The sequence below is a fragment of the Mytilus californianus genome, unplaced genomic scaffold (genome assembly GCF_021869535.1).
Source record: "Mytilus californianus isolate M0D057914Y unplaced genomic scaffold, xbMytCali1.0.p SCAF_5, whole genome shotgun sequence".
Classification (NCBI taxonomy): Eukaryota; Metazoa; Mollusca; class Bivalvia; order Mytilida; family Mytilidae; genus Mytilus; species Mytilus californianus.
In genome coordinates, this window is record NW_026262701.1 from 25757092 (window position 1) to 25829180 (window position 72089).

Consider the following 72089-nt stretch of genomic DNA (forward strand, 5'->3'; position numbering starts at 1 on the left):
TTGTTTATGAATTCCGCTTCATATGAGTAAAAAACAAGCCAACCAGTAGGTGTGCACAATTAGTATCCATTTGAATACCGATGTCTGTTGAAAAATCATCCACTAAACTCGTCGATTATAAAGATCAGCATTTTGATAATATCACACATGATGTTTTGTTTCTGGAATCAATGCAATTCTTTACAAGGTAGGATTTTTCATGACATGAAACCATTTATATTCAAAAACACCTTTGTTGTAGAAAAGCACAGCGTATTCGATCTTTCAATTGAGCACGAGGAATATTTATAACTTAAATGACTTACCATGGTTTAATTCCCATCGGAACTTCAGTTTTCAGATCAAACTGAACATATCGGACTATGAGTGCATGGTACAATATTTGTATTTGAATATGAATAACATATTCTGAGTGGCAACCTACTTTAAAATCAAGAGACAACTTTAAACACTACTGTTAAGTGCAAGGTGCTTTATATTGTCAGTAGAGCTTATTTAAGAGTAGTTAACATACATTTTTAGTGTAATTAAATTCTAATTAAAAGCTTTCAGACAAAATACAATAGTACTTGATATATATATATGACATATAATCCCAGGAACTTTTGAACATATTATTTTAAATATCTTATCGACCCTAGGCCTGCTATTATTTATTTTGTTATTAATTTTTTATCAAATGTAATGGCACATATAACAAGTTGCAATATGGAGTCGATGGGGACGATGGATTGGACATTTGGAATGCAACTGGAAAATCAGGGTATATATGACAGGGACAGAAAGTTAGCCTTGCAACAGACCACTTGCGAACCACCAAAGAGTTTTTGCAAGGGTTCTTAAGGTACATAGAGCTTGACACTATATCAACAGGAGGCATCGGATTAACAACCTCATTCTGACCAAACGTGGCACCGAATTTTCACAAAATGATATCGTACAACTACGACAAATTGCATTCAGTTTATATCTTGACGTGATCAATGAATATTTTATTTTTAGAAAATAAAAAAATAAAAAATGTAACCCGAATTTAAAAGGAAAAAAGATAAATAAGCCGAGGAAAGACAGATAACAACTTAGCAATGGCACAAATTGTGAACATACAATAGACCGTCTTATATATATTTAAGGTTACCGATGTTCAAATATCATAACATGATATTTAAGTGAAACTCAGGTCAATGAGAGTTTCACGTACAAGCTCGTTTGAGGTGAAATGCATGTGATTTCACGCGAGATTCATATGAATCTCAATTCACGTGAGTAAAATGTCCCAGTGTAAGTGTCTCCTGCTATGCATGCGTCATGTCAATCGAGATATCAGGTACACTTACCTCAACCTGTGGTATCTAACGACATTTCAATTTCAACAAGATACAATGTAACCCAATCATTATAAACACAAAACTTTGAATTATCCAGTGGAATGACATCAAATCAAAACTTATCAATAAAGGGATAATGCAAGTTTCTTTTCTGCATTCTGTAGAATATTCTGTGTGAAATTCACTCAGGTGAATAGAGTCGCCAAGAAAAAGGAGAATAGTTGGGTTTTCGCAAGAATTTCGACGGTTGAAAAGCTCGTCTATTACAGTAACAAATATATTGTCCAAAACATCAATCATCTTGATGAAGTACAATTGAGAAGATATGTTTGATCGAATCAAATATGAGAACGAGGGGTACTATCATAAAGATTAGAGAAGTCAAATGATTTTATACGTTTGAACATGAATTGTAATGTAATAAATAATTGCGTCACACCCTGCCTAATACGTACTTTCACAGCATCTCTAGATCTTAATTATGAGTCTGGTATCTTTGACTTTTGACTATTTGTTTTTACAACCACTAGCCTGATACCACTTTTGTTCTCGTGGGTATCACTAGTCAATACTACTACTGTGATGCCATGACATATCATTGGTGCGATTGTTTTTGTAAATTAACTGACCATAAATATGTTAAAATTACACGAAAATTTTTCGCACAACATTTCGGAATGTTTGGTCTTTAGTGTTTTTCGACATTGTTATTGCTTTTGCCTTCTGAGTGTTTTGAATGTAATGAAACTGAAGAGTTATTAAAAGATGAAACTTGGGTAAATTATGAGACTGGTGCCATTGGTGAGGTTAGAACAAAAATATAACAAAAATACCGAACGCAAAGGTGAATCTAAAAAGGGGAAGTCCATAAAATTGACAACATCAAAGGTTAGACTTTATCAACCAACGGAACGAATAAATAACAACTGTCATATTCTAGACTTGCTACAGGCATTTACATAAAATATGGTGGGTTATTAGTTTTATAGCTAGCTATACCTCCTACTTTGTATAATCTACCTATTTGTGTTTCTTTAGAATAAACGATATGCTAATTTTCAGATCTTTGTCCTTCCTACATTCAGTTATAATCGTTCATTTTGCTGCTAGGCAACATCGATGTTGCAATTAACAATTATTTAATTGCAAAAAGTATGCCAAATGCCATACAATTCACATACCTGTAATGATCTGACCATGCTAATGCATTTTCTCAAAAAAAAAGAGAAAGAATAGAAAAAGAAAGAGAAGAAGAAGAAGAAGAAGAAGAAAAATGTAGTAAATATAATTGTCTGATTATTTTAGTCACAATTTGGTTTTTTTTTATAATTTTGTTATAAGTGACCATATATGAAATGTCCAGTATTACTTATGTATTTCTGATTCAAAATTGATTTTGGACCTAATATTTCAGTCATTAAATGTTTATGATTAACACAAACAATATTTGTCATTTGATCATTTGAAAGATAAATATCAGAACATTGTGATCAAAGGGTGTTCAACTGATCATCTGAAGATTTGTTTACAGTGTTTATAAATGTTTCTGGACAAACTTTGTTTACATGGTGGTAAATAACTTTTAAAAATCGTAGTATTTATATAAAGATAATGTTAATCAGTTTTAAAATGCATAAGTGTAAATGAAAATAAAATGTTATGAATTTAGTGCGTCCAACGCGCTTTTGTGGATTTACCTTCATCTTAATCGCTCAGACCGAAATATTTGAAAACCATGGATGTATAAATACGTAAAAATGTTAGAAGCTAAATGGCCAAAAGTAAAGATAAGTTTTTGTTTCTAGCCCTCTCATGAGATCTTACATTTCAGTATCCATTAGTGGTAGATATAATACCATGTCATTGCTTTATACAAGTATATATTTATGTGAACGGTATAAGTTATCAAAACACGTTTGCTTTATAAGGCTATCAAACATTCACAGTGATAAAAACTAGACGATATTTATACTGTTATTACTGTCATTTCGAAGCTGAGAAGGTTAACAATTTAGTGTTTAGCAAACAGTGTTTTTATTAGGTTTTTTTAATTACTTCAAAAGCTATAAAACATTTACATGAGTAAGAAAAAACGTTATCTATATTTTATCGCTGACGTCTTGAAACTTAGTAGATAAAATTATTGAAAATAGTTCTTTGAGAACCTTTTAAATAATAATTAAGTGCTTTATATTGTCAGTAGAGCTTATTTAAGAGTAGTTAACATACATTTTTGGTGTAATTAAATTCTAATTCATGCTTTCAGACAAAATGCAATAGTACTTGATATATATATATGACATATAATCCAAGGAACTTTTGAACATATTATTTTAAATATCTTATCGACCCTAGGCCTGCTATTATTTATTTTGTAATTAATTTTTTATCTTAAGTTTAACCTGAGTCACGATTTAGATGCTCAATTGAAGGATCGAATACATCGTCTCTTTAACCAGGGATTGTTTTTACAAAACTGGTAATTGTCGATACAAATTTCTTTTTTGTTTTAGGTCATGACAAATCTGATGATATGTGAGGAATAGCACTGATTTCAAGAACATATACCCCGATGATGATATCATCGAAATGCTAGAGTTTTTTATCGACAATATATTTTTTGATGGATTGATATCAAAACAAACAGCTGGTGTAACAATTTGTACAAAGTGTGCAACCCTAATGGCCGACTTGTTTCTTGTGCTCATTATGAAGCAGAATAAATACAAAACCTTTTCAAAGACAAAAAGAAAAAAAAAAACAATCCTCCAAATTTCTCTAATTTCACTTTCAGATATATTGATGATGACCTGTCACTCAATAAGTCACATGGCAGTGAGTGCTGGCATACCTTAAACCCAAGTGAACTTGAGATAATGTATACTACCGAAACTAGATGGTCTGGCTCATAACTTGAACTTTTTCGCGATATTGATACAGAGGAACGACTTCAAACTAAATTATATGACCAATGCGGTGATTTTAATTTTTCATTTGTCTACTACTCACCATAAAATACCCTATGTCCAATCGGATGGCGTTTACCTATTATGTCTGTTCGTTTTGCTCACACAATGCTGTCAGTATAATGGAATGCTATGCACTGTCATACAAGTGAGAGGTTTAACTATAGTACTTGCAACCTTAGGCGTTACTATTTTAGCGATCAATCAGCGGTCATCGATCAGTCACCGATCAGTCAAGTTCCCGTCAAACTCGCATCACCAATCCGTCAGACTTATTGTAAAACATTTGACTGATCGGACGGATTGACCTTTCTGACGGATTGAACTCTACTACGTCACATGATGAACTCATACAAATTATGGAATCTTAGTTTCGTTTCATTTAATCAAAATGGCGCCGTTGAAAAAATACGAAACGTTCAATACACAAGCTCATCATTTTTTATTAATTATTCAGCGAATTTTTGAGAATTTAATAAGAAAAGAATACGCAGATAAAATTAAATTTAAATATTATTATAAAAGAATGGTGATTTTCAATTTTATTTAGGTTATTTTTTTTTTAAACCCGAAGAATGCTAAAACGGTGTTTATCGCGATTGTTAGTTCTATATTTTCCAAAAATGCTCTGAAAAATGAAATGAAATGCTCATTTATTGCAAATTTCGGTGTATTACTTTCAAAATATATTAAAGTATTTTTTCCTAATTATATTAAAATTCTTATAAAGAATAATATCTTGAGGCCTTTTAAATAACTAATTACAAATAACATTGCTGATTTTTTTTTATAAAAAGAAGAAAAATTGATAATTCTAAACAATGCGAACAACATTTTAGTATTTTTCCTCTGATATTCATTTGATTTTGTGAAAAAACAACCCATTTTGCTGTAAAAAAAAGTAAAAAATCCAATAGCGGGCAATAAGTTCCATTAAAATGAAGAAATGATTGCATTCTTTTTCAACAAAAACAAAAGTTTATGCATATCTATCCTTAAATTATTCACATTTTATACAAAATTATTTATCTAAAGGCATTTATAATGACTGATTGCAATTTACGTTGCATTATTTCTGATATAAAAGAAGAAATATTTGCATTTTTAAGCAACGCGAGCAAAAATTTAGTATCTTTTCCCTGAAATTCAGCATATTTTATGAAAAACAACCAATCCTGATGAACAAATGTACTTAAATCAAAAGGCGGTTCATAATATTTATTTAAATATAGCAATTATTGCATTCTTATTCAACGCAAACAAGAGTTTAAGCATTTTTATCCTTATCATATTAAAATTCTTATGAAAAAAACTTATCTTGAGGCCTTTAAGATATCTAATTACAAATAACATTGCTGATTTTTTTTATAAAAAGAAGAAATATTGGTAATTTTAAACAATGCGAACAATATTTAAGTATCTTTCCTCTGATACTCATTTAATTTTGTGAAAAACAACCCTTTATGATGTAAAAAATGTACAAAAATCCAATGGCGGTCAATAAATTCCATTAAAATGAAGAAATGATTGCATTCTTATTGAACAAACACAAAAGTTTATGCATATTTATCCTTAAATTGCTCACATTTTATACAAAATTACTTATCTAAAGGCTTTTAGAATGACCGATTGTAATTGACGTTGCATTATTTCTGATATAAAAGAAAAAAACATTTGCATTTTTAAGCAACACCAAGAATTTTTAGTATCTTTTCCCTGAAATTCAGCATATTTTATGAAAAACAACCAATCCTGATGTACAAAAAGTACTGAAATCAAATGGCGGTTCATAATTTCTACCAAAATAAAGTAATTATTGCATTATTATTCAACACAAACAAAACATTAATTATTTTTCTCCTTCTGTTATTAAAATTCTTATAAAAAATCTTATCTTGAGGCCTTTGAAATAACTAGACTAAGTTCAAATAACATTGCAATTTTTTTTTATCTAAAGATTAAAATTGGTAATTTTAAACAATGCGAACAACATTTAAGTATCTTTCTCTGATATTCAGCCTAATTTTATGAAAAACAACCAATCCTGAACTACAAAAAGTACAAAAATCTAATGGCAGCCAATAATTTCCATTAAAATAAAGAAATGATTGCATTCTTATTCATCAAATTCAAACGTGTATGCATATTTATCCTTAAATTATTTACATCTTATACAAAATTACTTATCTAAAGGTTTTTAGAATGAATGATTGCAATTGAAGTTGCATGATTTCTGATATAAAAGAAAAAACATTTGCAATTGTTAAGCAACACAAACAAAAATTTAGTATCTTATCCCTGAAATTCAGCATATTTTATGAAAAACAATCAATCCTGATGTACAAAAAGTACTTAAATCAAATGGGGGTTCATAATTTCTACCAAAATAAAGAAATTATTGCATTCTTATTCAACACAAACAAAAAATTAAGTATTTTTCTCCTTATATTATTAAAATTCTTATAAAAAAATCTTATCTTGAGGCCTTTGAAATAACTTGTTCAAATAACATTGCATTATTTTTTTATCTAAAGAAGAAAATTGGTAATTTTAAACAATGCGAACAACATTTTAGTATATTTCTTTGATATTCAATTAATAAACAAAAATTTAGTATCTTTTCCCTGAAATTCAGCCTAATTTTATGAAAAACAACCAATCCTGATGTACAAATGTACTAAAATCAAATGGCAGTTCATAATTTGTATTTAAATATAGAAATTATTTCATTTGTATTCAACACAACCAAATTTTATGCATATTTATCTTTAAATCATTCACATTTTATAAAAAGAAATTAAAACAACAGTGCATTATTTTTGATAAAAAGAAGAAATATTGGCATATTTAAACAATGTGAACACAATTTTAATATCTTTTCTCTGCTATATATCACTATTTGTGAAAATTAAACAACCCATCCTGATATACAAAAAGTACTAAATTCCAATTGCGGTTCATGATTTCCATAAAATAAAGAAATAAATGCATTTGTGTTTAAATGAAACAAAAGTTAAAGTATCTTTTTACTTATATTATTCACATCTTACACAAAATTACTTATGAATTTGCATTATTTCTTATACAAAAGAAGAAATATTTGCATTTTAAGCAATGCGAACAAATTTTAATATCTTTTCCCACAAATTTAGCATATATTATGAAAAACAACCAATCTTGATGTACAAAAAGTACTAAAATCAAACGGCGGTTTGCACTCTTAATCAGCCCAAACAAAGCTTTAGGTATCTTTACTGTTAAACTTTTTATTTTTTCATCATCTAGTGACATTAAGGTGGCTCGGGCCTATTCGAAGTTTCTGTCAGAAGTGCTGTATTTTTTGTTATTTTAATCTTTACAGAAAGTGAATCAAATTGTTCAAACAAAAATAGGGGGTCCCGGACCATTTAAGCTCAAAATATTACTTTTAAAAAGGTATGTAAAAGGAACCGTTTTTCAATGAAATGATAGGGAAAATAGAGGTGTTGACATATTTTTATCGGAATATCAAAAAAACGTTCTGTGACACTTGGTCCAAAACTGTAATATAAAAAGCTGAAATGTAGCTTTAAAGAATGAGCAAATAAAAAACATAGGTCACCGATAAGGAAAAAAAAATATTTTGCCTTAAAACCCAAAATTTGGCGGGAAAATGGTGAAATTAGGTGAAATGTCATTTTGAGTCTTTCACAGATACACATAATAACGATAATAATTTTTTAGTGACAAAAGTACAATGATTTAACATTTTTAATCAATCAAAATATTAAAAAAAAATAATAGTGAATTTACGACCCGAACTTTTCGTGTGCATGGTAATTCATGCGTGAAATTATGCGCAGTCGAATAGTCCCGATCAACCTTAAAATGCATAATTGCTAAATAGGGTCCTTACTTCAAATGATAATATTTTATCGCTGTTTCGTTGTACAGAAACATGCTGAGCATGACATTATTCTGCTCTTATATAATTTATTTGGCAGAAAAATAAGAGAATATGAAGTAATACATATAATGCGTGAAAAGTAATCTATATGTTTATTTTTATGTGTTATTGCGACCAAGTTGATGACAAATTAACGAATAAAGGTGTCTTCGTAGAGGTCCACGTTTATCGCATGTAAATACTGTGGAGTTCGTTTTACATAAGAATTTTAATTATATGCGTATCCGTCCGATCCGTGCATATAATTAATTTACTGATCGATCGCTGACCGTTGTCACGGTAACTCTCACATAGCTTATTTGACGTATTTGACGGATTCTATGGGTCATCGATCACCGATCAGTCATCGATCAGTCATACATTCGTCACCAATCATTCACCGATCATTCAAGTTCACGTCAAACAGTAACGCCTCAGGTTGCAAGTACTGTAGCTATAAAACCAGGTTTAATCCACCATTTCTACATAAGGAAATGCCTGAACCAAGTCAGGAATATGACAGTTGTTTTCCATTCGTTTGATTTGTTTGAGCTTTTGATTTTGTCGTTTGCTGAAGGACTTTCCGTTTTGAACTTTCCTTGGAGTTCAGTATTTTTGCTATTTTACTTTTTACATGTCTCAGTTGATACGTTACGCAGTGAATATTCACACCAGACGTACTTCATTTACAGTGGTGTGATCCTTACACGAAAACAATGCTCCAACAGAATTATGAGAAAGAATAACTGAAATCAACACCACATAAGTTTTACGGTCAGGATCATAAATTGGTTAACCGATACGATGTGTTGGTGTCTCAACTTACAAGCGACATTCCTAAATTCTTATAAAAGAATGCATATTTTAATGAAACGCACTGGGGGCAGAAATTATACACGATAACGCGCGAAACCTGAAGTTTTAAAGATCAAACTTTTCGTTTATTCTGATTACACCTAATTATCATTCATTACTAGATTCAACAGATTTAAGAACAGCATACCTTTTCTGATGATTTTTTTAAAAGGGCGATAAAGTTGTAAGTGCAGCATTTCTTAGATAAAGGGATATAAGTACACATATTCTAAGGGAAAACAACATAAACCACGTATATTATAGACTGATAAATTTGACGACATCCATTTTCTCTATACGAAACAAGCCTTGATGAAAAAAAAAAAAACATTTCAACAAAAATGTATCAAAAATTGATACAATGTGTTCTTATGCGCATCCTAAATGGATTATTTTTTTACATAATTTTATATTCTGTGGTACTTTTATGATACGGTATAATTTTTGTTAATAACAACTGATTTTGTGTAATATTAAAGAAATTAAGAATGTACTCTACAGTTGTTTAAATTATATTCCTATTGTGCATATTACCTGTATTTCTTTTCACACAAACATATTTATTCATTTCAATAAATTTCAAAGTTTTAAAGAAAACATAACAATGACATAAAGATGAAATATACAATATATTGTATATGCTTTAATTTGTTGACTTATTAGGACTCATATCTAAGTGATAATGTATCCTATTAGGTTCGTGTGACATTATTGAAGTAATTCGTAATACGGAAACAGCAATATCGGTAATCTGACTTAATGTCGATGTAGGAAATCTGCAAAGACAGAATCTCAGATATGTTATATCTATAGTAATAGATATAAATATATCATTGTTTCAGAAGGAAGTTAAAATTGCTTCAGAAATTATTGAGAGTCATAAATTATCGTCCAATTATTTATAAATCATTTGCGTATGACTAAGTATGAAAGGAGAATAATATTCACAGGTTATAGGATAGACGAAAGGAAATGAGAATTATTGTGGAACTCCTTTAATTCCACTTCTCATACATATAAACATGGATTGCTGTCGACGTATTGATGTTATCGGTAGTAAAATGTTTGTAAATAACAAAGTGGAAATTACTTGCTCATAACTTAAAACACGACGCAACTCTTTAATGCTAGCTATTTTTTTATATCAATCAATTTGGAAGAAAACTTGTAAACATGTGTAATAGTTTTTTAAGTTCTTTAATGTAAATTGTGTTATTTACGGCATAAATATATGACAATGTCACGACCTTTTCTGTTGAAGTTATGAATAAAATACAATATCTGACAATAAGATAGATAAAATATTTTCCATTAATAATAATCGACATCAGTTATGCTTAACATTTAGATTTTGAAAGAAGCATTATTGTTCAACAATTCGGGTAAATTCGCAACGAAACAGATTGGTGTCAGGGTTATGGGAGCAGCAGCGATATATTATTGATAAAATTTCAAAAACATCCAACCTACAAAAAAAAATATTGACAAAAGTACCGACCTCAAAAGTAAATTCAGAAAGGCGGACGTCTATAATACCTGACAAAATCAAAAGCTAGACTAAATCAACCAACGCAACGAATTGATAACAACTGTCATATTCCTGAATTGGTACATGAACAAGAAGTAACTTCTGAAAGTACTACATTGTAGTTAAACATTCATATTAATTAACACTTTCTAGATATAAGAAGATGTGTTATGAGTGCCAATGAGACAACTCTCCATCCAAGTCAAAATTTATAAAAGTAAACCATTATAGGTCAAAGTACGGTCTTCAACACGGAGCCTTGGCTCACACCGAACAGCAAGCTATAAAGGCCCCAAAAATTACTAGTGTAAAACCATTCAAACGGGAAAACCAACGGTCTAATCTATATAAAAAACTAGAAACACTTATGAACTACATCAACAAACGACACCTACTGAACATCAGATTCCTGACTTAGGACAGGTGCAAACAAGTGCAGCGGGTTTAAACGTTTTAATGCTACCAAACCTTCACCCTTATCTGAAATAATAGTGTAACATCACAACATAGAAAAACACACTATGAAATATCAATTGAAATGGCTTAACTCAATCAAAAGACATATTAACACCAGTGAACATACACTGAACAAATAAATTTGATCTATGATACAATGTAAATACAAAAAAAAACAAAGGGAAGAAAATTAAAGTAACATGTTATACCGCTGTGAAATGTTAAACAATTTAAGAAAAACAATATGCTTGAACAAAAATATCAGCCATTTGCAATTACTTTAAATACAGGTAAATGAAAAATAATTTTGTTGTTAGGTATACGTGTACAGTTCAAATGGAGAAAGGAAATATATTTACAAAATAAATAATTCTGCTCATCAGTCAAGAGGTTCGACATAGAAATGATTCATAGCAAATCTCTTTCAATTATTATTAATTTAAGCGCATTAAATATTCAACACCCGTGGCTTTCTAATGATGAAAGTTAATCCAGAAAAGCGTTTCGGAAGCACCAGTTTTATTAAAATTTATTTTCATTTCAAAAATATCAATAGGCAATTTTATTACTGCAAAGACAACAACGATCAATCTTATAAAAAAGAAGATGTGGTATGATTGTCATTGAGACAACTGCCTTGTATTTGATACCAAAATTACACATAACACCTATATAAACAACGATATATTCTTCTTACTCTTATTCTTTTAAAGGTATGTTAATTGATTTTACTTCAACATATTTTACAGTAAAATTGGGTCTTCAAAACACAGACCTGAAAGATAAATTTTGTTTTAATTTAGATCTTTGAAGACGTTGGAATTCTCAACACTTTTATCTATTTTACCTCATTAAATATTGAAAACTATTGAATTAAAACACAATGTCTTCCTTCTAAAAGAAGGTATCGGAGGCATACACACGTTGTTAGTTTCTTCAATACATTTTAGTTTATTCTGTAAAGAACAAAACTGATGCCAAAACGTTCTACATTAAAAAAACAAGATTTTCTAACTGACACCATCTATGTTGTATTTAATTTTCAAAAAGTACTTGAAACCCTCTAAAGAACTAACCCTATCTCTCTGTTTTCAAATCTGTTCATGTATTTTTATGAATATGCTAAGTTTTTTTTTCAGCCATTCCTTCAGGATATTTAATTAAAAAAGGAATTAATCTTACATTTATGTATGTTGACGATGCTCTCTGTGTCTATTGAAATAAAATCTACATTTGTCAGCTTTTATTTGTTTGTTCGTCCGAGTTAAAGATAAAAGAAATTTCACTAAGCCCGTTTTCTCTCTCATTTTCAAAAATATACCACAATATTCAACATCCTCGACATTTAGATTAATGTTGTTTTTTTTTTTTGTTTTTTCTTTGTTTTTTTTTTTTTACAATTTATTCAATAGAGCTCATTTGCTGCTATTGTTCAGTTGAGTATATTTCAGACCCTCTTAAATCAAACTGACCACTTTTTCTTCCGTTCATCGTACATCACCCATTTTCCGTGAATATTCCGTTCATCCATAGTCCACTAATCGTGCATGCGCTCGTCGTTCGTCGTATCTTGCGTTTTCCGTACAAAGCGCTTTCTTCCTTAATCATGTAACATTTTCTCATCGAGCGATAAGTATTCAGCATGTTACATTCTGACAGCTCATAATTCATTTTATTATTATTGACGATAGTTCTTTGAGAACCTTTTAAATAATAATAAAGAGCTTTATATTATCAGTAGAGCTTATTTAAGAGAATTAACATACATTTTTTGGTGTAATTAAATTTAATTTCAAACATTCAGACAAAATACAATAGTACTTGATAAATATATATGATATATAATCCCATGAACTTTTGAACATATTATTATTACCCAATCAACCCCATGCCTGCTCTAATTTATTTAATCCTAAATGTTTTATTTAAAGTTTAACCTGAGTTACGATTTAGGTGTTCAATTGAAGGATCGAATACATCGTCTCTTTTAACAGGGATTGTTTGTACAAAAATTGGAATTGTCGATATAAATTTCTATTTTGTTTTAGGTCATGAAAAATCTGATAATATGAGAGGAATTGCAGTGATTTCAAGAACATATACACCGACGATAATATCATCCAAATGCTAGTCTTTTTTATCGATAATAAATTATTTTATAACGTATGTGATTGCTAAAAATCTTGCAATTTCATCGGGCATATTCTTATTATTTCCGTATGACCTATATAAAAAGAAGAAGATGGGGTATAATTGGCAATGGAACAAATTTCCACAAGAGACCAATTAACGTAGAAGTTAAGAAATATAGGTCACCTTACGGCCTACAACAATGAACAAAACCAATACCGCATAGTAAGCTGAAAAAGGCTCCAAAATGACTAATGTAAAATAATTCAAATAAGCAAACTAACAGCCTGCTTTAGGTACAAATCAATAAAAGAAAAACAAATATGATATACAGCAACAGACGACACTGAATTACAAGCTCCTGAATTGGGACAGAGTGTGGCGGGGTTAAGTTGTTACTTATAAAACAGTTTTACTATTCTAGATATAAAATACTTCTAAAATGTCTTCCTCTTCAACCTATTCTGCAAAAAACATTAATAAAAAGGATTATCATAATACATGCACTTCGCTTATTCTAGACAATTTCAACGTATTCAACATGAGTTATATCATTTAGTTTTGATAAAAGTTATTACAAATGCTCCTCAACTGCTTGGCACATTTGGTTTCATTTCCCAATGGTACAATGTATATTTAAGCAGGTAACATGTGGAAAATACAATATAAAAAGATGTCAAAAGTACATGAAAAGGATGTGGATTGCGCATTATGAAATGAAATGTTAAACTTAAATTCACAGTGATGCTATATACACAATAAGGATCTTAACTTTTTTCTAATGGAATTTTTTGTTCAATTATTGTTGCCTATAACTAGTTGATATGCATAAAAAAACAATAAAATAAAATTGAGAATGGAAATGGGGAATGTGTCAAAGAGACAACAACCCGACCATAGAGCAGACAACAGTCGAAGGCCACCAATGTTTTGACAGCTGCAAATGAATAGATACAAAACAATAATTCCAACATAATTAGGATAACAAGTAGAAAGAAGTAATCTAAAACATTAAAATCAGATAATATTAATTACAATAATTTAACATAGCGATTGTAGTTTATTGATTTGTTTTTTGTTACAGTAGTCAATTGATCTTGTAATCAGGAATGATGATCAAAATTTAATAGCAAGTTATGCACCGACACTTTTAATTATATACCTAATGTAATTGCTTTTAAAAATTAAGTTAATTAATATATATGCCAATTTAATTGTTTAATTATAATAATTAACAATAATCATTTTTTCTTACGATAATCGAAAAAGTGCATATATCTTTTAGGTAAACGTTATATTTTAGTGTGTTTGAATTAAGCACTTTTATCGTAATAGCTAAATACACCAAAATAGGACTGAATCTTAAATATTTACTGTTTGCAAAATTATAAATTATTCTAAATAATAAGGATGTTCTTGTCCCAGGCAGAAAACCCTGACCGTGTTAGGCGCAACTTTTTGGAAGTTTTGGTCCTCGGTGCTCTTCAGCTTTGTACTTGTTTTGGTTTTCAAACTTTTTTCATCTGAGCGTCACTGGTTGGTCTTGTGTGGACGAGACGCACGTCTGACGTATTGAATTTTAAGCCTAGTACCTTTTGTTAGCTATTTTTCGTGTGTTTCTTTGTCCTATATGTTCTCCCATTTATTTGTATTGTAGTCCTGTCATGTGATGTTGTCGTTTTGGTGTTGTGTTTGACGTTGCCATAAAAGCGGGAGGTTTGGCATGCCACAAAACCAGGTTCAACCCACCACTTTTTCTTAAAATGTCCTGTACCAAGTCAAGAAAATGGCCATTGTTATATTATAGTTCGTTTCTGTGTGTGTTACATTTTAATGTTGTGTTTTTGTTGTGTCGTTGTTCTCCTCTTATATTTGATGCGTTTCCCTCAGTTTTAGTTTGTAACCCGGATTTGTTTTTATCTCTATCGATTTATGAGTTTCGAACAGCGGTATACTACTGTTGCCTTTATTTAAGGTATGTAGCTTCACTGATATTTCATTTGTAAATTCAAATTCATTTTTTTTCAACTTCTTTTTAGTTTGATATACTAGATTAATCTTTCGTGAAGCTGCTGAACAGTTTGTTTACATATAAAACAATATAAATTAAATAATTTTCCATTCTTTCATCTTCTCAATTACCTTATGACTTAAAAATCCACTTAATGATAGAGTAAACATTATACTTCCATTTCAGCCGTGTACTAGCGTGTTCACATTACACAGATTTTTGTAAAGTACATATTGAATCAATTCGACAATTTTCGAATGCATATTACATTTTTTTTTTCAATCTAGCTGTTTGTCAAAGTATATCAAATTTCTCACATTTTGCCTCCGTTGTCGATTATGACAAAAAGAGCAGAGCAAATGGTCTACAGGTTTAAAAAATAAAATTTTGACTAAAAACCTTTTGCGGGCTTTGTTTTAAAATACTCATCAAGTCTTAGCTTTACTGTTGAATTATTCATGTTGCGCTCCCTTTTCTTATTTTCTTACGACTCTGTTGTTGACAATAAATTATATTGTGTTACGTCTTGATTTATGTAAATAACAATATTAGATGTGTATTAATGTTTGCGTCTAGGTGTTTGACTTAGTATATTTAGTATGTTTAGGTTGTGGTAAAATATGCAATTGATGAAATGGAAACATTTGAATAAGGAAAAGACCAATGCACAACAGCATGTAAAAATGTTACATGAGTGTTTCAAAGGATAAATACGCTTCACTTGGTGCAATATTGATTCTACTACAAAAAGTCTTATAAAATTAATAAGCCGATTTGACTGTCCATAATATTTTAAATGCTGATAAGCATCAGTCTGAAAATGTAATAGCTAGTTCTCTCCCCGCTAAGCACCAGTCTGATAATGAAATGGTCAGTTCTCCCCTATCTTAAACTTAAATAACAATACGCTGAAACGTTTGTGGCATACATTGCTAATTACTTGCTGAATTGTCAAAAAAGAAACCTGTGCTTTGGCGAGCGTGATGTTACTTTTCAAAAACTAAGACTGAGAATGTCTACAAGGTGATATGTTCGTGACAAAGGGAGCATTACAGTTGTCGTTCTTGTTAGATACATATTGTTATTCATCTAGAATACACTGATTACAAACAACAACTATACTTCTAAACTGTAGCACAAACACTAGAAGTATCACTTTAGTGATTCCTTTATGGTTTAGGCTATTAAAGAACATGGTATTGTGGGATGTGTACTGATTGATATTTTAGTCTTAGATACATGATTTTTATTAGTTGTTATTGGCTATGAACTAGCTGTCAAGAACTGCGAGTACTCTCAGATCTATACTGTGTGTCCTTTTTGTTGTTAGGCATGAAGGATGGATAAATACCCTGCCACGTCCGGTCTGTATTTTTGTTTGATTGTTCTGCTTTGTATCGATCTGATGAGTTAAGCCTTTTTTCAACTGATTTTTATAGTTTGTTCTTTTTTGTGCTGTTTCACCACTGTCCAAGGTTAGGGGAGGGTTGAGCGCTCACGGACATGTTTAACCCCGCCACATTCTGTAAGTGCCTGTCCCAAGTCAGGAGCCTGTAGTTCAGTGGTTGTCGTTATTTCATGTCGGTCATATTTGTTTTTCGTCATTTGTTTTGTTATAAATTTGGCCGTTAGTTTTCTCAATTGAATTGTTTCATATTATGTCGGGGCCTTTTATAGCCGACTATACGGTATGGGGGTTTCTCATTGTTGAAGGCCGCACGGTTGCCTATAATTGCTTGCATCAACTTCATTTGAACTTTGGTGGAGAGTTGTCTCATTGACAATCATACCTCATCTCCTTATTTTTATATAAATCAATTATACGCTTCAGTAGATTATTTAGTGTTTCCATGATATTTGATCTAACAGCTGTTTAAAACCAAATTAAATTTACAAAAAAGTTTTTTTAATTAAATGTCTTGCTTAATTAGTAGATGACAATTGCTTTCATCTAGAAACTTGTAACACGGAACTTACATGAAATGAAAATATTTGGTGTACCAAGGATGTGTTTGATCGGTATAATGCGAATCCTTCTAAAAAGTCAAGAAAAAGTATAAGAAGATTTATGTTAAGGGGTTGTTAAATATCTAAGGTTACAGAATACAGATCAATTCCAAGAAGGACATTTCTCGAGCTTTGCAATGAATTCACGTTGCAAGACGAATATCTTAGTTGGATCTTTTCGGAGCAGACACACGAAAGATTATGCAGTCTCTTGTTTGTCGAAAAACAGATGTTAAAAAGTATTTCCTACGATCGTTTAGTTATAAAGTCATCAGACGCTGGTGTTTGATTTCTTTGTGTACAAAATTTTCTACATATAATGCATCTCAAATATTGGTGCATTTTGGTTCCAGAAAGTTAGTGTTCATGAACTTATCAATTCCAATGGGTCATTGATAAACAGTTTACTCTGCTATCGAGCTGATCACGCTCTAACATTATGCGATATGATGTCTTCTCTCTTCGATATTGGCAATATAACATTTCATAAGGCACACACAAAACCCTTATTAGATATTAAAAATCGTCCAATCTAGATGGTTTATTATTGGCAAATCTGTTGAAATTGGAAGAATATACATCGCTAAAATGTATTACAAAAAGACAGAGCATAATCTGTACCTGATAATTTCAATAAATTCAGATTGAAACCTGTATTATCAAACGATTCGTCATGATAAAACTACCTCCATCCGATGAATCGGTAAGACAATACATTCTTCAAGTACGATTTCCCATAAAACCACCAACAAGATCACCGTTGGAATATGGAAGGAGATACCTTTTTAGGTCCAAGATATTTTGAAGGTAGAACATCATCTGACTTTTTAGATACCATTATTTGCACTAGCTAAGAAAACATTGTTTTTTGCATAACTTGCATCATTTTTCATGCACAACCGTTTGTTGCTGTCAGGTCGATGATGATCGTGAAAAAGAGTTATGTCATTAAACTTCTTTAGAAAATAAGTACAGTGAGGATATTGGTTGAATTATTAGTATCAATGCTGAATAATCATAGTCTTTTCAGTGGCCTCAAAGTAATGCCAGTGTTCTCCGACCTAGACATAGTTGGTGGTTTTTCAATCTAGCTGGAGACATTTTTTATAGACTATTTGTCAATCATTTCATCCATAATATCGACATTGGTACATTTTTATTTAAGTTTACCGTTTGCATTTCATATTCATTCTCTATCATGAACGTTTAAATGGATGTTACAGGAGTAGATACCTAAACAGGAGTACATCTACATTTTTACGATATCTATCGATTTGTCATATGATAATTCCTTCGTCATCTCTGGGAATCCTGTTTTGTGTATAAGTTCAATACCCTTTAAGCTTTCAAAAAGTTCAGGTCAAGAACTTGATATAAATACCATTGTTTTCAATGTGCAACTTGTCCTGTACTAATAAATTTATTAATATCCGTTCTGATACAAAAAGCATTCTTCGTATTTATATATCATTTGCTTTCAAATGTGTATGTTTGAGAGTTCGTGATGTAGGATAGTTCTGAAATGAGACCCCGAGGCACGAAATTTATAAAGTGTAATTTTATTTACTGTTGCTGGAGTTTAGACCTCATATCCAGAAATCAACGCCACTTTGCTTATTTGAATATTATACTAAAGAAATCGGATACGGGTCACGGAAATTATATTGAAATGATAGGGAATTTAGAAAAAATGTCTGTTTTAACTTTGATTTAAGTGATAGACAGGTTGCCGGGGCAGAAAATAAATATACACAACAATATACACCATTTAAACGAAATATAATGACTGGCGTTGCATAAATCAAGGTTCCTGAGCTATTTTAAAAATCGAAGCGAGAGGCTTTTAACATTGCAGTGTAAAATACAGGCTAAAATGGTTGAAACGTCAAATTTGCAAACTTCGTGTTGAAAATTGGCTAACAAGGTCATTAGAAATACAGGTTGCCGGGGTGAAACTTGAAACTTGAATGTCCAAAGAATAAGCAAGTCCAAACCTTGTATGTGTAGTCGTTGAACTCTAGGTTCCCACGTAAAGTTAAAATGCCTCTATTTCAAGAAGAATAAACTCACGAAAACACGAAAAATTCACTAAATTCGCGTTCATTGTTTTGATTTTGACCGCCTGACAACTTTACGGAAATATCAGAGTGATTATAAACAAGGACTCTGTGACGGGCAACTTATAATATCCGTGTTTTAAAGATTTTAATGATATCAAGCCAGTCCAGTTCAAACTATTATCACGTGGTACAATTCTCATTTACATATTATGAATATTAATTAGCAAAAGTACTACTAATTTATGGCTATGTCGAGTTTTTCACCAGCCAAGTAGTCAGCACATTTAGATTGACATGAATATTCTTGATATGTTAATTTTCTGAAATTTCACTGTTTATAACATGTTGAATTTGTTGATACACTAATCATTTTCTAACCTAAGTCGTTGCTTTCCTTATTCGTATTTGGCATAACTTTTCGGAATTTTCGGTTTTTAATGCTACAGCTTCGTATTTGATTTCACTATCTAACTGTTTAGATTCGAGCACATCTGATGAATCTTCTGTAGACGAAACCCGCGTCTGGCCTACAAAATTATAAGGCTGGCAACCACTGGGTCGATGCCACTGCTGTCGGACGTTTTGATCCCGAGAGTATCATTGATACATGTATATAAACTCATCTTAGAAACCAGGATTGAAATTTTGTACGCGGACGCACGTTTCGTCTACAAAAGACTCATCAGTGACGCTCGAACTAAAAACGTTATAAAGACCAAATATAATACGAAGTTAAAGAGCATTGAGGACTTAAAATTCCTTAAATTTTGAAAATACATCTACGGTAATCTATTCCTAGGGTTGAAAATCCTTAGTATTTCGAAAAAAGTTTTGTCATCAGTTAATTTATTATCGTGATTATATCGATGATAATTCTTGTCAACACAGAAGTGCTGATTTTCATTTACTGAAGTTTTACTGTTTATCAAATTTTAAATTATTCCAAACACCTAGGTTTTTCCACACTCAGCATAGATTGTTTTAGTCATATTTAGCATAATTTTGGGGGAATTTTTGGTTTTTAATGGTCTTCAACTTTGTATTTGATGTTGGCATCCAACTGTTTAAATTCGAGGGCTACTGATGAGTCTTTTGTGGATGAAATGCGAATCGTCTGGTTACCAAATTATACTACTGACACCCTCCATTAAGTCATTGCCACTGTTAGTGGAGGTTTATACCCCGAGGGTATCACAAGTTCCGTAGTCAGCACTTTTGTGGATGTTGTGAACCCTTACAATGAAGGTCAGTTTGGCTGATTGGGGTATACATAATACGTAGCCATGATGTAACTGATTCAGGATGTGGTGTACCCTTACAATTAAGGTCCGTTCCGCTGATCGGGGTATATGAAATAGACAGTCATGTTGTAACTGAACGAATCTATCCCATAAAGGATACAACAGATATAGTTAAGTCTCCCTCATATCTTGACTTACATCTAGAAATTGACAATGAGGGTCAGTTGAAAACAAAACTTTATGACAAAAGAGATGATTTCAACTTCCCAATTGTGAACTTTCCATTTCTATGTAGCAACATTCCAGCAGCGCCTGTATACGGAGTATATATCTCCCAGTTGATACGATATTCCCGGGCTTGTTATTTCCTTGATAGAGGGTTGCTGCTCACAAGGAAGCTATTAAATCAAGAGCTCCAAGTGGAGAAGTTGAAGTCATCCCTTCGTAAGTTTTACGGACGCCATCACTAGTTGGTTGACCGTTATGGAATATCCGTTTCACAGATGATTACGGATATGTTCCTAATGTCGTACCCTTTACCCGAATGAGACCTACCGAATTATACTTATTACCGGGTTTGTAATAACATGAGCAACACGACGGGTGACACATGTGGAGCAGGATCTGCTTATCCTTCCGGAGCACCTGAGATCACCCCAGTTTTTGGTGGGGTTCGTGTTGCTTAGTCTTTAGTTTTCTATGTTGTGTTTTGTGTACTGTTGTTTGTCTATTGGTCTTTTTCTTTTTTAGCCATGGCGTTGTCTGTTTATCTTCAACATATGAGTTTGAATGTCCCTCTGGTATCTTTTGCCACTCTTTTACAATGAAGGTCCGTTTGGCTGACACGGTATATATAATACGTATCCATGTTGTAACTGGTTAAGGTTGCGGATTACCCTCACAATGAAGGTCTGCTTGGCTGAGCAGGGTGTATAATATTCATCCATGTTGTAAAACTGACTTAGAAGGTGGTGTACCCTTACAATGAAGGTCCACTTGGCTGATCGGGGTATATATAACACAAAGCCATGTTGTAACTGATTTATGATGTGGTTTACATTTACAATGAAGGTCCGTTTAACTGATCAAGGTGTATAATACACAGCCATGTTTAGGATATGGTGTACCCTTACAATGAAGGTTCGTTTGGCTGACCAGGGTGTATTATTTACAGACATGTTGTAACTAATTTGGAATGTAGTGTACTTTTACAATGAAGTTCCGTTTGGCTGATCGGTGTATATATGATATGCAGCCATGTTGTTATTGATATAGAATGTGTTGTATCCTTACACTGAAGGTCTGTTTGAGTGATCCGGGTGTATAATACACAGCCCTGTTGTAACTGATTTAGGATGTGTTGTACTCTTATAATGAAGGTCCGTTGGACTGATCAGGGTGTAAAATACAATGAAAGTCCGTTTAGCTAATCGGGGGTATATGTAATACGCAGTCGTGTTGTAACTGATTTAGGATGTGATCTACGTTTACAATGAAGGTCCGTTTCATTGATTAGGGTGATTAATACAAAGCCATGCTGTAACTGATTGTGGATGTGGAACCCTTACACTGAAGGTCTGTTTGACTGATCCGGGTGTATAATACACAGTCATGTTGTAACTGATGCAGGATGTGGTGTACCCTTACAATGCAGGTCTGTTTGGCTGATGGGGGTATATATAATACGAAGCCATGTTGTAACTGATTAAAGATGTGGTTAACCTTTACAATGAAGGTCCGTTTCATTGATTAGGGTGATTAATACAAAGCCATGTTGTAACTGATTGTGGATGTGGAACCCTTACACTGAAGGTCTGTTTGACTGATCCGGGTGTATAATACACAGTCATGTTGTAACTGATTTAGGATGTGGTGTATCCTTACAATGAAGGTCCGTTTTGGCGGATCAATGCTTTGTTGTTTATTGGAGACGTTAATGAAATCCAATTGTGAAAGTATAAAATACTAACACTTTGATTCTTCTACTGTTCTCGAGGGGCGTAAAAATATGAATAATATTAACATTTTCAGTCACATATCTTTGGAGACACTTGACTGCAAGATATATCGGTACCAATCCAGAGTATGACAGCAAAGTTTTTTTTCCATGAGTGAAGTTTTGAAATATTTTGACAAACCTTAATCAGTATATGGGGGCATCGACTCTTTAGATCTCACTTTGAAGTTAAAAACACTTGTGTTATTCTCTTTTACTTTTGATGGTGCTTGATTTAATATACATTTAATATCTGAAACAAAAACGAAAGGATAGTTCGTGCGTTGGCGTACGTAAAATATATTTGATATTGATGATTATAAAAAAAAGTACATCAAATCAATTTTCAGCGTAATTTGAAAGTAATATACAGTTTATGTTGTGAATCACGCTTGTACAAAGCCATTTGAGTTTCACGTCATTGAAAAACTGATGACTATGGAAAAAATCCAGTTGGGTACCAAAACGGATGTGCATTTTCCAAGAAAATATCGACAATTAGATGGCCAAAACCTAGTTTGATGGCATAAAGATGAACAAATAATTTCCTTTCATCCTACATCTTATTTCTGATTTTGAATATGTCATCATCATTACGTTCGCCCCTCATTAGTTTTATCAAAACTGCGTATTGTTATGAGCCTAAGTTTGAGTGCAGCGCAGCCTACGGCAAAGGTAAATATATTATCTCCACCTCATTACAGAGGAAATTATGAGAAAATAACATGGGTGCCATCAAAAACCATAAGTCGAGACACAAACCATAAGTCGAGACATAAACCGCAAGAAAATAAAAACCAACTGAAAAACCTACAGTACACAAAACACTACGTACGTAGAAAGCCATAGTTTGAGCAACAAGAACCTCGAAATCGTCAACCGAAGGAGGGATGCAGGTGCCACGAATGGATAAACAGTTGTGATCCGTTAATGGAACCCGTCGTGCTGTTGATGGAAAGTAATAATGATATGGTAAGTTGCATTCGGTGATGTCACAAACAAAAAAGGGAGTACACGAGTGTGTCTGCTACAAGTGGAAATCTATAACACAGATGTTCTAAGTAAAATAAAGGATGTTAGAAGTTGTGTATTTTGGTTGTATAGGTTCACATGTACGTAGATTACACAAATATTTGGGTAGATGTCTATAGTGACGTTATTGCGATATATATGAACGTTTATTTCACAGGAAACACAATTATTCGTCGTTCTGACTGGTTGGAAGTATGTATAAATCACTTATAAGACCTTGCTTGATTCGAGTCATAACTATTTAATCAGGAAATAAATTAGAGAAGCGGATTTGTCCTTTTGAAATAATTTTGTCTCATTCTCTTCTCTTAATATTACATTAACACATATATGAATCAAACAGTCCGGTTATAAATATACGTGTTGCAGCCCTTACAGTTCCCTTTCAGTAATAAAACTATTTTTGATTTAAATATAATAATTAAACATGATAAGAAATTATTTAAACTTTATTTTTGCTTGTTAAATTTTTGTACCCTGAATATTGTAGAATTTTTTTGTAATGCTATGAATCACAGTTATTGGCAAAACTTTAATGAGACCTAATGAAACACAATGCATCTTGATAGTACTTCAACATTACCTAAAGATATATCGACGAGATATTCTTTTTTAACAATCCATGTTTTGCTTTCAAGTGTACAAATGAAATGTATTGCATAATATATAGCGTTCAATTTTCATTACTATGAAAACTTTGACAACAAGGATATGCATGTAGATATTATAATCTTTTCAAAACTTTACCAACTTTAGCATTGTTTGACCTGGTACTAATAATATAAAAATAAGGAGATACGGTATATGATTGCCAATGAGACAACTCTCAACCAGAGACCAAATGATGTAGAAAGTCATCATAGATATAATAAGTTCTTACATGTGTATTTTATTTTTGCATTGACCGAGGTAAACAAGTGCAGGGTTGACATCTCCAAAACAAGTTCAAAGCCAACGCATGTTTGGTACTGCCAATATGAAAATAAGAAGATGTAGTATGATTGTATACAAACACATTGCTACTGTATGTTGCTTCTGTTTTAACGTTGTGTCTTTGAGTTTCTGTCTCATAGACATACTCCATCAAATTTCTTTTATTTTTTTATTCTTCTTGTATTTCAAGATTTTACCAATTCAGTCGCCCAAGTAGATGGGATAACTCCCTATATATATTATCATGTACTTGGATTTGTCCTAAAAATGGATGCCTGTATTACAGAAATTATAAAAAAAATTGGCCATCGTTTGAGAAATTAAATAAAACTTTTAGAAAAAGTAACGTATTTAGCACTTTCATGCGATTGCTGCTATCTGCCATATTTACTTTTCGTTTATTGTTTTAGCATAAATCAGGCCGTTGGTTTTCTATTCTGAATTGTTTCAAATTTTGTCATGCCGGCGCCTTTTATTGCTTATTATACGCTATGGGTTTGTGTCATTGTTGAAGGCCGTACCGTGCCAATAGTTGTAAATTACTTTCTCGTCCTTTGGTCCCAGGTGGATAGTTGTCTCTTTCGATATCTTGTCAAATCCTTTTATTTTTATTTGAAATAAGCTAGAGGCTTTAGATGTTGTGAAACAAAGACAAAAACATGGATAACTAATGTTGGTTGTTTTTCCATTTTTTATTGCTTTAATCAGAATGTGCAGTTTTGACCATACCCGTGCCTTACAAATAAGGAATTCGATTACATTACTCGATTAATTGTTGTGTGCTAATTTTCGATGGCAAATATTACATATATAATCAGCACCACTAAAAGAGCATATTGTGATCCCAATGCTATATTGATAGTATGTACATAAATAGATAAAAGAGGCAAACATTGGTTGATAATAATTTCAAATGTTAAAACTCAAACATTCTGCAACTAGCTAACTTTATTTATAATAGTCAACAAAAGAAACGATACAAGGCAATGCATTTTTCATATATAATGAAATTGGATACACTGTACCAAGGTAGATAATTGCCCAATTGGTCTAATATTAACAGAGTGGTATTTTCTAATCAAAACCATTGATTTAAGGCAAATCTCGATTTTTTTTTTTTGCAATTTTTGTTATTTCACAAATCGTATTTTCAATCAAAAACTCAAATATCGATATAAGAACTTAAAACTTTAAACGCAAACATGGTCTGCTTAAAATTTTGAAAGCCTTTGCAGATATTTGAATACTTAAAAATTCTCATCTTCGAAAATTAAGTGACGACTTTTGTCATCATTTTCCGCAAAATAAATTTGACCCCTGTGTTTAATAACACGGTATTTTTCCCTTTCCAATTTGGTCAGATTCTTTTAATTATATGCATTTGCTTTGCAAATGAATGTTTTTCATTGGATAATTTAACAGTTTTTTCTATTTATTATATTTTATGATAAATTGGAGTTCAAAGTTGTGTATCGTACTTTTGTTGACTAATATATTTCTGTAAATTGACTAATAAACCCATATTTTTCCTTTTCATAATCGGACTCATATACATCGTCACCAACTTGCAATGTCACTGAATTGTATGTACAAAATATACATGTATATATCGAATCTGGCTGCTTGAACACAATACCATTTGCTCTTTTTTTATTGATGTCTCTCTCAGCTTTCAGAATCCTAAATATGTAAGCTTTCAGAATCCTAAATATGTCATTGGACGCATGCAATTATTAAACGTGTTGATTTCAATTATTTACATCACTGGGTCGATACCTCTGCTGGTGGACTATCAGTCCCCGAGGGTATCATCAGCTCAGTAGTCAGTACTTTGGTACTGACATGATTTATAACAAACTTTTCTAAAATTGTCCGTTTATAAATTTATGAAATTATAAAGGAACTAAGGTTTCAACTCCCTCAGGCAAAGTTGACCTTAGATGGATTTGGCTATTTGTTTTAGGTATTTTTGTCATATAGCTCTTCAACTGTTTCGGTACTTATACATTCCTCGGATTTCAAATGTTTGACTTTGAGCGTTCCTGATGAAGGTAAATCCAGAAAAGCGCTTCGGACGCATGAAATCATTAAACGTGTTGTTTTCAATTATTTACATCACTGGGTCGATACCTCTGATGGTGGACTATCAGTCCCCGAGGGTATCATCAGCTCAGTAGTCAGTACTTCGGTACTGACATGATTTATAACAAACATTTCTAAAATTGTCCGTTTATAAATTTTGAAATTATAAAGAAACTAAGGTTTCAACTCCCTCAGGCAAAGTTGACCTTAGATGGATTTGGCTATTTGGTTTAGGTATTTTTGTCATATAGCTCTTCAACTGTTTCGGTACTTATACATTCCTCGGATTTCAAATGTTTGGCTTTGAGCGTTCCTGATGAAGGTAAATCCAGAAAAGCGCTTCGGACGCATGAAATCATTAAACGTGTTGTTTTCAATTATTTACATCACTGGGTCGATACCTCTGCTGGTGGACTATCAGTCCCCGGGGATATCATCAGCTCAGTAGTCAGTACTTCGGAACTGACATGATTTATAACAAACTTTTCTAAAATTGTCCGTTTATAAATTTTGAAATTATAAAGAAACTAAGATTTCAACTCCCTCAGGCAATATTGACCTTAGATGGATTTGGCTATTTGTTTTAGGTATTTGTGTCATATAGCTCTTCAACAGTTTCGGTACTTATACATTCCTCGGATTTCAAATGTTTGGCTGTGAGCGTTCCTGGTGAAGGTAAATCCAGAAAAGCGCTTCGGACGCATAGAATTATTAAACGTGTTGTTTTCAATTAATTATAACTTAGCTTTTACCACGATTTTCACAAATGTTAATAAATTTCACCAGATCTTACCAACTCTACTTGCCTGTAGCTTACATAGTAATATTGATTTGATCACAAAAAGAAACTAAAATGCAATTCGAGTTGATTTGTATTCTCTAAAAAAGTATTGTAAAATATTATCTAATTGACACCATTGATACCATGATTTTGCAGCTCTTTAAATGCAGAACAATTTCTTACACAACAATCCAACTTGAAATTGTAACTCATAATTGTCTGATATTTAACGACTTTCGAGAAAGGTCGAATTTTGATATCGAAATCAATATATAACCACATCGATGATAGGGTTACACATTCGAGTGCAGGGTTCGTTAATTCATATATATTCAGGACCACTAAAAGAGCATATTGTGATCCCAATGCTATATTGATAGTATGTACATAAATAAATAAAAGAGGCAAACATTGGTTGATAATAATTTTAAATGTTAAAACTCAAACTTTCTGCAACTTCCTTACTTTATTTATACTAGTCAACAAAGGAAACAATACAAGGCAATGTATTTTCCATATATAATGAAATTGGATACACTGTACCAAGGTAGATAATTGCCCAATTGGTCTAATATTAACAGAGTTATCGTATTTTCAATCAAAAACTCAAAAATCGATTTAAGAACTTAAAACTTTAAACGCAAACATGGTCTGCTTAAAATTTTGAAAGCCTTTGCAGATATTTGAATACTTAAAAATTCTCATCTTCGAAAATTAAATGACGACTTTTGTCATCATTTTCCGCAAAATAAATTTGACCCCTGAGTTTAATAACACGGTATTTTTCCCTTTCCCATTTGGTCAGATTCTTTTAATCATATGCATTTGCTTTGCAAATGAATGTTTTTCATTGGATAATTTAACAGTTTTTCCTATTTATTATGTTTTATGATAAATTGGAGTTCAAAGTTGTGTATCGTTACTTTTGTTGACTAGTATATTTCTGTAAATTGACTAATAAACCCATATTTTTCCTTTTCATAATCGGACTCATATACATCGTCACCAACTTGCAATGTCACTTAATTGTATGTACAAAATATACATGTATATATCGAATCTGGCTGTTTTAACACAATACCATTTTCTCTTTTTTTATTGATGCCTCTCTCAGCTTTCAGAATCCTAAATATGTCATCTTTATAACTTAGCTTTTACCACGATTTTCACAAATGTTAATAAATTTCACCAGATCTTACCAACTCTACTTGCCTGTAGCTTTCATAGTAATATTGATTTGATCACAAAAAGAAACTAAAAGGCAATTCGAGTTAATTTGTATTCTCTAAAAAAGTATTGTAAAATATTATCTAATTGACACCATTGATACCATGATTTTGCAGCTCTTTAAATGCAGAACAATTTCTTACACAACAATCGAACTTGTAATTGTAACATATAATTGTCTGATATTTAACGACTTTCGAGAAAGGTCGAATTTTTATATCGAAATCAATATATAACCGCCTCGATGATAGGGTTACACATTCGAGTGCAGGGTTCGTTAATTCAATCTCTAGATTGGTGAAGCTTAAGTTTTTTTTAGAAATTAAATGCGTCCGAAGCGCTTTTTCTGGATTTACCTTCATCCGGAATGCTAAAAACAAAACAAATTCAGAGTCAAGGATTTATAAGAACCGACACATGTGGATAGCTATATAACCAAAAATTCCAGTATATAGTAAACAGACTGAAATAGACTACCTACCTGTTGTTTACAAACATCCAAACAAACATAGCAAGCAAGTTGATCAAAGGTTTGCTTTGCATGCTTTTATAGAAAAGCTGTAAAAGGTCGATCCTTTTGTTCTAATTGATTAAAGAAAGGAACACTATTGGAAATATGTGTGCAATTATTTGTGCCACATTTATCTTTGACGACCTATATGCCAACTTTTAACTGATATGACCATCTTGTCGTAGCCACAATTCCAGCCTCTTTTTGATATTTGTGTTATACTGTTTTTCTTCTATTGTGAATGATTACTGAATTTGTACTTCCAATTAGTAACACGGATGTGCCAGTAGTGGAACATGGTTTGTTTACCCTTCCGGAGCATCTGAGCCGCATTCATATTTTGTATTGGGTTTGTGTTGATCAGTCTTAAGTTTTCTGTGTAATGTTTTGGGAATAGTTGTTTGTCTTTTTGTCGATTTTATTCTTCGCCGTGGTATTTTAATTGCCCTAATGGGTTTTAATAGCTCTTATACCTCTTTGTACAGATGATACAAAGTATACTATGGGACTAGGCAGCTTATGATACACATTTGTTTTCCTCTAATACACCTCTCAAAGTATTGGACACTAGCTCTAAAGGACCGACACAACTGTGATATCTACACACTGTGCTCATTGGATGAAGTTATAATGATAATAAAAAGGAAAATAAAAAAAAGCTTTTGGGAAAATTTATTAAGATGCAAATCAAAATAAGGAGATGTGGTTAGCTTGCCAAATGAGACAATTATCCACCGTAGACCAAAGGACGAGGATGTTACCAAATTCAGATATGATAAAATTAGTTGTTTTTTAAAGCTGTAATTTAATAGTGGTTAAATATGTTTGCTGGCGCCAAACCCTCCCTTAACCTGGGGTTAAAATTACGAATTAACAAACTATAAATATTAGTTGAAAAGGGCTTAACTCATCAGATCGATGAAAAGCACATAAATACCCTAACAAAAACACAAAAGACACAAAGTATAGATGTGAGAGTACTCGCAGCTACTTAACGATAGTTCAAAGCCAAAAAAATCATGCGTCTAAGAATTAATGCCATTGAAACCTTGAAATGATGTCCCATTTTTTGTTTATTATGTATTTTTAGTTTGTTTTATAGAACATTTTGGGGCTTTTTCAATTTTAGCAATTGTCTTTGAATATAAAGCGCTTTGGTTTGATTGGGAATTACAGTAAGCATTATAATACGAGTATAATTTCTTCAGCATTCAGATATGTTTCGTGCATAAAGCTTTCTATATCAGTTTATAAATTTTGTAATCTTTGAAGGCACTTGGGTTCCATCCATCTAATCCAAAATTGTAGCTCTTCTTGTCAGACTATTTTCGATAACGATTTATTATGCCTGGAGAGTTTTTTTTTAATGTAAAACAAGTAGCGATTGTGTGGAGTTTGCATTTAATACGTAAGACTTTCAAGATATAAAGAAAGGGCTTTGACGTAATCAGAAAACAACTGGTCTGAAGCTTATTTATTATCATTTATTAAATGTGTTGCTTTGTTTATAGCCAACGATACTTCAAATCAAACTATATGAACAAACAAATAAAAAAAGTTGTTTTGCACTTACTATCAGAAACTATCAAAAATAAATTCAATAAATTAAAATATATGAGTTTCTGAGTTTTGATCTAGAAATTGACGCAATATCAAATGATTTATAACATTTACGATGCAGCAAATGTTTATTTTGTCGCAGTAAATATTCCGACTATCCGACTAATAATGTGCATTTTATGAAGTTCTATGATCACAATTCACTTAGGAATAATAACTATTTCCTGTTATTTGGAAATGGTTAACCGATTCATTTATTTTAATTAAGCTATGTACGTAGCAGATCCGAATAAATTGTCCCCGTGTTGTAGTTTAAGACGTTTAATTAAATATATCTGATATTTGACTGTTTGGCATTTATATCGATTAGCACAGAAATGCATCGAACAAAAAAACAAAAACGGTTTCTTCCTCTAAAAATAAGTGACTTGTAGTATTATATATAAGCTGCTATTACCATATTTACTTTAAAGTTCATGAATTGCGTGACCAAACTTATAACGTATAATTAACTTAGCAGTTCTTCTTCCAGGTCCATATTAGATATATACATCATCTTCAGACGATGGCCTACTACTTATTTCCATACAAAACATGCATATTACAGATATAAGTGTTCCGAAAAGTCAATATAATGATATATTGTTTTGTAGCTGGCATATTGCTCAGTGGTTCGTGTTGTTCAATCTTCGTGTAGTGTTTTGTTGAACTTTTCTGGGTTTTGTTTTCAGACATGTAGTCTATTATTTCTTCTACTTATGGTTCCAAATTTTTTCCTAGGTATGTTCTTTCTTTTTTTCAATAGTCTCAATGAATCGGTGAAGGTAAAAATCGTTAAAATAATGAAATCGTTTATGGAAATCTGTCTACATACACTTATGAAAATGCTAAACGACCGAACAACTCATTTCTTCGATCATAAAAATTTTGTAGCAAATGACAATATTTTTATGCAGAATATAACCAGTATTGTTTAAAGAAATTATTGTGATGGACATATTCTCTTGAGCAACAAGCTAACTGTTGGAGTATACATACTAAAAATTACGAACAAAATAAAGAATTTTGTTTCTCGATTATAGTTTTTTTTTTTTTACCTTTTTCAAGGATAAAAGTTGTATAATAGGTTTGTTGCTAGAGAAGATTCTAATATTGTGAAATAATTATCAGCTTCTGACCAATCACAATTCATCTAAAACGATTAATACAATAGGAGGGATAACAGGGATCTCCAAAATAACCACACAGTACACACAATACACACAGTACACACAATATCAACAACCCCACACTGACTGCATATTGTTTTACACTTGCTTTACAAATATAAAACCGGGTGATCAGAAATATAAAATCGGGAGGTTATAATGTGAAACAAATTGAAATATATATAGGACTAAAGGATGTCCACATCGTACATCTAATTTCTGCGTACACCAGATATTGTTGGTAACTGCATGGTACTCAATGGGGCATTCAACAATAGAAGTAATAAGACGTAATAATTTTAACGAATATTATGGAAATGTTATAATAGATATAACTACGAACCAGTTTTGTAATATTTTAAGAATAATGTGGCGCTAAAATAAAATTCACAATGAAAGACTACGGACTAATTATAAACTTCAAACCAGATTCTTATTTGTATATTTGTGTCTCTACGTTTCAACTCTCTTATCTGAAATAGGGATTGTTTTCTATTTCTTCCATATTCTTTGCATTATTATAGAACAATATGAGAGAACACTTACAAATATTTCTAAGTAAATTTTTATATACGTTTCATCAAATAAACTCAAAGAAAAGGTAACAAAAACAAACCACATTTGAATTAACTCATATTTACTATGTCATTGGTATTGAAGTGAAAGTTGTTGACATTCCAATATTTATTTTCTCACGATATCCACACAGTTTTCGTCCGCATAAAAGTTTTAGCTCCCTCCTAAATTGACGACTTAGTGTAACATATATCCAGAAATTTATCAGATAAATGATAAATACAAGAAGATTTAGAACAATAGATAATATTTGAATCTGTTCTGTGTTGGATTCTAATAGCTCAGGATAAAACACAAATAAGGCAAATACTATTCCATTTGGAATCTCAACGAATAAGAAAATTGAGACCAAAACAATAATCATCTGAGAGGTTCTCCGAATCTGTCTGAAATCTCGTCTTTCTGTCTCTGTATTTTCATGCTTATGTAGTTGAAGAATTCTCTTGGTTTCCAGTTTCAGTTTTCTAGACAAAAGAAGCGTGGTTAAGAATAGTATTGCACACGGCACGAGTTGTCCGAAAACACTTCTTAGTACGTTTTGAAGTTTATTAATTGAAAGGATCTCTTGTCCTCTCGTACAGTTGCAGACGGTAATTTCATTCCCACTTTCATCAAGAATTGTGACCGGATCAAACCGCCCTTGTAAAAATGACGGAATATACATTAAGAATGAAAGAACGTACGTACCTATTATTATAACAGTGCTCGTTCTTATTGAACAAAATCTAGGCCCCTGCATCGGAAAAGCAACAATGATAAACCTCTGAATTCCGAGTGCAGTTGTAATCCAAACAGAAGTGGTGTGAAATGATGGTGCTAACTTTGACGTTACATTGTAAATAATGCACATTGGATACGGTAGAGGTTTGGTAACGTCAAGAAATCCATGAACGTAAACAAACGCTATATTTATCACGTTGGCTGCAAGAATATCCGAAACCGCCAACCCAATTAACAGCGCTGAGGTTGGCGATCGCATTTTACGCTTAAGAAAAACTACAATTACAAGCATATTAAAAATCAGCGTAAAAGCAGATATAATCGGACAAATTACTCCATAAATCCAAAAGCCAGCTGGGTAATTGTTAGCCCTGTAATAAAAGTCCACTGTCGAATTGTTCTCCATTTTGAACTTCAGTTAGTTTATTTCACATGAAATTTTGACAGATGTTTTTTTTTCAAAAGTAAGTTGTGATTATCATTATTGGCGAAAACATTTCTGTATGGTAAGACTATATTTACTAAATGAGTTATTAACAGTTCGGCAATCCCCGTTATCGTACTCAAGGAATCTAGTTTGTCACTTCTAAGTTTCAAATTATCGTCATTTAGAAAACAATATGTATATAACTACCATCAATCTGTTGCATCACGCTAGAATGTCATTTGCAATAAATCATTTTCCGTGATCTAAGAATCGACAGTTACCGTGCAAAGTCATTAGATCTTTATGATAGCTTAAGCATCGCACCATTCCTTTTCACTTATCTTAGGTTATAACTTAAACACAAAGATTCGTTAATGAACTTTTAGTCTGCCTACAAAAGACACCTATAGAAGTTTTAACTTGGTCCGATCATGCCTCAACTACCAATCAAGAAAACGTAGTCGTATTATGTTAAAAGTGATGAAATATATTGGAAACAATTTTCTAATATTTCCAACGTGTCCATCGGTTAATAACATACAGTAAAACATCCAAATTTAGTAAACGGATTCTCAACGTATGTCATTCATTATATTTAAAATTATCACCGTCCAGCAGTGAAAATGTTATTTTACCAATCACTAATAAAGTGTATTATGTCTGTATCTAATATTGGTTTAACTAATGATGATCAATAAAAACAGGGTAGTTCGTAGAGAGGAGGATTGTTTTGTCCAATACCAATCAAGCTTTAGTTGTAAAGAAATCTGACGTGCGAACTGATTGACACTAACTAAAGTATACTCTTTCCAACATGCATATTGATTAATTGTTGCAAATTTTTTTATGAATGGAAACATATTTTAAATTTTTTATGGGAAAAAATGTAAAAATCATCATTATGTAAAATGCACAACTGTTAGGCCATGGAAATTGTATGTTCTTTGTATTAAATTGATTTATTGTTTGAATGTTGTGTCCTTTTGTTTTCTATGACTCTATTTGCATATTTTAAGGAAGGATGTAATATTCATAAACTTTAACTTATTAAAGCTTGTAATGTGTACATTTGCAATTCATTTTTCTGACAACACAATTAGACTAACTGGAAATATTGATATCATAAATAATTTATACACGTCGCCGAAATAGTGTTTATCTTGCAATTGACCAAATTTAAATATAGGTGTAAAGATAACACGAAGCGATATACGTATAGTTTACTTATATAGTCTCATGGTATCCTGCTTCTGTTGCGAGCGAATGATTACATTCAAATGATCGTTTACGTCACAGTTCATTGTTGATGTTTTCTTCGCAGTCCGCGTCTAAGAAATGTTGATATATTTACTAAACGACTGGGAATTATAAAAAAATGAACATTTAAACGTCAATGTCAAATCGTACAATGTATTTGTACTCGTTTCGAAACTGGAGAAAAACTTGTCGAGCCTCGCTTTTCTTCCAGTTACCACAGCTCTTGCTACATGTTTAAAAAAAATATATTTGCCTGCAGACTGTTGCCTTGAGAATCTGAATGATAAACATACGGCGCAGCTATTCGGTTAAGTACAAAGCAGGGTTCATAATCATATCACATAAACATTATCTCGTCTGAAATACATGCAATTTGTAATATTTGCTACTGGACGTTATACACTAATCCGTCTATCCATCTTTAAAGGAATCATATGCGTGTCATTAATGATAATCAGCCTACAAGCCTTTGTTTACAATAATGTAACATAAGTGGCAGCTGTAAATATACATTTGTTAATTCAAATAAAGATTACAGTTTTGATTTAGGTTTAAAAGCCATATGCTAATTTTTAATAATAAAAAATATCATTTAACAAATTTGCCTTTGCTGGCCTTTTATATTTATATGATAGTTTAAGAAATCTTCAATACATATACGTATATACGGCCAGACTTATACCATTAATAGTAAATGTCGGTCGTTATATTAAGGAAAGTGAATTATAAGAGAGTATTTGTTTAGGGGGATTTTATAAACGTGTCATGAAAACCAGGAGGAAGATTTGTAGACATAATTTAGATAATTATCGCAACTCGGGTAAATAAGTGACGATGTGAATGGTTAAACAGCGTCACGTGGTGTCCCCCTATGGATTCATAAGGAGTCAGTAAATTTCATAGTGATATCATTACTTCACGTCAACTTTTATTGGTATTGTATCTCATTGTTTATTTTTTATATAATTTGATTTTGAATGTAACACGTACGAAAGCCTATTAGGGTCACACAAAAAAATTAAAAACATCCAAAATTAAATTATATAAAAATAAACAATGAGATACAATACCAATAAAAGTTGACGTGAAGTAATGATATCACTATGAAATATGAATCCATAGGTGGTCACCACGTGACGCTGTTAAACCATTCACATCGTCACTTATTTACCCGAGTTGCGATAATTATCTATATTATGTCTACAAATCTTCCTCCTGGTTTTCATGACACGTTTATAAAATCCCCCTTAACAAATACTCTCTAATAATTCACTTTCCTTAATATAACGACGAGATAAATATTTTTTTTTGTGACCCTAATAGGCTTTCGTAAACACGTCTTCTGATTGGGTGAAAGTTTTTTGTCTATCAGCTCATAGACATTTTTTTTTTATGATTTACTCCTTTGAAATGGAATTTTTGATGTTATTTCTTCATAGACAGAAAAAAATATTACAGTCATTCCTCAAATAATTACATAACATGCAGGTTTCATTAAAATCCTTAATTTTGATTGCCTGACCACAATCAATATGCACTCCACTATCTATTTCCGTATAAAAACAAAAGCTTTGACTACACTTGCTATCCTAGAATGTGTTAAAATAGTGCATTGAAAAACAAACGAAAAGCTTGACTCTTAATTTCATAGTTGTAGCGTAAAAATGTAATTATAAGAATTGAATGCTTCTTTTTATAATTTTATAGGGTTGTAAAAGCGTTGATCGTGCGCATATAATATTAATATGAAATGCTTCATACAAAATGTGCTTCGGTCAACTCTTTTACACCCCCTAAAAATTATAAAAAGCATTCAATTTCTCAAAAAAAAAGTCCAGTTTACGATAAATCGTTATACCCTTCGCCTCACCCCCTATTGATTTCTGAACCTTTATAGATTCGTAGGGAGTCTGTAGTAAACGATATAACCTATGACAGACTCCGATATAGTGAAATGCATACCTCAACTTTTTAAAACACTGATACTAGTAGATTTTTTTCTGAACCTTGAAATTAGTTCACCTTTATTTATACTTCAACAGAGACTAACTAGTAACTAAATCATTATCACACAAGATCTGTGATAACCATGAAAACATAACAAATGTAACTGAATGGAATATTAGAATATATACAATATAATTGGAGTTCACAGTAGAGATTAAACAAACATTTACATCTGTACACGTCTGCATATCATTGAACTAAAACATGAAATAACCATATGCTACAAAGCATAAACATATATGAAACATTAAGCTAATTACATTTTACATGAAAAATAATTCTATTAATGTTGGAAGAAGAAAGAATATATTGGAATTATTATGTGCATGTTACAATTACAGTAGTACAAAATTAATAGAATATGACATAAAACGGAAATAACTTCAAATGAATAACCATTTCTTAATGAGCAGTATATGATTACAAAGATATGTATAACAATCTATGAAATATGTTGCAATATTGATTTAATCGTTCATGCAATATAGAGATATCCGATTCTCAATGTACATAAATAACCAATTAGTCAAATTTTTTTTTTGTTAATTAGCTTTCCAAACAATGTTTAAAAAAGATATGTTTCATTATTTCAAATTACAAACTACAATAACATGAATAATGCAATATTAGACTTGCAAATAACAGAACAGAACCATTGTTTTTTTTTCGGGGAGTTTTTTATGTTTGTTTTGTTTTTTTTTAGCTCAATAATGTTGATGATTTTAAATAAGTGACTGGTATTCTGATAAGCATTATTCATACAGTACCGCTTCTTAGAGCTAATTTGATTTTATTGCTTGTAGATATTTTACGCAATACATGCGGACATCAGGTGACTTTTTCTGTCCAAATATCAAGAATTTTTTTTTTCATAACCCCTAAAGTCATGAATCTGAACTCCTTGTATCCTAAAATGAAATAAAAAGTGTACGATGTCTTTGTCAGAGTTAAACTTTTATACTATAGAATAACGGCCCTCTAAGGAGGGGGATAACCAAAATTATCAACTCTGGGTTATTCACCGGACGGTACAATTTGTAGAGGTTATTCACCGGCCCTGCCGAATTGGACGAATATATCTCAATTAATTCACACCACTTGATCTTTCATTAGCCAATAGATTTATTCAATCATACCGTGATGTATGATAACAGATTTTGTCACGATAGTGTTTAACCTCCCCTTGATGTTGACGTTGTATACTTTTAAAAGGGGTCATTTTCCATGTGGTTAGATTTGCAAGTGATTTCAGTGATGTTTCAGTTATAAGTGTTAAGAAGAAAACTCATTAATATTTTTTCTTTGAATACGAACTTAAAACAGATTTTGGCATACGGTGTAGAATTTAGATCGCGATTGCGACATTTTTTAAGAGTTAGCATTCCTACAAACTGTTTGTGAATGAAACATGAAATGGAAGTGTATTGTATACGCGATGTAACTATGAATACAAATGGATGTTTTGGCTAAGCATTGCGAGACAAATCTTACTAAAAGGAGATCATGATACCATCTTCAAAAATAACCATTCAAAACAGTTGCCAAAAAATTGATGAATTCATCAAAGATTACCACTTTTGTAGCTTCCGCGCGTCTTGATTTTATTACGAGTTATTTCATCGTTGAACACATGAAGTAGGATGTTGTTTCTCAATGTAATTGTTATTTGCAATGTTTTTGCCTCTTTTCTTTTGAACATGGTATTGTCGACCCTTGGCGGGTTCGGAATAAAATGCACCGTCTCCACTTGTGTATTTTCATACTTACATGTATGATTTAGGATGTATAGAAGATAACGTTCGGTAACCGTGATATCTGGATGATAGTTCACAGTTTATCCGGATATCATGAGATTGATAATATTGCCGCATGTACATTCACCCTATATACAATATTACCCTCCAAAAACGTTTTAAAAACATGCTTTTTTTCTTCCCTTCGACAGACTATATCGCCATGTGGTACAATAACACAAGGAAATCAAAAAGTTCTATAAATTGTTTTTCTTTATTTTTTTCGCGATGAAAAGAATTTTTTTTCTGTACTAGAGGTAGCTGGGGTGTGTATGTTCGGCGATTGATTTTTCTTAAACTTCTGTAAAAGACTTCTTGGTCAATGTACTTTCAAATTTCAATAAAAAACTAAATGTCACGGACCATTTTTTTGGTGAAACTATATTAATATTAACGAAATCTCAGTTATTTTATGTGGGTTATATAGAAGAAACTTAATTTTTCCTTATCGATGAAACATTAAACGATAGACCTGGTTAAAATTCAATGAGAGAATTTATTTTCATAAAGACTTCCAAAATATCAAATAAGAATACAGGGTCATGAGCTTATTTTCTTGAAATATCAAAAAAACAAAAAATTGTTCAATCAAATTCTGTTTTATTATGTACCCTTGATTTTACATGTAGAAGGATTTTTTTCTGAAATTTAAACACACACACTTAATGTTTATGATAGTTTAAACTTAAATTCGAGATGATTCTGTTAAATATTGAATGATACTTCAAGTTGGTCAAATATTTTAAAACCAACAAGGTATGTTTGCAACATGCACAGAAGGGATATCAGAAAAAGAAACCGATCTACCTTAACTTATATGATTGTTCTTAATTGTGCGGATTTTTCTACAAACTAAACATGGAGTTTTATAGATTTGATTGATAATATACAATAAACAGTCAGTGTATAAGACAACAGAATATGTAATACTGGATATTCGTAAGTTATCAAAGGAACTTTATATGCGAGATATGAGATGAATGTTTATTATAATGTTTCTGAGACGTTTATCTCAAAAAAATACTTGGAAAAAAAGAAGCGCAATCATCCAAGTTGACAATTAAGAACCGTGTGTATGGGAAAATCAACACCACGACAACATAAATGGCGGAAAGTCAAACAACCTTTCCCTATCATTAGACAGAAAAGTTAATATTAAACAACAAGAAAACCAGAAGGATAAACAGTTCCTTCTCTACCTGTGGCACCAATCGTGTGGCGAATGTAAAAAACACACGATCTGTCGCATACGGTGATATCATATTCTTGGAATAGAAGACGGGATTTGGCTACTACATGCGGAACATATTCGTGGTCATCTATGACACAGTTATTCCTGAGGGTTGAACGAGGATGGCGTCCGTAAAACTTGCAAAAGAATGAAATCTACCTGACCATTAGGAATCCTTGATTGAATATCTAGGAAATTGTATAATACATGTGTCTTAGAAAGCCTTTTTAATCCTCGTCTTCTTAATGATATTGCCTCAACCATTATTAAAACCAAAACCGTACAGCAAGTAGTGAAGAGCAGAATTATTTGATATATCCGTCATTAGCTGCTATAGTCAGTAAATAGTGCATACTTAAAAATCTTTCATGTTGTTGAATGTTTTTCGTTTTTCAATTAAGTACAGAAAGTACGGTCAAACTTTTCTACGTTAATTATGTATACTGTCTCCACAGCATAACAAAAGCAAATATTATTTAATTTGGAGCAATAAAAATTTCGTAACGATTGAGTTCATGTCGTTTTTGACGGGATTCTGTTGTGTTTTATGAACTCATTGTTTTCTGTGGGCTCTTTGTTGCCACGGTGCTATCTGCTTATCTGGAGCCACTATTTGTAATTCATATTGTCTACTTGTTCCAAGTACTAATCCGGAAATAATGGATCTATGTTAAACTATTTGTTGAACATAAGCCCATGATAAGTGGGCTTTCCAGAGTTCTATCTTGTATCCACATGCCTCAACATCCTTTAAATGTTCTTCTTTTTCATCATTGGATAGTTCTGTTAATGAGTAATATATATAAAATGATTTCAACACATATTTGCACACTAAACTGTACTTTTTTCAACGTGTAAGCATATTTGTACACTGTCACATGTCCAACATGTATATTTCCAATTCCCTTTGCCCATGGTCATAATATCATGTTTCAGCATATCAAATTGTTAGCTTAAAAACATATATATATATAAACAATGTATATAGTTTGCATATAATGCATTTTTTTTCTTAAACTGTCAATGAAAACTGTTTTTCAGGAGATTGATTCCTGCGCTCCAAAAGAAAGCTCAGCAAATAGATATTACAGGATACTCATTACAATTGGCACGTGGCAGATCCAAAAATGGTTGACATAAAATCAGAAACAGATCGTGATATTTAGAATGACATGATACCATACTGTATCTACTTGTACATGTTATATGTTCAATAAAAAAGACAAACATTTACTTTGAATATATGACCACAAATTTAGTCTAATCTACATTTTATTTTCTCAATTGTTATCATACAGGCATGTTTTCATCGCTATAAATTTTATTTTAAAAGAAAGTCAGATTAATTAAGCATAAAAAAGCCAATATTTTTTTTTGCAGGAAAAAGTTACCAGTATCATGATGAATTTTGTCTGTAAGTCTCTTGTCGGTATACCTATAACGTCTATACAGTGAAATTGGATAAGGTTGTTCAGTCAAAAAAAAAACACTTTTGGTGGTGATTTTTCAAAATGAATGTTGGTGATTGATGTTGATTTATTTTGAGTTGCCAAAAGGATGATAATCAGGGTAATCATGGTTATGAGCACAGATCATCAGCAATCCCCATGATCCACAGTAAATCACTCTACACCAGTGATATTTTACTTACCTGAAGTATTATTCACTATGTCGGCTAACATTTGCAAGACCTCAGATAACAAGTTACATCTATCACACACCAGATCATAAAGATGATCACAGACTGCAGCATATTCTTTCTTCTTTGTGTCACTTAAAGCCCATGTAATACAGTGATCAGGACATCTGTCATTCTTTTGAACATGAAGTTTATAGTCTGTTTTGAAGTATATCTTACTTTTCTTGAGTTTTGACAAAACTTCACCAGAATCAACTCTGTTTGATACCTCCATGTCTAGCAGTTCTCTTGTTATATTAATCAAGAGGTCAAATGATGTGTTTCCATCTGCAGCAATGCTATCAAGTCCACGCCAGTTTGTCTTTTTAGCTAATGAGCATGAAGATAGTATCTTAAATAGAGAAATAGAGTTGATGAGGATAGTGGGTAGAATTCTTGCTCCTTGCAAAGGGTAATATACACGTTGACTAGTTCAGAGTTACTTGAAGTTATTATAACTTGTGGAATAGGTACAGTTTTTTGTTCTAGTATCACTGTTCTCATTCCAAATGATGACACCTGAATAAATTGATAATCAAAAAAGAAAGCAAGAGCATGTTCCAGTTTAACAGGATCCATTCTCTGTCTGTGCAGTTTTTCTTTCGCATCTATACTGAAACTGCCAAACCCATTACTGTAAAAATGAAAATGTCTTCTGACTTGATCTATCCGCCATACTGTAAGACCAGGTATCAAATTCTGCAATTGTGTTTTTGAGTATTTATTTGCAATCATAGAGAGCAGCTGTAATTTCTCATCATTTTTATCAGAAACGTTATAAAGACGAACAATCATTTGAGTCAATTGACTATCTGTATCTTCATTGTTACTCCCATGTGAAGTTATATGCTTAAATAGTTTAGTACTCTGACCTGGAGTAATACATTCAATCAATGCGTCAATACCTTGCACTGCTTTTCTTTTGTAAAGCCTTACTGTTCTGCTACTTGCCTCATTTATTGGGGTTTTTAGCTGGCTCTTCAAAAGGTTGATTGATTCTTTTCCAAGAATCTGTAAAGCCTTATTTAAACTTTCAATTGATGGCTTGCTTAAGGAATCACTCCAGTTTGACACTTGGGAATATCTCCGATTGATGATCACCCTGAAATACAAAAATACATTGAAAAGGATTGAGATAATACAGTAAACTTTCCTTGAGAGCAGGAGTATGTTACAACATGTATTAGTGACCTTTCAGCCCAACAAAAATATCTTTAGTGATTACAATATAAACCAGAGGCACACCAGGTAAAAAATGAATAGGACTTTTATAAAATATACACATACAAATGTATTATAGTGACTCTTTGTGCTGCTGATCATTTTTGCAATTTACAGGTTTAACCTAGCTTCTAATTGTTTTTAGAAAACACCCATAACAGAAAGAAAACCAGTCAACATTTTTGTTAACGGTAGATACATCTTGTCGTGCTGATCCTTTTTAATTGGACTTTTACTTAATATGGTCCAGTATCCAAAATCTAAATACATATGTTGTGAATTAGTTAAGTTTCAGTTCAGTCTATTTTATACTCTTTTATTTGGTTAAAGTTTTAGCGCCATTTTAGGTAACAATAGGCCCGCAACGTCAATTGCCGACGTCTCTTTATACAATGACTCCAAGTAAAGCATACGAAACATTGAAGACGTTCTTGAGTTTATAGTCATTACTCGCTTTTATTACCAACACGTTCAAAACATTGGTGCCGTGACGAAAAAGAAGAATATGGAAGATGAGTACCGCGACAACGAAGATGAAGACCAGACGAGCAGGACATCGGGGAGTACTGACAAAGTTGCTGAAGAAATTGGAATCGAGTTCCGAGGAACTTTTGCAGGAATATGACGTGAGCGAACTTTCTACCATTCGGGGACTTATTGGTAAAAAGCAGGAAACGATCGATCAGCTGAACGAGAAGGTTGTTAAGGAACTATCAGAAGACGAAGCGAACGAAGAAATAGAGGAGGCCGACAGATACACGTATGATATCGAAATGACAGTAACTAAACTTTCAAAAATTATCAAGGAATCGGAAATCACAGTCAAACAGTCAAGTAAGTCATTGCTCAACCCAAATGCACACGAATTTATGAATACAAATAATCAAGAAAGTCAGCCACAGCCCAGTTTCATGCATGCAAATATATCATCGTCCGTTTTTTCAAACTCCAGCATGTACCACAAACTTCCAAAATTAAATTTACCAACATTCGGCGGGAATATGTTGGAATGGAAACCCTTCTGGGATTCGTTCAGCGCTGCCGTACACGAGAACCTGTTTTTAAACGACGCGAAGAAATTTAATTACCTAAAATCTCAACTGTTCGGAGAAGCCACCCAGTTCATAACAGGTCTACAAATAATTAACATAAATTACAGACAAGCACTACATGTACTCAAAAAAAGATTCGGTCAACCACACAAGATAGGTGCCACATGTGGAGCAGGATCTGCTTACCCTTCTGGGGCACCTGAGATTACCCCCAGTTTTTGTTGGGGTTCGTGTTGCTTAGTCTTTAGTTTTCTATGTTGTGTTTTGTGTACTATTGTTTGTCTGTTTGTCTTTTTCTTTTTTAGCCATGGTGTTGTCAGTTTATTTTCGATTTATGAGTTTGAATGTCTCTCTGGTATCTTTTGCCCCTCTTTTATAGTACATACTTACATGCAGAGTTTAATCAGCCTGCCTAGCCCAACGTCAAATATTACACATTTGAAAAAATTCTACGACAGCATGGAGAACTACATCCGTGGCCTTAAAGGTATAGGGGAGTCCCACGAGTCGTTCGGTAGCCTTTTAGTGCCCATAATATTAAATAAACTACCTGGGAACATACGAGAAAACCTGATACGAGCCTTTTTGTCAAGGAGTTCACGCCCAATTAGCTTGTCAAAATGTCAAGGAATTTGAAGAGAGAAAACGCATTGTAAAGGAGAAACAGGCATGTTTCAATTGCTTAGGAAATCATGGAGTTGCGGATTCCAATTCCGAGAAAACGTGTAAGAATTGTAATTAACGACATCATACAATTATTTGTTCAAAGAATTAAGCGCACCTGCAGACAAAGTCTAAACTTACGAAAGATAACAGCACATACAAACCAGATACAAGTGCCGCAGTCGCAGGCATGCATTCACCGACATCATCGGTTAGATCGCAAGAATTATTGAAAACCGCGATAGCACCTATCACGTGTGACAAGACACAGTTTACATCAGCCAATATATTATTCGACGAAGGAGCCAGAGAAGTTTTATTACTCAAGAGATTGCCGATTTATTTAATCTGGGACCACATAAGAAAGAAGCGATTACGATATCCGGTTTTGGCGAATCCAACAAGAAGGTTAGAAATCTACAATTGCTACTATCTATCTAAAAGGTCAGACGAACGCGCTAATCCCTATTGAAGTTCTTATAGTACCACAGGTTACTCATCCAATACATACGTACGCAAGGAACCAGTCGAGTTTTTCGCATTTGAATGAATTGAAGTTAGCCCACCCAGCTTTACAGGACGATGACTTTTAAGTATCAGTCTTAGTTGGCGGCGATTATTATTGGGATATAGTTGGAGACAGAGTTATTAGAGGATCCGGACCAACTGCTGTATAGTGCAAAGTTGGATACTTGCTATCAGGACCTATACAATTGAATTTGTACATTACTAATCCATCAACGTCATCGATCATGAACATTTTGACCCCGCACAGATTAGAAGAATGTGAAATACGTAAGTTTTTTGGAAATCGAATCTATAGGAACAAAAATAGACAGCGAAATGAAAGCGAAAACTGCCTTTAGAAATGAACACATACCAAGAAAATAATATTCATATGAATTACAATAGATATATCGCCAAGTTTCCATGGAAACCGGAATATCCAGAGTTGCATAGCAACGAGATGATCGCCAGAAAGAGAACACACAACGTGATAAACCGACTTGCTAAAGAACCAGAGATGCTGAAAATATACGGTGACATTATCAACGACCATGAAAATAGAGGTTTTATTGAGAAGGTTGAGACCCCGGATGAGACTACCAGCCGAGTGCATTATATTCCGCACAACCCAGTGAAAAAGATTCAATAATAGCAATCAACTTAGCGATGAAGCTACAAAGGCAAACGTACTTGATAAGGATAGCGAGACGAAAATTTTTGGAATGCGTTGGGATGCGAAGTCAGATAGATTGACATTTGCGAAACAAAATGAAGATCATATAGATATTGACAACTCAAAAGCGACAAAGAAAGAATTTTTGCGAAAATCGTCGTCAATTTAAGACCAATACAATAATTATGGAAAAAGGGATACGATTGCGACCAGGTGTTACCTAGCAACATAGTTAAATCCTGGTGTGAAATCCTAGATGACATTAGAGATGTTACCGTTAATACGAACATCGCACGCCATTATTTTACCGATCAAAATGAGAACAAAAGCAACGAGAAAATAACACTGCATGTCTTCGTTGATGCCAGCCAACGTGCTTATGGAGCCAATACCTACTTGTGTAAAGAAAACACTTCTTTCTCTCGTAATAACCAAAAACCGGATTGCTCTGCTCGCCGGAATAACATTACCAAAGCTAGAATTGATGGCCGTGATAGGAGCTCGAATGGCTAAACAACTCACTAAAACCTTAGAACCACAAAGCACAGTATTATGGAGTGACAGTCAGATCGTACTGCGTAGGATATCATCTTCAAGAACATTTGGAAGACTTGTTCAAAATCGTGTGCTAGAGATTAAAGAAACGACACAAAATATGACTGGAAATACGAACTAACCGAATCAAATCCAGCCGATCTTCGAACTCGAGGAATATCATCAACTCAATTCAAAGATACACTCTGTGGATGCAAGGACCGTCATGGATATCGGATGAGAACAGTTGGCCTACATGCACCCCGCAAGTGAAACAAGAGACTCTTTTGTTGACGACAACAGATGACAGCGAAAAGATGAAACCGTGTGATTTGAATGGAATCTCGAAAATAATCGATTTATCAAGATTCTCGTCATTGATGAAGATGCTACGAGTTACATGCTACGTGTTGAAATTTTTGAATCAATGTTAAAGTAAGCGACCGTATAATCTGAGGAAAAATTCTAGACATGAAAAATATATTTCGAAAGATGAAATCGAGTGTGCAACTCGTACGTGGATTATAGACATTCAGAATGAAAAATTCGGTAGTGAAAAGCAGCAACTCGCGAACAATTCACATTTGAATTTTAGACCCTTTGGACCTTTTGGACCTCAATGTGGACCAATTCAATAATGGGGCCCAAAATCCAAAATCTAAATACAGAGTTAGATTCAGATTATCAAAGAACCCCATATATTACGTTTTTGTTGAAATCAAACAAAGTTTAATTTTGGACCACGATTTGGACCAACTTGAAAACGGGTCCTTAAATTAATAATCTAAATGCAGGGTTTGGTTCAGCATATGAAAGAACCCCAAGAATTCATGATTTTGAATTAATCCCATTGAAATTGGTCAAGAAATAAGCAATTTATACAAAGTATTAGTTTTTGGCCCCTTTTGCCTAAGCAGATAGGGTCATAACCCCCAAAATCAATCTCAACCTTCTTTTCTTTTGGAATGGAACTTTAAGGTACAATTTCATAGAGATTCATAGACTTATACTCAGGTTATTTCATTTCTTTATCTTATCTGATTTCATTTCATATATAATTTATAAATTCTGAAAAAAACTCATTTTCTCTAAATTCAATCCAGATTTAACTGGTGCTTGCATTCTGTAACTTTTAAAATTTTGATGTTACAATCTTGTCAGCAGAAATAGGATTTGTATGCTATTCTGACAACACCAAATGCTCTTTCTCTTATCATTTATTGGCAAAGCAATATACAAAAATTCTTGAAACTGTTGGTGATCAGACATAGGATTGATCAGGACAAGGTAGACAGACACATGTTCATTTGGCTAAAATGTGATATAAATGTGAAAGCAATTTTGTGATTGACAAAGTACTGTACTAGACCTAGGAATAGACAGTAATACAGCAATTTGATTTTATGTACATTATAAGATGCAAATTAACTGTTTTACCTCTTATTCATGTAACTTAATAGTCATATTTTTTTCTCATGTTTATCAAAAGAAAATTAAAAAGATTTCAAATGAAAAAAAATCAACCTTTCAAGAGCCCAGGCCCCTTACTTTAGAACCTAAAATGGCTAGGAATCAAACATTTTATACAATCTGAGACAAATAATGCTTATGGTCAAAATGAAATGAGAACCTAGAAATTATTTCATATTTTGACCGTATCTAGTTTTAAAATATTTAACAAGAGTTATTGACCTCTCAAAGACCAGACACAGCCTTAGTGAACATGTCCCAGGTCAGGAGCGTATTTGTCATTTGTTTGTTAGTATTTTAATTGTTAAAATTCATTTTTTTTTTCTATAACAAGGGACTGATTGTATTAGTTGATTTTATCCTTTTGTCCATACTTTCAAGAGCCTGCTATTGTGTAATATGCATCGTCAGGTAGAACATTGAAGATCTTGCAGTGACTTAAGGATTTTTTTCATTTTTGTGTTATAAGAACATGAAGAATGGATCCTTCCTAATGGCATATACGACTTTTCTTGAAATTGCAATCAGTCATGACTCTGTACCAAGGAAATGAATTAAAGAACAAGGTTGACAAAAAACAGTCAATACTAGTATTGACCAGGCCGGCGGTAATTAGCGGTCAATTTGATAGAAAATTAGTATAACAAGAGGGCAACACACTGAAATGTCTTGCCTACTTTACTTATCAAGCAGTTTGCACACAAATCTTTTCCAACTACATGTACTACATAATGTAGTCCAAAAACCAATATTCTGACATTTTTCTGATGTGTCTAACCATTGTTTTGCAAATTCTTACCAGTCTAAATGAACTTTTACTAGTCTGGGGCATCAGACTAGTGACTAATGGTGCAGACTAATCATGATTGATTTTTTGTCATAAACATAATCAATGATCCATGTAAAGGAGATCAAGGTCAGATGATCTGTGCCAGACAGACATGTACATTTTACAATCATTCCATACAACAAATTTAGTTCAACTTTTGCTTCTAATATTTGATTAGCGGCGGACCATGAAAATGAGGTTAAGGTCCTCCATGCCACAACAAACCAACATAAAGATCAGATTTTGATCATATTGCAATTTAACATAGGTGTTCAATGGTACAAAAAGTTTTATGAACTTACTGAACTGACATCTTCTAGTTCTGTCTGCTCCTCACTATACTTTCCATTTAACTACATAAGCCTAAAATATAAGCAAACAAATTCATTCATGCATCTACATTTATATTGTAACTGTCTGAACCACGACAATTGTTGTTTATGTATGTACAAATAGAATTACAATTGACTTTTCCAAGCGAAACTTTTTGTAATAGTAAAAATAAACATCTGTACCAACTACCAAGAGCCCATGAAACACCCTTCTTTAGCATATTGAAACTGTTAATAAAATAAAGTGTGTAATTTGAAGGCATTTAATCAAAATCAAATAAAATGGCTATGTACGGTGACCCTTAAACTGCGCACCTTCAGGTCATTAGACCTCTGGTTGAAAGTTGTCTCAATGACAGTCATAACACATCTCCTTATTTTTATATTGTAGTTAAACAGGAATGGTCTCCTGCTTACCTTGGGTTTGGGAGATTGTTTCCTATACTCCTAGGATGTTAAAAATCAATTTCAGCATGTCATGCATGTCAGTCTAATACAAACTAACATGATTAACATGTTCTTGTCCTGATAAGCATGTTATATTTGCTACTGGACATTAAAACCTGATTAACCAATACGTCATCTCTTTATCAAAAAGACAGTACAGTGAAGTTATGATAAAAAGAAACCATATATTCCCATGCAGGCATAGTGCAAAGACATTAAAAAACATGACAATATCCTACTGTATATCATGCTTATACATGTACTTCAAATGTATCATCCTATTTTGCAGTCAAACATGCATAAATTGGTCTCATTTATAAACACTTTAACTTATCCAGCAATGTTACTTGAATATAATTTACCTGCCCCAACAGGAATCAAAATGCCTTCTCTGCTGAATAAATTCCTACTCGATTTTTCTATCACCACTTTGGTAACCTTCTTATTTCTTTTATGGTCTGAATTGGCACAGGACCTTGAAGGTTTCCATAACAATCCTAAATTGTACCTATGTACAGGGCACACCTTCAAATCTGGTTGAAAGCTACGATATCAAATATATTTTTGTAAAGAAATCAACTGTTAAGGCATTGAAAAACAACAGCTATACATTTTGTACTACTGTTGAGTTCAAATGCTACATATTTCACAAAAAAGTTCCTAAAGTAGGATTATCAATCTCATTATGCATGTCATGCATGGGCAAAATTATTGTAGCCTTGTTCATTTGTTGTTGGTCACTCAGCCTGCAAATGTGACCATTCTTTCGATACGGAAGCGTCGAATCTTTGATGAATTCTCACAAAGGTTACCTTTTAACTTATAAATACTGATGTTTAACTTATGTTAACAATGAGAATTGTCAAGTTTATACAACTTTAGATAGTTACATTTCATAAAACAGGAAATACTTTTATATTAATAAGTTGATTGAAATGACAGAAAAAAAATTGGGTCTAAATACTGATACCTAAATATCTCGACAGACAATGCTAGTGAATAAATGTTTTTGCGGGATGATATCTCTCTTAAACATTTTATATAGATAGATGCGTTCACTCTATATCTTGAAAAACCATTATAGTTCTTTTTATATTGTCTGATAACTTTCTCGTTAATTGTTCAATATTGAATTTATCAATATGAAAAACTAATCATACTCTTTCTGTGCACCATGAATAACCTACTTTTGATGCATCTTCATCAAAGTAGGTTTTTGTGTCGAATGTCGTAATACGTATCTATCGATAAAAACTTCTGTACAAGTGCACAAAGCCATGGTCATCCGTAAACAATAAAGCCATGATCATCCTTAAACAATAAAGCCATGGTCATCCTCAAACAATAAAGCCATGGTCATCCTTAAACAGAATGAAATCTGTAGAATAAACACGAAATATCTGCTGTTACATAAGACAACAGATGTGACGAAACCTTCAAAATTGCAATTTCAATTTAGAATCTTAGCCATGTTGCCTTTCAGTATTGTTATGTTCATTGTTGTCTACCAACAGTTGTTTTGCCAATACGATTATTTTTACTATTCTGCAGTGAGATATGGTAACAATTTTAATTTTGTTAATTTGATGGTGATTATATTTGACTCTTTCAGTTCTTACAATGTCAAGCATGTCGATAAATTTTATTTATACAGAAAACCAAAATACAATCGGTAAATATCTGCTATTAGAGATTTCCAATTAAATAACATTACTCGGTATAACCAATCAATCTGAACGTATTCCAGACTGTTGCATTGAAGCATGACGGAGGGGAGCATAGCCTGCATGATTGTTTTGCTCGTTGAATACACATACTTTGTTGGAATAGATTTTATTTAAAAACTAACCAAGTCTGCTATTTAAGATCCTTACATATTCTGTTAGTTATAGTTAATCCAGTTACCAGGAATCAAATACACAAATCATTACCTGATCTTGACCCATATATTTAGCTCTCAAAGGATTACTTCTACTGAATCACAATTAAGTTTGGAAAAATTTAAATAATGAAATCTGAAGCGAGATGATCTTCTCGTTTTTGATTTATAAGTTATAAGATTAAAACACGCTGGAATGGAAAAAAAGTGTACATGAATTTTTTTTTATTAGCATACTTCTAAGAGTTATTTCAAGATCCTTTTGTCAGAGGCAGAAATTCAGATCACTGATTCATCTATATGATAGTGCTTTGTCATCTATCCGTAGAACTTTATCAAATTGAATTTATGAGGATGCATCTTCAAGATTAAAAATGATTACACTACTAAATGAGTTATTTTTTTAATTATTGTCTTTAATTATAATGACAAATGTGTTCCATGAATAGTCTGTTGCATGTGTTCCATGAATAGTCTGTTGCATGTGTTCCATGAATAGTCTGTATGTGTAATTTAAAGTCATTGCTTACAAATTGTTTTTATGAAATTGTTTGGCGTTTAACATATACAAACACGTCTGAAAAGCGGGCATGTATGAAATATTTTATTGCAGTTTTGTAAGGTATTACCCTTTTAGTTTTATGACCAACTTATCATAGCAAGTGGATATAATATTTTCTGTTCTCTGCGTCCGTCCGTTCACTCGTCCCCTTCTAAATTTCAAATTCTTAAACTGATACCAAATTAAGGTTTGACCTATATTAAGTTGTTCACTGAATGGAAATGTAATAATGTGAAAGGCACGATGTCTTATGCCCACTTATTCCTGTTTCAAATGTTTTGAAAATCAACAGGTACATGTAACCGCCTCGCACGCGATATTTAGGAGTAGGAGCAAAGATTGGTCGGTCCGAGGTCATAATAATGTGTCCGGTTAGAGTGACATGTCTTCCTGCAAATTATTACCTTGTAAACTAGCATTTAAACGAAATTGGATCAGCGTGTCAGTCTAGTAACAAAGTCAGGTTCATATTCATCTTCTCGTCCTGATTATGCATATTCAAACTTCATATGCATGAACACTTATGGTCCTACTTCCTGTTGATTCTAATTTATTAGCGTTTCTGAAAGTCGTTATCTTTTATACTGCATCGATAATAAAACACAGAAAAGGGAGAAAAATAGCGTGGCGATTTGACTGCATAGCGTATCTAAATCTTATTACTAGTATCTTATTTTTTTCTATGTATCTTTCATATAACACATGCATTTCAATGGTTTATGCAGTAAACACAAATTCGGAGACCCCCTATAAATTGTTTATAAATAAAATGAATAAAATACTATACGTAGATGTACTTCTTACTTCTTAACTTACTTAATCCTCTTCATGTTTCCCTTGTTTCTGTTTCTGCAGCATAAGTTTTCTTTCCGTGGCTGAGGAGCTAGCCAAGCGGTTCCGAGTAAACAGTTATTTCGTAGTGCATTTCTTTTAGACAATAAATAAAAATAAAAAAAATCCCACCTGCACTTTCTCAATAATAATTTTACAGTGTGAAGTACTACTTTTGGGACAAATTATATCAAAATTATAGAAAACTTCATACGCTTTAACTCAAAATATGGACAATTTTATGTTAAGGGGGTCTTGAAATCTTTTGACAGCTTCCGAAGTGTTAATTTTTAACCTTTTTTAGCTAGACCAAATCACTACTTTACTTAAAAATTCATGGCCCAATTTTTTTTACAGTGTAATTTCATCCCCTTACTTGCTATTTGAGGCATAAAACAGGAAGAAATACATTTGGAAGAGGTATAAAAAAAATTTGCAAGTAACACACTGTCCACACTAGGGACTATGTTCAAAGGACGATAACTGTGTTAGGATAGAAAACATTGACCAATCTTAATAAAACTTAGTATGACAAAAGCCTAATACATTATAAGACTGCTTACAAAGTTTCATGGCTATAGGATATATATTATAGACAATATGATAAATTCTATATTCAACTTCGCGTATTAAATTTTGACGTTAAAATTGAAAAATTTCAACTATCAACATTTTGGGCTTTAAAAATTAAAATATTGCAAAAAAATACTTTTTGAATGCCTTAATATATAATATATCATGTATTAAAAGCAATAGAGTACTCATTTGACTTATCAGACTTAGCATAATTATTCAAAAGTCAAATGTATATGAGCCTGTGCCTAAAAATGGAGGTTTTCCAATGAAGGGGGGCCTTACATGAAGATGTAATATTTTCCAGCAATTTAAAATTTGTGAAGCTTTTTGGTTATAAAGAGTCCTTACAAATGTATATAATGTACTTTAAATGGAAAGTAAAATTACAAATAACATATCATATTAGTTTAAAAGGGTCTTAGGCCAAGTAAGACTGAAAATAATGTAGGATCAATTTAGGCCGTAGCTCATATTTAAATTTAAAAATGCATATTGAAGCTATAGGAAATAAAAATTTGTGTCTTTTTTATCATTTCTATACTCAGGTGACAGGATATAATCAATCTGAGCACAAAAAGACTCTTGCCTTCAACTTTTTTTGCAGACAGTATGGTCTGATACAAAGATTTTTCACTTTTTAGTGAAAAACTTGCATGCAATTTATTTCGGATATTGCAAGTCACAGACTTTTCAAACCAGTTCGCATTGGAAAAGATGAAAAAGAGAAAAGATCTTTTCTTAAACTTTCCTTTGCCAACAAAGGTCTCGATGGCGTCAACTTAGGCAATATCCTTCATCATAAATTAGTTCAGTCGAAAATACCTCCGTATTTTAAAGATCAGTCTGTACCAATAATTTCTTATACCTATACCAAACCAATTGCAACTAAAATTTTCAATTACAAACACGTTTTGCAGGATCTCAACATTGACGACTTCAAGTCTAAACCTCCTGATTGCACCTGTGCTAGTTCCCAATTCACATATAATCCGGCTGGCCACTTTATTACCGGAGACCTCAACATTGTCAATAACACTTCCCTGCGAAATTTGTTATCCAAAGGTCCGAAATGTCGTGAGCCTAAATCCATCAATTGGAAATACAACTTCAAAATACTGATGGATTCAGTCGAGGATTATGCCAGGCAATGGGCTAAACGCGATAAAGAAGACGTAGATACTCTTTCCGAATGGATTAAGGCTGTGAGGTCGTTGATACAAATCCGAATTAAGAAACTAAATGGGCATATCAATACCCACGCTACATCAATTTGTAAAGACCCAAATGTTGCAAAACACTTGATCCACCTTCATGACAAATATGTTGTTGTCCCCGCAGATAAAGCCCCAAATAACATCGTTTTTGTGTGTAAATATCATTACATAAACTGCTTGATAAATGAATTAGGTATTGACAATTCACTTGGAAACTCAACATATACCCTCACGACACTTACCAAAGAGGACATCCTGGATAATCATAGGTCTGTTCTATGTTCCTATGGAATTTCAACCAAATATGACGAACTAAATCTTCCATCACTGTATTGGATACCTAAACTACATAAATGTCCTTACAAACAACGGTATATTGCTGGGTCTTCCAAGTGCACCACGAAACCTCTTTCTAAATTATTAACATCTATTTTATCAGCAATCAAAGCCGGGCTCCGAAGTTATTGTGAAACTGCCTATTCTAGAGGTGGCGTGCATCAGATGTGGATACTAAAAAATTCCGAAGATCTTTTAGAGTACATACAATCTAAGACTCTCTCATCTTGCAATAGTATTAAAACATTTGACTTTGTACACTTTACACAAGTATTCCCCATTCAAAACTAAAAGACAAATTGAAAGAGTTGGTATTTCTTTGTTTCATTAAAAAGAATGGCGAACGTAGATACAAGTATCTTGTCTTGGGGAGGGATAAATCCTACTTTGTAAAGAAACACTCTGATTCAAACAAAAAATTCTCTGAAACTGACATTATCAAGATGCTTGATTTCTTGATTGACAACATATTTGTTACGTTTGGAGGACGTGTTTTTTCAACAGACTGTCGGAATTCCAATGGGAACCAATTGTGCCCCTCTTCTTGCCGACTTGTTTCTTTATTATTATGAGGCTGACTTCATACAGGAACTTCTTAGGAGGAAAGATAAGAAGTTAGCAATATCCTTTAATCTACGTTCAGCTATATAGATGATTTTCTCTCACTAAATAATACAAAATTTGGTGACTATGTTGAAAGAATCTATCCCATCGAACTAGAGATAAAGGATACTACAGATACATTTAAGTCTGCCTCATATCTTGACTTACATCTAGAAATTGATAATGAGGGTCGGTTGAAAACAAAACTTTACGACAAAAGAGATGATTTCAGCTTCCCAATTGTGAACTTTCCATTTCTATGTAGCAACATTCCAGCAGCGCCTGCATACGGAGTATATATCTCCCAATTGATACGATATTCCCGGGCTTGTGTTTCCTATCATGATTTCCTTGATAGAGGATTGCTGCTCACAAGGAAGCTATTAAACCAAGAGTTCCAAATGGTGAAGTTGAAATCATCCCTTCGTAAATTTTACGGACGCCATCACGAGTTGGTTGACCGTTATTGAATAACCGTTTCACAGATGATATCGGATATGTTCCTTATGTCGTAACTACAATACCCTTCCCTTTTCACGAATGTGACTTACCGAATTAGACTATTACCGGATTTGTAATAACATAATCAACACGACGGGTGCCACATGTGGAGCAGGATCTGCTTACCCTTCCGGAGCACCTGAGATCACCCCCAGTTTTGGTGGGGTTCATGTTGCTTAGTCTTTAGTTTTCTATGTTGTGTCATCTGTACTATTATTTGTCTGTTTGTCTTTTTATTTTTGGCCATGGCGTTGTCAGTTTGTTTTCGATCTATGAGTTTGACTGTCCCTCTGGTATCTTTCGTCCCTCTTTTAGTCTCAACAGGCTTATATTTAAACAACTTGCTATCCTACAGAAGAAAAGAAAGATATTATGTGAAATGAAACAGGTACAAAAGACATTGTAAAGTGCTTTTTATACAAATTTAGTGAGGTCTTTCTTATGGACTTCAACTTTTTATGTACCAAGCTCCTCACATTTAACTTGATCCAAACAGGGCGTTTGACGAAGGTCATTTATACAACATATTTTGCACATATTGTATGAGATAATCTTCTTTTTTGTAGATTCAGAGTTCACAAATGAGTATTACAACTGGATTAAAGCATAGAAACACAAATATTGACACATGAAAACCTGTCAGATAGAAAGTCAGAATGCCACTTATCAAAGGACGATAACTGTGTACTCGGACCAGCGCACAGCTCCCTTTCCAGGAGGGACAGGGATTTATTCATCAAGGTTTCTTTCCTCTAGATGAGCTGCTATCCAAAACTTGTGACTCCCATTTAGCCATTGGTTTTGTATCGAGTTGTCCTTCTCTTTGATGAACTGCTTTAACAGAGCTATGATCAACTATTTACCCATAGCTGGGGCAAGGTTGATGAGTGCTAGGGTATGTCCACAAGTCGGTGGGCCTACAAACTGCATTTCTGGGGTCCTTGCTGCTCCGAGATCCTCTATAATTATGCGTAGGATGCTAGATCTTAGTTTCATGTGTGTCGCGAGGAGGCATTGTAGAAGTCTTGAATAGTGCAGAGGCTTTGTACTGGCACAAAGACTTACACACTCGGCTTTCTTTTCACCTGCAAAAGCAGGCTAGCCATGCAGCGGTGATTAAAAAAGTCTATGGAAAATAACAGAAATGTCGAAATCAGTGTCTGTCTAAATTTGTCTCTTGAGAAAAGTTGAAAATGGAGATAAAAACTATTGCTTCTATTTAATCTCTAAATAAAAGTATTTTCCGTTTATCATACAATTCAGAGATAAAACATTCCCTTTATAAGTTGTAGTTTAGAAGGTGTGCACGATAAATGATTGTTCTGTTTTGTTTTGTTAAACGGGAATGATAGTTTAAAATGCTATATGAGTCCAAATACAAAAGACATTTCCAGGCAAAATAGTTTATATCCGTTGAAGTACATCTTGCTGGTGGTTTGTACCACAGGATTTGTACATGCGTCTGATCTTGTCCGAAAAATATCCTTCTAAATTATCTTTACCCCATAAAAGATATAGATAAAAAGTTGGACAGACAAAAAAATAAATAAAAAACATCGGATAACAACGAAAAAGAAGCATGTAAAATATAGGATATTGGAACGTTCATCCACAAAGTATATTGAAAAATAATTATCATAATCAAAATCAGGAAAGATAACTAAAATCGATCGTTTAATATAGTAAGAGATACGTGTTTTTACGTGATCTTATCATACTTATGTCAGTGCAAATTAAGGCGGGAATCTGGAGAACCACGTGATGAATAAAAATACACGATTTCTATTATTTTCCATCATGTTAAAATTATTTAATATGGACAAAAATTCCAGTGAATGGTTTTAAAAGTCTTAGTTTACCTTCTTTAAACTTGTACGACGTATTTATCAAAATTTATTGCTTTGCAATGACCGTTCCAATTAGGTGTCATTTCATTAGAATCTCTATTTAGAAATTAAGATGTCGTCGGTAAATACCCGACGTCCTAAAACCAGCTGGATATTGTAGTCGGTAATTATAATATATAAATAAATATCCACAGTGAGAATGAAATCTTTCTTGAACATTTTATTTCGATGCGTTCACAACATATCATGAAAAACTATTACTGTTGTTCTTATATTGTCTGGTTTTATCATTTTCTAGTTAATTGGTCAAGATATAAAACAAATAATCATACCCTGTGCATCATGATTAACCTACTTTGGAAACCTCTTCATCAAAATGAGTCTTTGTGTCGATTAAGTAATACGCTGAAAACCCGACCTTTGAAACCGGAGTTCCATCAGTGAACACCTGAACTTTTATAACCATAATGTCATTACTTAACACTCGACCGTTGAATTCGGAGTGCCTCCAGTAAACATCTAAACTTCTTTAACCAGACTGTCATTACTAGACATACGACCTTTGCAACCGGAGTGCCTTCAGTAAACACCTGAACGTCTTTACTCAGAGTGTCATCACTAAACATCTGAACTTCTATAACCAGAGTGTCAATACTAAACAACTGACCTTTGAAACCAGAGTATCATCAGAAAACACCTGAACTTCTAGAATCAGAATGTCATTTCTGAACATCCTATCGTTAGAGAATTTGGAATGTCCTCAGTAAATACCCGATCTTTAGAAATTAGAATGTCATTATCAAACACCCGATCTTTAGAAATGTGAATGTCATTACTAAACCGTCGATCTTTAGAAATGTGAATGTCATTACTAAACCCTCGATCTTTAGAAATATGAATGTCATTACTTAACCCTCGATCTTTTGAAATGTGAAAGTCATTACTAAACCCCCGATCTTTAAATGTGAGTGTCATTACTAAACCCTCGATCTTTAGAAATTTGAAGGTCATTATTAAGCTCTAGATCTTAGAAATTTGATTGTCATTACAAATCACCCGATCTTTGTAAAATTTAAATGTCATCACTAAACACCTGAACATTTGTCAACCAGAGTGTCATTGACAAACAACCGATCTTTGGAAACCAGAGCGTCATCGGTAAACACTCGATTTTTAGGAAATAGGATTTACATCGCTAAACACCCAATATTTTTAAAACAGAGTACTAGATTGTCACCCTAAACACCCGATCTGCGGCAATTGTTAACTTCTAATTAATTTCTCAGCAATAGCATAGTTATATATAGGTAAGCATCTGCTCTGTCGTTTGGTGTTTACATATCTCAGTTAATACGTTACGCTCGTGCATGTTCACAACATGTGAACTTCGTAAACAGGGGTGTTCTCCTTACACAAAAAATGTCCAACATAGTTTTGAGAAAGAACGAATCGACACTAAACTACTATGTTTACAGTCGTCATCAGCAATACAATGTGTCGGTGTCTTGATTCACTGACGACATGGTTTTGAGGTCTCATAACTTACATTACCAGTACGGTCGTCATCAGGAATACAATGTGTCGGTGTCTTGATTCACTGACGACTTAGTTTTGAGGTCTCATAACTTAAGTTACCAGTACGGTCGTCATCAGGAATACAATGTGTCGGTGTATTGATTGACTGACGACATGGTTTTGAGGTCTCATAACTTACGTTACCAGTACGGTCGTCATCAGGAATACAATGTGTCGGTGTCTTGATTCACTGACGACGTAGTTTTAAGGTCTCATAACTTACGTTACCAGTACGGTCGTCATCAGGAATACAATGTGTCGGTGTCTTGATTCACTGACGACTTGGTTTTTAGGTCTCATAACTTATGTTACTAGTACAGTCGTCTTGGAACATTTTGACTGAGTGTGGATTTGCATGGTGGGTGGTGCATGCATAGCAGGAGGCGCTTTCCCTGTCGATGCACCTTGGCTCGCTCCTTTTGAAGTACATGTGCGATTCCATCAGTTTTGTTTGTTAAACTTGACTTGTTTGTTTTCAATCGATTCAAGAGATGTGAATATCGATAGACTACACAGTAATTCGTCTCCTTTGTTATAAAAACGATACTGTTCATCATTTTATAACTGTATTAATATTTTGCATGCCTTTTATATTTTGTTTTTATTTTTGCAAAATCACGAAATGGTTTAGTATACCTAGAACATTAATTTCATAAAAAGACAATCTATTCATCTATTGCGTATGAATTAAGTGAGATGAGGAATTTACGTTAATGGACAACCAAATGAAAGCACTGTATAATCAAGATTTTTTGTTTGTTTGGTTAACATTGTCCTTATTGAATTTTTAAAACACTCTGTCAAACAGTTTTGAGGCATTTATTTTATGCATTCATAATTAGTTCACTGGTTCAGAATGTTAAATCTTCAAAGTATATATATTTCCTGGAGCAAGAATATAAAAACACAAAAATTGTGTTTAAATGCCCCTAATGTACAATAAATCCAGGGGACTTTGGCCTTACGTATTTGTAGAATTTTGGTACAAACTCATTCATATATCAGCTGAATAGTATTAGTCTGAAGACAAAAGTATTGCAATCAGTTTAAATGATATTCTCTGTTAATCTGTCTCTTTATCTGGCCACTACAGCTGTAAACGTATGACAATTAAAGATGATTACATTGGAATATTCCTCGGTATTTTGTATACAAACATAAAACTAAAAATTTCCTCAACTGCAACACAACTTTGTCAACATTCTCAGTGTCTCTTTCCGGAAATTCCTGGAGGCACCACCGAATTTGATAATTTCAATGATTTAAACGGCTTAATGTCACGATTGCATCTTTGGTTTTTTTTGTCACATTTAATGATAAGACTCCAAATTAAGGCCAAAATTAGATTTTTTGCATCAAGCTTTCAAAAATTCATTCTTTCGGCAAAGTGTTCTACATTGTAAAACTGTGAATTTTACTTTGTACACTTGTGAAGATGCAAAACAAATCATCTAGTTTCTTAAATCAGTTTCATTTCTAACCAAATGACTCTCTCAAACCCTTTATCAGATTTATATGGAAGTGTGATTGATATTGGTCATTTTAGAGATATATTAACTTAGTTCTTTCATTAAGATTAAAGATATCTACTTATTAAGAAGCTTGATGAAGATGTCGTGTTGAGGCATTGATTTACATTGATTTAAGCGTCATGTGGAATTTAGAACGATTATTAAGTTGGGACTATATCATACCATAAGAAGTGGTATAAATAAAGGCAAAAGTAGTATACCGCTGTTCAATAGTCATAAATCGATTAAAAAACTGAACTGCAACAAAAACAAACGCCAAAATACATAAAATACAGTTTCAATCTCCTCCGCTTTACCTTTTGAAATTTCGGATACATAAACTATCGTATTGTGTTTTGCAGATAAATGTAGAAACCGTTCTCCTTGCATATTTTCTTTGTTGAAATTTAATATCAATTTAATATTAATAGCATGGTTGTTTCAAGCTCAAAGTACAGATTCATGTTCCTGAATCAGTGACCAACAGATGTCGGATACAGTTCTGTCAAAGACCGCTTCACTTCTCCATTTAATGCTTCGTATCACTTTGGTAAATATTGCAGACGGTAACTTATTATGGATTGCTGCAATTTATTGAACGGAATTGGTATGAATTTTGCACCAGAAATTGATATTTGATTATGTTAATCGTAAAACGGTTCAGTCGGTTTCCAATGAACTCTGTGATCGTTACCTAATGTATTTAAACTTAAATGCAGATGTTTTCATATTATAAAGTTGATTAAATTTTAATGTAAGAATCCAGTATTATAAAATTTCTTTTCCGTGTTTTTGCACATAGAAAACATTTATCATACACCTGTTTGTTCATAAAAGTTTGACATTAAAAATGAAAAAAAATCTAACGAATCAACACAAAGGAGATTGTTATATGACGTTAATATGTCCAGTGTCGGAATGAGCTTAAATAGTCACAAGCTCAAAGTATATGGGTTCGTCTATTATTGCCCATACGGTATGATGATAAGAAATCAGGGGATATCACTCGGTTAAAGGAATGTAGTAAAATCAAGTAGCGTAAAAAAAGGATCACTCCTATCGATATTATCAGGATGGCATAACATGTACGGAATCGAGACCGACTATGTGAATATCAAAAACCAGTATACCGAAGTACTAGCAAGAAGGTCAATCCATCATTCCTACATAGTATGTACATACTTTCCAAAGTACAAAGGCAATGAGGAAACGGTGGTCATAATAAAAAGCTTGCGCCGGGAAAAATATAATTTAATTTAATGTCTACTGAAATAGCAATAAAATTATACATAAGTTATATAATTTATAATAGATATATATAAAGACAGTGAAGCAGAACAACCTGGAAATAAAAAGAGAAGGAAAGAGTTTAACTATTTTATGTTACGTTTTCCTTTCACAGTCCCTTATTCGTGAGGCTCTGTTAGGTCGCATTTTGTATCATCTTACTCATGATAAATAAACTGAAACACAAATAAGAGTATCCGAATGTAGAAATGAGTAACTAAGTACTAAAAACGGTCTTTTTCTCTAAAATTCACAACAAACAACAAAAAAGAAAAACGTTGACTTTGATTTATGATACTGCGAAACACGCCATACCTTTTTGGAAAGATTAAACTTGTCTTATTTTGCTTTCATATCTCATGTTTACTTATATTTTCTATAAAGCCATTGGATTGACCAAGTTGTTATCTTCTACCCTGAAGTCGAATTCTTAAACAATCAAAGAACCTTTGTGAGCACGCGTAGTATATTGAGGCCAATAAGTTCAAATGGGCATAACTCCTAGAAAAAAATTGAATCATAATTTCCTGTCGATATGCACATCTACATAGTATGTCCTTATTATCTACAAAGTTTCATGAAATTCTGTGGTGTGGTTTCAGAGGAGTTGCGATGACAAGAACAGGACTGACGGACTGTAGTATAATTAGGCCAAAAAGTTCAAAGGGGCATAACTCCTAGAAAACAAGAATGTGTCCACAGTACACGGATCCCCAACTCGCACTATCATTTTCTGTGTTCAGTGGACCGATAATCTGGGGTCAAAACTCTAATTTGGCATTAAAATTAGAAAGATCATAGCATAGGGAACATGTGTACTAAGTTTCAAGTTGATTGGACTTCAACTTCATCAAAAACTACCTTGACCAAAAACTTCAACCTGAAGCGACCAAAAACTTTAACATGAAGCGGGACAGACGGACTAACTGACGAACGGACAGACGGACAAACGAACGGACGGACGGACGAACGGACGCACAGACAGAAAAACATAATGCCCCTAGGTAGGGCATAAAAAATTGAATCATAATTTCCTGTCGATATGCACATCTACATAGTATCCTCTATGTCCTTATTATCTACAAATTTTCATGAAATTCTGTTGTGTAGTTTCAGAGGAGTTGCAGTAGTATATTGAGGCCAATAAGTGCAAAAGGGGTATAACTCCTATCCTAGAAAAAAATTAAATCATAATTTCCTGTCGATATGCACATCTACATAGTATGTCCTGATTATCTATAAAGTTTCATGAAATTCTGTTGTGTGGTTTCAGAGGAGTTGCGATGATAAGAACAGGACTGACGGACGAACGGACAGACAGACAGACGGACGGGTCAAAAACATTATACCCAACGCAAAAATTGCGTGGGGTATAATTACTGCACCAAATTTGTCGCAAGTATGAAGATTATTGATGCTTCATAAAATTACGCATTCTGTTTCAATTAATACTCGTTGTAAATTATGAAGTTACAAATCATCATTCATGTAATAGCATATCACTTTAAATCTTATCTTGTAAAATATAATTAAAAACGTGTAATATAAGTCTGGTTCTTGTCTTGTAAAATACTTATGATTAATCTCATATACAAAACTGTCTGTTTGATTAACCTTCCATATCCCTGACGATCTAAACAGGTTAAATATAAGTTTTCTTCGATAAGACGAGCAAAGGACAGTTACATAAATTAGCGGATAAACGATACGGTGTCGATTTGGTACGTTGCATAACTAATCTATTTTCTTTTATTGTCAGACCCTTAATTAATTTTTAGTAGAGTTCTCAACGAACTTTGATATACAAATAAAACGTATTTTCAGAACAAACATATACCATACGAAATACTTTGCATTTAGTTTTATCACTGGATTTCGAAAACCAGTGCAAAATCAAACACGTTAACATTACTTTTGATAGAAGAAACGATAGTTTTACCGTCATTCCGCAACGCACAGTGATAAGGATTTTTTTTTTGGAAAACAATAATCTGGCCTCGAATTTGGTTTTAAAAAATAGGCAGTGGCTATTCTTCCGGCTAGCCGGGAAAAAAAGCATCAAATCCATTGTCATCCAGAAGAATAGCTTTTCTCTGCTATTATGCTATTTTTCCGGCCATACATAACAATGAATAACGAATAATTTTTTTTAGTTAAGTGGTTATTGTAGCATCCAGTGGAGAATGTAGTGGCAAATAATGTCCTCCCGTGCAACCACTAAGAATTGGAACTATTGATTTTTTGGCACGTTCTCCGCGCGGACGTTACTGATTATAAACCAAGATAAAACGTTCTGGAAAATAGTAATAAAAACAGAAATATCATGGGAATAAACTCCCCAAGTACCAACTTCAATTAATTTTCATATTGGCTGATCTTTGGAACACGCCGATTCTCCATTAATATATACTGTACCAGCTTGTCAAGAAAGATGAAAAGAAGAATATCATCAACATCGATTGATGTGCAGCAAATACACTTTTGAATCAAAGTCACTTGGCAAAAATATGTGAAAAAAAGTTTCCTTTCACTAAAATAAATCAAATGCAAATGAATTTACTTCATAGTATACAGCATATTCAGACTTTTTTCTTGCTTCTAAGGGAATGTGGGCATAAAATGCATCTCCTCTTTTTATGTTTTACATGCAAGGTTAGGAGGCGGACCAGTGGTTTATGACTTCAATTGACATATAATGATTCCTTAAGAAGATCCTGAACTTATCATTAATTTTCCTTGAAGTTTGGTTCAAATGATTTTGCACGATTTTTTATTTGAAATGTTCGATGATTTTTAACACATAGAAAATAGGAGAAAAGGGTCGGCACATATAAACTGGCCCCAAAGGAAGATTATGTTTATCATAGCTAAAACATAATATATATTATGGAGAAAATAAACAATACAGAATAAAATAAAATAAGGGGGTTTATACCCCATGTCTGGTATACTATTCCCATCCCAGGCATATCAGTAGAGTGAGAGACCCATATTCGCCGCATAATTCGTTCATTTCCACTTACATCCGACCTACATTCGAATATTTGGAACTTTTTATGAAGGTTTCAGAAATTTAACTATAAGAAAAAAAATTTTGATAAAGAAATTATCTTCAAAACATTGGTTAATTGTTCTAAAAACGAACGCAAACTCAAGAGGAAATCAAGTTGTTCGTGTACCATGGGGGACACATTTTCGCCGCAAAGAATTATATGACCATCCTCATTATCCTGGTATATTATAAAAACGAATGTTTGCAATTACATGAATAAGCTTGAGAGATCAATCCTATACGATTTTTCTCACAGATATTTACTTAAAGACTGCGCATGATTGCCATATAAATCTTACATAATTGCCAAAATCATTTAAAAAAACCTGCGTATTTCTTTATATGTGCGAATAACCTTGGAAATGGGATAAAGAGGAATATCAACAGTTGTAACATTAAAAACAGCCTTCACAATCTATTTAGGCAAGTATTGGGTAAAGGCACACAAATTTTACAGAAAAAATAGCAAAACGGCAAAAATGTGTCTAAGGCGAATATGCGCCACCCACTCTACATGTTCATAGATTTAGTAGCACTAACAAATCATACAGCTAAGTATATTTGATTTAGTCCTTTTCCTGTGAATTGCTTTTGTGTTTGCCTCCATTGACACAGGTGAAAAAAGTAATAGGGTAAATCAGCAATTTCAGAATGATTTCATCCTTTATTCCTCACAGTTTACTTGCATACGCTATTGTTCTGGAGTCTGTCCTATAGAAATTTGTTTTTGAAGCAATTACATTCTCTCTAATTTTCTTTATGACATCTTTCAATATAAAACACGATCTCCAATTCTCAAAACGTCCATTGCATACGAACGTTTGCAATCCGACACCTCATCCAGGATATTTTTTGCACGCTACATGACACTGCTGCTGATATTGAACAATTGCGCATCCGCAAACGCAAGACCGGAAAAATAGAGTTTTCACTTATTCTTCCGGCTAGCCGAAAAAAATAATATGGCCTATTCAGTTGCTAGAAAATTATTCTGACTTCATCTTCCGTAAGGATGACATGCATGATGAAATTATATTTTCTTCGCTCGCTTCGCTAGCAAATTAGATCAAAGATACACTGTACACGTCATGTACTTATTTTTCAATACAATAATAATGCATTCCCAAAGTACAAGCGCCGTATCTAAATCTTGTTTTGTGATCTGAGGTGTTGACTTCTCCTCGACACCTTCCCTGTGTTTTCTTTTCAATAAAAACTGGCCTCCACGATATAGCTAATAGTGCCGCAGAAAGTGGTGTGAAAACAACAAAAATCAATCAATCAATCAATCAGTTGTAATTTATTGACTGATCATTTTATACGTCAATCAAGGAAATAACCATTAGCCAAATGACTATCGTGCTTCTGGTTTACATTCAAAAAGCACCATCGGAAATCTGCGATTTTGTATTCAAGATTTGTAAGACTTCTTGTTCGAATGTATAATTGACGTGCGTTGTCCGGAATAACAGAGAATAAATTTCCGTGTTTATGGCAATTATCTCCCTAGGTATAAACTTTTGAAGACCGTTTATTACAACGAGGCAATTAATTGTATCGTGTGTCTGATTAATCTCTTTATAATTACGTTTGATGATATAAGCAATTAAATTGATGGAAAGATGGATCCATATAGCACTACACTTGATTCGGTTAGTATCCAAAGTACAATGAATATACTATAACTTATTTAACTCAATTACTTTTAACAAAACTGTCTATAAAAGCCTAAGGATATTATTTCTATAAATTCTTTGAAAACAAAAGCTGCAACTCATCGCACAACCTTCAAAACAGGGCTTCGGTCAATACAATACAGTACGCTATTATGGAACTCTCGAGGGCCCCGATAAAGGTTCAAAGAAGACAACAAAGTGTTTCATTGGATTCAATAAAAATTATATATATATATATATATATATATATATATATATATATATATATATATATATATATATATATATAAGTACGTCTGAACCAGTGACAACTCTACAACAGATTTATCCATCGGATCACCAGCAGTGATGGTGATACATTGCTGTGTACATTCTGTGTATACAACTCGTCTAAACATCAGCCCAACAATAAAGCAAATTTACAGATCTAACATTGTTGGGCTGATGTTTAGACGAGTTATATATATATAATTATATATATACTAATAATAGGAAGAAAAGTCTAACCACTGGAATGCAGTATATTGATTGTCCTTGAACAATCCTATGAATAGACATCGCGGTTAGATAAACCAAACAATGATAGCTTAAACTCCACCAAACGTGACTGGTATAATGTACTGCTTTTGCTATACCAAACATTCAAGTATTTAGCAGTAGCGTACAAAAAGATTCTAAAGTTGGTTGAGCATTGCATATATAGGCTCTACAACGAAACAATTCAATAAATTAAAAATCAGTAGAACTGGACTAAACTTGGTTAGCAGTTTTGTACTTTAGACAGCAATATCTTTATTCTTGGAAATTACAAGAGACCTAAGAATAATCGCAAAGTCAATTATAACAACTAGTGCATGTCCGAACGGAATGTTAATGTATCATAAAAAGTCAAAGAAAATTATGACCTCGCGATACAAAGTGTCGGCGAGATTTACGACCAACGCGTGGAAAATCATGAAGGAAATTAGGTATTAGACAATTAAGAGGTAGTGAAATCAATGTTGTACCCAGCATGGTAATATTCTATAGAGATGATAAATTAAAACAAATCTACAAACTTTATAATACAGAGCTGCAATAAAACATGGATGTGATAGCCCATTTTTACAAGGCATCTAGAATTATAAATAAGAAGACGTGGTATGAATGCCAATGAGACAACTATCCATCCAAGTCACAATGTTTAAAAAGTAAACAATTATAGGTCAAAGTACGTCCTTCAACACGGAGCCTTGGCTCACACCAAATAGCAAGCTATAAAGGGCCCCAAAAAGACTAGTGTAAAACAATTCAAGCAGGAAAACCAACTGTCTAATCTATATAAAAAACGAGAAACGAGAAACACTTATGAACCACACCAACAAACGACAACCACTGAACAACTTATGTCTTTATAAGAAACCAAAACTTTTGTAAATAAATATAAAAATAAGGAGATGAGGTATCATTGCCAATGAGACAAATATCCACCAAAGTTCAAATAAAGTGGATGTGAGCAATTATAGGCAACCGTACGGCCTTCAACATTGAGAAAAACCCATACCGCATAGTCGGCTTTAAAAGGCCCCGACATGAAAAATATGAAACAATTCAATTGAGAAAACTAACGGCCTAATAACAAAACAATTAACGAAAAACAAATATGAGAGACATGAACCAACGACAACCACTGAAAGTTGTTGTCTGCTCTATGGTCGGGTTGTTGTCTCTTTGACACATTCCCCATTTCCATTTTCAATTTTATTTTGTTTAAATTTGTGGTAAACAAAATGGACTTAACAATTTCCTTGTTATCCACAATTTTGTTCATAGAAATAAAAACATCACAGAAACATGGAACTATTAAATGAGTTGGAAAATAGTCTATTTAGGTGGAAATTGGACATGTGAACAGAAATGTATAAATCCGGTGAAAACCCATTAAATATCACTGGTTGTGTTTGATTTATTCCGAGTCTATTTCCTAAGGTACATTCCTGTAGTGTAATTACAATTGTCAACGTAATTCTAAGAAAACATATCATAAAGGTAGCGGTAATTGATATTAAATTTGTTCTACTGTGAATTTAGATCGATATTTATTGACTTGGTCAATTGGCTGTGATTTAAAAGAATACAGGAACTCAAGATTATATTTTGTGCCCCTTCCGTCTAAATCTTCCACTAGATTTCTTGCCGGAATGCAGCTATTTTGTAACATTCATACTTTTGTAGTTTCGTTGTGGTAACATTGATACTTTTGTAGTTTCGTTGTATGTTTAATACTTTATTTACATCATGCATATAGATTCAGCCAAAATACGGTCATCTGCAGAAAAAAAGCAGACATCCCGGTTGATGTCTTCTGGAAGTGCAATCTTCTTGTCTTTTTTTAACGACACACGGAAATTTGAGGGTCATTATTTTGACTTCGACAGAAGACAAGCGTTCATACAATTCATATTTTAATCAAATATTGAACATTTTTAAAGTATCTGTGATAGGGCCGCCGTGGTATCATACCGAATTATCTTTTATTTTCAAATGTCCTCCGAACGTTTGTTCCTTAAACGAAACAACACAGTTGAAGAACTCGTTGTAGTAATTCATTATGCAGTAAAGCGCTTCGGACGCATGAAAATTTATAAAGTGTTGTTTTCATTTTATTATTGTATTGAGATCAAATAACATGATCAATCCGAAATATTTAATTAGAATTTATTTAGTGTTTTTGAACTTTCGAAAAATTCCTCCTGACAACCGATCGGACAATAGTTTTAAGTTGACAAAAGGCTTAAAAATACATTTAATGATGCTTTATAGCTACTAGATATATCTGTCTTTTAAAATGCAAATGTCATGTAAGAATCGTAATAATGTCAAGTGGATAAATGTTTGCGTCATCCCTTCAATGGATTTCATTTTCATAATTGAAAAAATTTAGGTGGTGAAATGCGGAGACAATTTTGACGAAATAGAATCTTACTGGTGAAATATCCCTACACCAAAATACCCCGATTTACGGTAAATTTGCACTGTTGTAAATATTTGGACAATTGCTTTGTGTATATATTTTGACTATGACTGTTTTGTGTATATATCTGTTCTATTGTTTTGTGTATATATCTGTTCTATTGTTTTGTGTATATATTTGTTTTATTGTTTTGTGTATATATTTGTTTTATTGTTTTGTGTACTAGTATATATTTGTTCTGTTGTTTTGTGCATATGTTTGTTCTATTGTTTTGTGTTTATGAATGTTTTGTGTATATATTGTACTATTGTTTTGTGTATCAATGTATATCGCTTCTGTTGTTTTGTGTATATATTGTACTATTGTTTTGTGTATCTATCTGTACTATTTTTTGTGGATATATTTGTACTACTGTTTTGTGCATATATTTGCACTGTTGTTTTGTGTGTATATTTAATTTATTGGTTTGACTTTTTGTTTTGTTTCATCTATGATACTTCTAGAGGAGTTGAAAAAACAAAGCTCAAATGATATTTTACTTTGTCACATTTTAAGAATAAAAATTACGGAGTGTCTATATTGTTCCGGCTAGCTGGAAGAATAGTTAAAAAATCTCTATTTTTCCAGCCATCTGTTTGTGCATGCGCAAATGTTTAATATCAACAGCAGTGTCATATGGACGTGGAAAGTGTCCTGGATGAGGTGTCGGATTGCAAACGCGCGTATGCAATAGACGTTTTGAGAATTGGAGATCGTGATTTATATTGAAAGATGTCATAAAGAAAATTAGAGAGAATGTGGTGGCTTTAAAACAAATTTCTATAGGACACACTCCAGAAAAAATAGCGTGTGCACGTACACTGAGAGGGAAATCAAACTGAAATTGCTGATTTACCCTATTATCGTTACCTGTATTAGTGGAAGCAAAACGCTTAAAAACAGTTCACAGGAAAACGACTAAATCAAATATACTTGGATGCATTATTTCTAAGTTCTACTACAACGGATATATTTGACCATGCACTGATATGCCTGGACTGGGAATAGTCATGATACCAGGGTTGGGGTATACTGAACCCTCCTTTTATTTTATTCTGTTTTATTTACTAGTATTTTCTCAATAAAAAATATTGATTATTATGTTTTTGCTATCATAAAAACAATCTTACTTTGGTGGCAGTTTACATGTGCATAACCTTTTCCCTTATTTATTATGTGTTAAAAATCGCCGAACATTTTAAATAAAAACCGTTTAATATCATTCGACGACCTCATTGGAACCAAACGTCAAGGAAATGATAAATTCAGGATAATCTTTAGGAATCATAGATGTCCATTGAAGTCATAAATCCAGCTGACAGACTCCTAACCTTGCAGGAAATTCATAGGTAGAACATAAAAAGAGGATGGCCGGAAGAATAGACACTTTGTGCTATTTTTCCGGCTAGCCGGAAGAATAGCCACTGCCTAAAAATTATCCGGGATATACGTCAATGAGACAGCAACCCAAAGATATCTGGAGGTTGATTAATACTTAGCTACTTATATTGCACCATGCATGCTGAACACATAGGATTAAATGTCTTAGTTGATTTTTCTGAGAAAAAAATCCATGAATGTTTGCTGTAGGAAACAAATGAGACCGACAACAAGTAAGAAATCTGAAAATGACTGTCTCTTTATTTTTTAGTTGCATGTCTAGTTTAACAGTGACTCTATATCTTATAAAGAAAATAGGGACTTCGACTCTTATTAATGTAAACGACCGTTATGTTGCAAAGGAACAACTTCTATCTCCAAGACGGTGTTGTTCTTATTGACAAGATTCCTGACAATATCGATTTTTATGTCAAAGACAATTATATATTAACTGCTTAATAAAATAATATGGCATTGGCAATATGGTTAGGAAAATCTACATATACTCTTCCGACTTTACCTAAGATATATAAGAATCATATGTGTATCTTTTCCTCCTATGATTTTTCCATAAATGTCAATATATATATATATATATAGTCACTCTTAATTAATTCTGATGAGAACAATTGTGACCACTCATTTGTTTCTATGAGATCTAAACTACACAATAATACACGATAAGGTTTAACAATATCTCATGTATAACAATCAGCCTGAAATAATGTTTAATACGGAAACAGCAGGGCTTGCTTCATACCTAGATATCCGTATATTCCAAGACACAAAAAGACAATCGGACAAAAACGTATGGCAAACGTGATGAGTTTACCCTACACTACAGTGAGAACATATCACTCTCCTCAATAGTCCATCAGCTAAGTCCTATTTAGCACATACTTACAACTTCTCGTCCAATCAAATTGCTTATATTTGCCTTCTAATTTTCATAGTACATACTTTTCCTGTGTACTAAGTAACTACGCATGAATGACCACAAGGGTAAGATTTCA

The 72089-nt window shown here is 32.8% G+C and overlaps 1 protein-coding gene across 1 annotated transcript; it reads right to left on the bottom strand.

Annotated features, from left to right (window-relative positions):
• Nucleotides 1-32384: 32384 nt before the first annotated feature.
• LOC127702013 (sex peptide receptor-like) lies at nt 32385-34197 on the bottom strand. The gene has a single exon (XM_052205990.1). It carries the CDS (start codon nt 33537-33539, stop codon nt 32478-32480), a length of 1062 nt encoding a protein of 353 aa, XP_052061950.1. The 5' UTR covers nt 33540-34197; the 3' UTR covers nt 32385-32477.
• Between the last annotated feature and the right edge of the window lie 37892 nt (nt 34198-72089).

Coding starts and splice junctions, on each gene's coding strand:
- LOC127702013 (XM_052205990.1), bottom strand. CDS start 33,539: ATGGAGAACAATTCGACAGTGGACTTTTATTACAGGGCTAACAATTAC.